Genomic DNA, 53290 nt, shown 5'->3' on the forward strand with positions numbered 1-53290 from the left:
ATAAACTTCAGATGCCTCACTTGTTCGTAATTATAACCAGGGTCATGCGACCTCTAATTTGGTACTCTTTAGTCCCCTGATATTTTATGCTGGCGCTAGACTAGACACGGGCCTGATCAACCTGGAATCAGGTGGTGGGCGTTGTGCATTCTCTAAATTCAGTCAATTTCCAGCGTCAACCGTGTAATTGAATGGGATTATTTTGAAATTTTAAAACGCTTGAGAAATCAAAAACAAATAGGCCTATGTTTATAAATAATATAAATACAAGCTAAAACGGTTGGGGTTCGATAATGAACCCCACAAAACTAACCGAGTATATGGAAAATCCGGGGGGTCTTCGAAAAAATTTGTACGGGGTGTGCCACGCAGACTTTCGGATGCTGACTTTCTCTATACCTACTTTTTGCTGTTTTTGCTACCCATCAATATACCCATTTTCAAGAAAAATCACCCAAATTTGCCATAATTGGGCACTTTAAGAGCACTTTTGCCAAAAGCTACTGAAACCCCACCCATTGATATACCAAAATCGATGAACTTGGTACCTGAAGTCATGGGTCACGGGGGGGGGGGCACATCAACAGATTTTGGTGGGTATGCTAGTGCTACCCCAGGATTTTGAGGTGGTGGGTCTTTGGGAGCTGACAGCGTATCAGTATGTCTTTTGGAGCTGCGAACAAGTAAAATGGGGACTTTTGGAGCTGCGAACAGTCAAAATCAAGGGTCTTCTTGGCTTTCTGGTTAAAAATCGCATGAAAATACCTTTTAGAGTTGAAATTATCAAAATCAAGGGTCTTTCGGAGCTGTATTTCGGTCAAATATAGGGTCTTTTGAGCTGCGAAATCCAAAAAGGGTGAGTCTTTCCACAGGAGCATACCCGTTTGGTCATTTGTGTTAAGTGCCACCCCACGTGTGATACATTTAATTGCTTTCTGGAACCCGAACCCTTGGAGCAATATAACTCAAAATAATAGGAATGTTTGCATGATGGGTCTCGATGTGAGGTAGTCAAAATTTATGTCACCCACCTTTAAGCTGATACTTAAAGCCATAATGTACAATATTTACAAACATAATCAGACTTTTCGATCCCTCACATGAATGGTCTTTTGCTTAATTTTTAGGACGTCAATCTTTTTGTTTGTTTCCTAATATTATTTCATCATTTTTGGTTAAGAATAACTAAATTAAAATGTGCCGGAAATCATACATTATGGCTTTAAAGCCTTTCATCCTCAGAGTTTTATTTCATACGTATATTAGGGAGGAAATTACATCATTCTTGTAAGAAAAACACTCTACAATAGATGTCTTTTTAGAACCAATATATTTTATTATGATAATGGAATGATGACAAAGTTTTTAAAATGGTAGACAAAGAATAACATCTTATCCCTCCACAAACATCCTTAATCTTGTTAACATCTTAACAATTTTTATACTTAATACTATAAAACCATTAATACTACCATTATAACTATAGCTAGTAAACATTCGATTCATTATGAGTTTACTTCAAAGGTTTTAACATTGTCATTACAGTGACTTTTGGGCTTGTTGCAGCGACTATTTTCTGAAAATGAGGTAGACCTATATAAATCTCTCCAAAGTTTGTAATGAGACATTTCGAAGCACAGTGGATCAAGGTAAATAAAGATTGTGATTCACCGAGGAGCTAAAAGTTGCTCTCATGAGCTAAGAGCAATGCTCTCCTCTCCCTGTGATAGGGATGTATCCTCACTGTTTAAAGTAGATATCAGAATTAGTACATGCAAATTTATTTCAAACATGGATTCAGTTTTGTGAACAGGCTACACATAATGTAACCTGTCATTTCATATTGATCTGCCCAATGGATGATTGTGATACAGGGTGGCCTAATAACCCCGGCTAATAACTGCAAGGCTTCCAAAGTTATGTTCATGTCATATTCAGTAGACTGTTGAAATCATAACAATGGCAATAACTGATTACAAGTTTCCAACCGAGCAAGGAATGTTTTCTATCTGCATAATTTCAATTTGAAATCATGATTGACGGGATGCAAAATTGCAGATCTGTGGGAGAACACCCTATATTTGGGCTATTCCAGTTGAATTCCATACACCCTATGGAAGACATGGCCTTAATCTCCCACACAGGGGGTGTAATTTTCAAATGGAGTCACTCGTTAAGGTAACCCCTTCGAAATGCACATTCCCTGTGTGGAAGATTAAGGACATCTCTTCCATGGATTTCAACTAGAATAGCCCGTTAATCAATTTGTGCTAACTTGTGTGTCTTACTCTGCCCTGTACAGAGATAATCAATATTTGCATGTATGAGTTTGAAATAAGCAAACACGGTTTTAAACACACAAAATACAAGTTCAACTAATTATTATAAATATGTTACATCTTTGGTTTTAAGTTGATATGCACTATCATAAATCCTAAGTAGTAATATATACTCTATTAAAACCTACATCATCTTAACACACATAAATACAAAGGCACTGTTGGCAAATGATATTCACACCAAAAATAAACAATAAAGTTGACTTTTTTATCAAACATTTGTTCAACTTTGGCATATTCTAAGCTGTACTGTTGACATTAACTACACTACAAAGACACCTATATCAATAATAGGTTTTAATGTATAAGCTTAGTAAATTTGTTGATCTTTGGCAAATTCTAGCTGTATTTTTTGTTAGTACAAGGTATATAACAAAGAACCATTATTTAAATAATAGGTTTTAATATGTAAACACAGGCAGGATGTAGTATATAGTGCACAAAGGCAGTTAAAAGATGCATTGCACATGGTGTGGAAGTCACAAATCCATGTGAATTGAAAACTCTTGGTCAAAACATATTGATTTTTTTTTGTAGTACATAATAAATTTGTAAGTTCCAGGCCATAAAAGTTAAAGGCACAGTACAATAGTGTTTCACAGCTTTTAAGAAAGAGCTAATAAAAATAACATTTCACTTTAAACTTGAGTACTGCAGCAAATATTACACTTACCAACTTTGGGTATTGCAGCATATTATCATAAGTTTGCAAATATGAACTGAAGGTGTTTAAAATACTGGTACAAACACACACATGAATTAACAACCTGAAATGCCACAAACTTAATGTGGAAAATGTATAGTTTACATTTGAAGTTCAGGAGACAAACACTTGTAAATATCCAATGTTAAAACCTCTTAAGGTGGCTCATAAAATGAACTTGAAAAAAAGTAATCTACATTTTAAACAACCTCTAATAAGATGAAAAAATAATATACAGATTTAAAGCTTTTTAACCATACATAAATTGGCAATATAGGCATGTGAATGATGCCAACAATAATAGTAGGGGTGCCAAACACGCTCTTCATTGGATTGGACAATGCTTGGTGTGACACCCCTAATAATACACCCGTGTTTAAATATACAGGGTGAGTAAATTTAAGATAGGAGTAAGGCAATTAGAACAAAAAAGCATAACAATTATTAACACACGATGGTAGCATTCGTAAGTACAATTTAGCACTCTAATATATTGACAAGCAAACAATTAAACTATTGTTTTGAATGAAACATTCAAATTATTATTTTGAGTAAAAATGTTGGGTTTTTTAAAAATCGCCAGACCATGTTCTCACTTTTTAAATAATACATCATGGTCGGACATATTCTTGATAATTTTAACTTACAGATTATTCGCACGAAATTTGAGTTTGCTAAACTTTTGCCCAAGCTCACGATATTCCCTATATTTCGTCAGTGAGCTTGGTTAGTTCATGATACATGGTTTAGTCATATTAATTTGTTTACACAGTGTCTCGAAAATAAGCAATAACATGGTTTTGAATATTCAACAGTCAGGGGTAACCATGATATGTTCTCTACTCTGCATAACATTGTCAAAACATGTTACCATGAATATATATTTTTTGGTGCCTTTCGTAAAATCGAAGGTTCAAATATTTGGCCTTTCGTAAAATCCAAGGTTCAAATATTTGGATAAACCAAAGTTCAACATATTATTTTAACGAGACACGCTATAACCAAATTCTTCATTCACAGAAACTTTACTTACATGCTCATGAATATTCAACAGAATACTTATTAAAAAGCCAATCAGAACAATTTGTAAAACATGGTTTTTAAATCTTCAAATAGGAAACTTCAAACATGCTTTCGAATTAAAAACAATTTTAGTCAACATGGTCATGAATATTCAACATATTTTGAACATTCAACAGTTATCATAACATCTATCCAATCAGAAACAGTTATAGTCTACATGGTCATGCATATTCAACAGTTAAAACAACATCTAGCCAATCAGAAGCAAGGATATTGATCTCCACATCATTTTCAATGCATGATGATTTAATCTCAGTAGTTTAAAATGACTTATTTTCATATTTTTAAAAAGTTTTTATTTTGAGTTGTACACAATTCCTTGACATCACATTTATCAAATGCTTTAGTTCTGTAATTTTAACATATCTCTATAGAAGCAAAGCAAATATCTTACCCTTCCCAGAATCCTTTGCAACATGACACATCACCCAAGTACATGAAATATCACTTCTATTACTTTGTACGGGTTCCTTTTGTTTTATGGGTTGATAGTCGAGAAATAAACATATTTTGCAAGATCTGGATGTGCTCTGTTCATTCAGGTATTTTTTGTCACTATCGACCTTTGTAGCACTAGGTAGCAAATCAGTACAGAAAATTTATGAGAAATGCATTGTGGGAAGTGCAAGATATCTTCTCTACCATTGAAGTACAGGAACTGTCTTTTGGATTTTACAGGAGAGCATTAAATAGCTTTTCTGGAGCCTTCAAGGAGAGCTGTTCAGAGCATTTACAACAGAATGTAAGGAGAGAATGGTCAACTAAGGAGAGCTAAAAATCACTCTCTTATATCAGATTTAAGAAGAGCAGTAGAGAGCAATTGCTCTCACTCTCCTCAAAAGGCAGTCCCTGGAAGCATCTAGAGATATAAAATGCATGGAGTCAAATAGCAGATATTTGATTGATTGTTTGTTTCTACCTAATGTAACTAAAGAATTGGAAGTTTAGTCAATTTATTTGATAGTTCGTAGTTTTTTTCATGATGAAGACACATACCATTACATAAATCCATATAACAGAAATCAATGCTCAACAACCATCACAGGTTTTACAGATAGACAAAAAATAAGTAATGTGCTATTCCATTTAAAATCCACACTCCCCCTGTGGAAGATTTTTGAAACATCTTCCACAGGGGGAGTATGAATTTCAAATGGAATTAACATATTAGGCAACTCCATTTGAAACTCGCCCTCCTTCTGTGGAAGATTCATGTTGAATCTTTCTAAAGAGGGTATAAAAAATTCAAATGGAACAGCATTATGTTCATTCAATTTAAAATTCATACTCCCTCTGTAGAACATATTTCCAAAATCATCCACAGGGGGTGTGTGGATATTAAATGGTATGGCCCAATGCATATAGCAGGACATTTTAGGGCGGTGTTTTTGTTTTGCGCTTCTTGCGGCAAATATCATAACCACCCATTTCAAAGCTTGCAAAAAAAGATTTTGTAACCCATCAGGTTTATGTGTGGGTTTTTGAAGCTGCAAATGATGTAAGTGGCAAAAACTGCGTATAACTACAAAATTCACAACAAATTAATATCGCTATATTATCCCGCCATAAGAATCAAGCGCTTGTCTTGGTGTTCAACTACAGCCCTGTTAGTGAGTCAATCATTACTTTTGTCAGTTTGCAAAACTTATGATGGTTGCACTACCACTAAATTCACAAGTCTATAAATGATCTATCATCCAACAAACTTTGTAAAAGCATCATACCCAAGAGGGCAAAGTTTGAACTTTGCACTTGAGATGATGCTATTGCAAAGTCCGTAAGTATACATAATGGCAGTTCAGTTGGTTCTAGAAACTTTTTAAAATTGTTTTTGAATAAAAATATTATAGTTTGCAGTACTGGTCCTCTCGAGTTGCATACACCACAATGTTGTATAAAATATAAAAGGGCAGTGGTTGTGAAAAAATAAAACTTCTCTTCTTTTTCTCTGTTGTGTTTACCGTTTTGCATGCCAAGACCGGTTAAAATTTTAAAAGAAACACGTCAAAATGATCTGTCTCTCTTCATTGAAAATCGGAATGGTTGATTAAATATTTAGAGCTGATTTCATAATATGCAGATAAAACTTCTAGAATCTGTACTGTTTTTACAAATTGTTATGAAAAATCGCCTCATTTTCTCATCTAAGGCATGCAAAACGACAAACATGTCGCCTATAAACATTTAGTTTGGCACTAATAACACACACACTCTACGCAAATTTCTCGTCACTTTTGATCGCAAGTTTCTTGACATTGAGATGTAATCATCATGCAGATAAGATTGGGCTATTCCATTTAAAATCCACACTCCCCCTGTGGAAGATTTTGGAAATATCTGCCACAGGGGAGTATGAATTTCAAATGGAATTAGCACATTAGCAGCTCCATTTGAAACTCACTCTCCCGCAGGGAAAGATTCAGGTTGAATCTTTCTCAGAGGGTGTATGAAATTCAAACAGAGCTGCCAGATGTGCTCATTACATTTGAAATTCATACTCCCCTGTGGCAGATATTTCCAAAATCTTCCACAGGGGTAGTGTGGATTTTAAATGAATAACCCATTGTTGTTGATTCGCTTTGAATTTGGCATTCGTTAACGCTAAAATGCATAAAATTTTGAACAAGAATTATTAAAATGCACTGCTTTATTTATATACAAGCCCAATAATATTTTTTAATAAATGCATAATACCATTTTACTTCCATACGTTAAAAATGCATAGTTAAGAAGAAATCCATTATTCTTGGCAAGGTATACGTACCATTTTTATATTTTTAAAATTCTAAAAGTTCTCAGAACTTTTTTTTTTTCAATGTTTCAAGATGCAGACTATGGTACCTAAAAATAATTTTTGAATTCATTTAGAATACCATAACACTGTAGGTTTTCAATTCACCAAAAGACATACATTGATAACACACTCTCAGTTACATATTTGTTTCAGAAAGGCACCAAGTTCCGGGAAGCTGCTGAATATATAATTCTCTTTCGTTTTGCGGCAAGAAAATGTTCCATAAGAACCAAGCTTCCGCTCAACTTGCGTACTATATGAAATACACCTAAAGCATGCTTTCATAGCATGCAGTTTTTAACATATGATTGTCGGCATTGGTGTATGAAGTGTTTACAATAGAACATGATAAAACTTCCCAAACCAAATTAAAACTTACCAAAATAATGGTATTCAAGTATAAAGTTGCATTATAAGGTCTAAACAAAATATACTCAAAATAATATGATACAAGTGTTCCCATAGAAATCTAAATGCTACTGAATATATAGGACCCGCAGTAAGCTCATGAAACTATAAAACTATAGGGTTTCCATCGTCTTCTTGAACCTTACAAAATTTTACAAACATCACTCGAGCTTGTTGCTTTCTCATTTCATGGGCAATTCCATTTAAATCTATACACCCCTGTGAAACACACAACCTTAATCCTTAACAATGGGTGTGTTTCAAATGGAGTTACCTGAATGGATGACTCCGTTTGAAATCTACACCCCCTGTGTGAGAGATTAAGGTTGTATCTTCCATAGGAGGGTATATGGATTTAAACAGGAATAGGCAACTTCCTGGTAAGTCTTGTGATTGAACTTGCGCTGCTAAATAGGACAGTGCCCCTTTTATGCAAGTTGGTAAATCGCCCATTCAGTAACTCACTTTTGCTTAAACATTTTGTTTCCTACTCTAAGAAAGGTTCTGCATCTGCATTGGGCTATTACAGTTAAACCATACACCCCCTATGGAAGACATGACCTACACAGGGCGTGTAGATGATGTCAAAAGTAGTCGCTCATTCAGGCAACCTCATTTGAAATTTGCACTCCCTGTGTGGGAAATCAAGGTCATGTCTTCTACAGGGGGTGTAAGGATTTCAACTGGAATAGAACACTCTGCATCAGCAGCTAGCACACTTTGGCAGACAATTATTGTCCCATTTTTAGTACCTTCTGCTATCTTGTGTGAAGCATAAATTTCACATCTTAAGCAGCACTTATATCTTTCCTTCTGCAGTGTTTTTTGGCTTCCACAAGACAGTGATGCAAGTTCATTTTATAAATCCCGCATTAAATCACATCCATAAGCAAAAAAGTACTTTTTTTTGGAAGTGATTTGTTACAATGCACACCTTTTGCATTCAATGGGCTATTCCATTTAAAATCCACACTACCCCTGTGGATGACTTTGGAAATATCTTCCACAGGGGGAGTATGAATTTCAAATGGAATGAACACATTTGCGAGCTCCATTACAATTTCATACACTTTCTGAAAAAGATTCAACATGAATCTTCCACAAAGGGTGTATGAAATTCAAAAGGAGCTGCCTAATGTGTTCATTCCATTTGAAAATCATACTCCCCCTGTGAAAGATATTTCCAAAAACTTCCACAGGGGGTACCACAAACACTGACATCACTTTCTGGAGGAAGTAAAATCACTGGGGTTTGACACCCTCTAAGCAATCTATACTAGTTCTACTAATATGAACCTTCACCTGGTCTTAGCAATACTAGTTTACTTCTATAACCCACCTGTCTAGAAAAATCAAAAGCACTAAGGTTCTGTCATCCTCATTATCTATAGCCTACTAGTTCTACTTAGCTGAACCCACTCGTCTGAAGGAAGCAGAAGCACAAAGGTTCTGTCATCCTCAAACCAATCTATAGCCTACTAGTTCTACTTAGCTAGCTTTAGCTGAACCCATCTGTCTGGAGGAAGCAGAAGCACAAAGGTTTTGTCATCCCCCAAACAATCTATAGCCTATTAGTTGAAGTTCTACTTAGCTGAACCAATCTGTCATGAAGAAGCAGAAGCATGAAGGTTCTGTCATCCCCCAAACAATCTAAAGCCTACAAGTTCTACTTAACTGAACCCACCCGTCTGGAGGAAGCAGAAGCACAAAGGTTCTGTCCACCCCAAACAATCTAAAGCCTACTAGTTCTACTTAACTGAACCCACCCGTCTGGAGGAAGCAGAAGCACAAAGGTTCTGTCCACCCCCCAAACAATCTATAACTAGTTCTACTTCGTCAAAACTAAAGTCCATTTCCTAATTGTTCAGAGTATGTAATGGTCATCATTGAGCTCTTTTCACCACTTCTACATGACCTATGACCTAATGGGTCAACCATCTTGTTCTCATGATTATTGATCAGCGTTGATTGTTCATCACTTCTGCATTCCCGCTCGTATGTGCTTGACCATCACTTGTGGGGCTTGACACACAGCAGATACCTCTGAACAATTTGGACATTTACTTTTTTTTTTTTAAACCCAAAGACTCCTTTCAAATTTTTAAAATTATTATTCTTACTTTACTTGTGATACATTAACAAGGAATGATAAATTCAAACTTTTTGTTTACTTTTACACAACGAGGTAAACAAATTAACAAACAAATAAAGTTGGTGCTCACAAAATAAGCGTGTGATTATGTTTTCTTCCACCGGAGCAACAAAATGCCATTCTACACAATATTCTTTTGTTCAAAACACGGACTTCAAAAATGAAAATGTTTCATAAACGTCTCAAAATTCATCAAAAAATGCTTGCAATAATTTTTAATTCGTAGATTCAAGAACCTATCCCACAACTTATGGTCAAAAACTTCACAGCTAATCACAGCAGTATTCAGAATCTAAATAAGCATTTTAAAATAATACAATTTGTTAATCAAAAATGAATCTTACAGACTCTTAGTCCGGTATCTCTTTAAATCCATCCTTGATCCTGTTCACATTAGAAAATTTTCTTCTTTCGACGAACCTCGAACGAAGATTAAAAATCGTTTTTTCCTAATGTGTACGCACTTTTCTTCCTTCGACGAAGATTAAAATTGCTTCGTTCAACGAAGCTTAAAAGGTTGTTTTGACGAAGATACTTCGTTTGACGAAGCTAATTTTGTAATGTGTACGCTCGCTTCGTTTGACGAAGGAAAGTGATCATGTGACAAGTGAAGTGACCTTCGCCGGCTTTAATAATAGCCGATCGTTAATAGCTTCGTTAATTTGCATGAAATGTGTACAGTGTTATGTCTTCGTTTGATCTTTGTTCAGCGTAATGTGTACGCATGCTTAATTAGTTAATCAAGATTAACTTATCTTTGTCGAATGAAGAAATTTCCTAATGTGAACAGGGTCCTGGCCTGATCTCAAGTCAATCATCTTTATACATCTGAACTGCTTCTAGGTACCGTACATTACAGTATCCTGGTTATTTTTCACTTGGTGACCAGTTCGTAGCACACTTGTTCGCATCCAATGAAGAAAACAAACCACCTTCTATTTTAACGAGCACCTTTCTCTATATACAGACAATATTTTGTAATGAGAATGATAAGCACATCTCCTAGAGCCTACACATTACTGATATTGATAGATTTCTTGCTGGTGATATCCTTGGTATTGTTGATGAGGATAATATGGCGCGGTTGTATCTGGGCCTGCGTCACCTCCTGCAGAGGACGGGAAAAAATGCAAAAATAAAATTACACAGCGACTGTTAGACATGTTATTCTCTTGCATCTTGTTATGGCGGGACCTATTGGGCTATTCCAGTTGAAATCCACATTCCCCGGTGGAAGATTTAGCTAAAGTCTTCCACAGAAGGAGTATGAGTTCCAAATAGAATGGATTATCATGTAGGGCCGTAGCGAGGTCGAAAAATGTATGGTAGCCAAAATACAATATCCCCAAATTTAATACTTAACCCTAACACGAAGGAGTATTACAAAATACTACTTGATAAATGCGCTGTTCATGCGTGCATCTCACATGGTGTGATGACGTAATCGCCCCAAGTGATATATAGGCAAGGTTTCGCTGGCCAGCGAAGCCCAAGACCTGTGGCAAAGTGTCGCCGATCCCATGCTTGGCGTGCAAGGGGTCTCGGGTTTGAATCCCACCCAGAGCAAACAACTTCTTTCTTTCTTTATTCCTTCCTTCTTTCCCTTCCCGTCGCCAAAAAGCCCCTGGCGGGTTAGGGTTAAGATACAAAGAAAAACAACAAATGCCATGGCCTCTCCACTCACTACAGCCCTGCATACTGGTTTCACGTAAATAGGGAGGGAGGAGGGTAAGCCATGAAACAAGACTAGTTTCATTTATAAGGCTTCATTGTTCTGTTGGGTTCCCCTACATACTACGGTAACAACATGATGCAAAGAAATTTGCAACTGTGATCAATGGAATGAAGATGAGAAATCTGATTGAGGGTGACATATGCACAGGAAAAAAATGAAACAAGTAACGGACGAGCAAGCTTAAAGAGAAGAAGATGAAGTACTAGCAAGTTTGCATCTCAAAATTTTGTAGTAGATACTTAATTTTCACCCTCAGACAACTCATTTGAAAGAGTAAATTTGCCATCAATGGTAACCAAGTGATTCCTCAAAATGTAAGGCTGTCATTTTATGTCATAATCTCAGGATGTCTTTAAACACAGACACTCCTGACATTTGAACATGTTGAGATACTCTGCTCATCTTGCATGTCCTTTACCCGTATACAATTCAAGGAAGCATGACTCCCAATAAGGTTCCACAAAGTTGATTCTGAGTTTTTCCTGTGGCATATTTTCAGAAAACAGAAAGTGGTAACTTTTTCATTATTCCTTTCCCCCCGAAGTTTCTTAATATCGGTCAAAATAATTATTGAAAATACGATAGCCACACTCTTCAGGCACAAGCTTATATGTATTGAAGAATATTAAGATATAACCTAGGCACACTCTAGCAGGTATCGTACATGAAGCTAATCCATATTGTGCTCCGAGTAAAAAACAAAAAGTACATGAATTTGGGTCTTATCATCCATAAAAAGAATATTTGATTTCGGAAAATTGCAATAATAAATTCAAATGTGAGCTAGCTTTAATTATGGTGGGCAGACGATGGAAAACTCAGAATTGACTTTGTGGGGCCTAACTCCCAAATTATAAATGGAATGCTTATATGTATAAAAGCATGGTTAAGATGATGCATGATCAAATGAAACCGCCCTTATGAGCAGCAAGCAAACAAATTCAATTACCTTGAGTAACTACAGTACCAGGCAGTATAGGACTCTGAGACGTTGTGACTACATACGTGGCGGCTGTAGGCTGATAGACAGCCCCTGCTGCTATGTCCCCTGCAATGGGGCTAGTTGAAGGCGGTGTAACTTGATACACGGTAGTGGGTGATGTTGTTGGTGATGCAATGGTGTTTGTTGCTATGGTTACAGCGGTGGTGGGACTCTCATCCGCACCTGAAATGAATAAACAAATGAGATGAGAGCAAAAAACTAAAATAAAAATAATTAAGAAGAGTGAGCAGTTATATGAGCAGTAATTATAATTGAACTTTCGATAAATCTTGTAATTCCTTGCGGTCTAACCGCAAGGAATTATGGGATTTACCGAAAAGGTCAATTGTTTGCATGGCATTCAAATGGCTAACTATAAGACATGCAAGCATGGTGGAGCATTAAAATTTGTTTTCTGAAAGTAAAAACTTGACTATACTAAACTTTACTGAATTTTTTGTCAGGCATGCCTAAACATTAACAGTTAGAATCAGGGAAATAATGCTGATAAAACTACAACCAGGGCAAAGTGACCTGGTGAAAGTGACCTGCCGTAGACACTGTGTCAAGGCATTACAAGACGGGCAAGTGCATAGCCAACAATGGAGTGTTACCGTAATTGTAACAGACTTTAACAAGGTCTTTATCATGGGTCAACTGTCCCACCCTTTTTTGTCTAGATGAGCCACATGGAGAGCAGATTTTTTGGGGGAGGGGGAGGGTGAAGGGGGATGGGGTGGGGTGGGATCTGCAGACATTTTGAGCCTGGGAGTGATATCTTGACCCAAGGACAAAAGACCTACATGTATTAACAACCAGTATGGCATGCGACGGTAAAATGACTCAACAAAATCTTCCTTGGACTTGAACCACTTAGTAATAAAGACTAAACAAGAAACCTGCAGATCACAACAGTGACATAGCGTGGGTCATCACATGGGGAGCCCTGACCATGATGGGGGACACCGGGTCTGATGGGGGGGGGGAGCCACAAGCCATTTTTTGGCAATTTTTCTATGGGATTTTTTAAAATTTCAGATCGATTGGGGGGGGGCATGTGTTCCCCATGCCCCTATGACGCTACGCCACTGGATCACCCAACATGGCCGTTTGACTCCATATTGGGGAGTTGGACAGTATTCCACTCAAGACCTCAATAATCAAGGCCTTCGGCTAATGAATTGATCATTACTTATATTTTAGAGGAGGCAGTGAATATTTCATTATTCACACACCACTGATATATAAAATGTGAGTAAATGCACTTTAAATGGCACATCAACAGTGGCGGCACCAGGAATTTTTTCCTGCAAAGTGAATGGGGGGGGGGGCAAAGTGAATTTCAGAAGGGGAAATTTTCGTAATTTTGGGTCGGGGGAACGGGGGGGGGGGGAAAGATTTCTGACTGGGGAGCATTTTCCCCCCATAGCGACATCACTGCACATAAAACTAAATGCTAGTCTTGACAAAATGTTGTGTTAATAAAGCAATTAAAAGCAGCAACATTAATACATGCAATTGCAAGAAATAAACATTTAAAAGAGAAAGCCCATGCATGAGTGCAAGAATAAATAAAATAAAATAAATTAACTAGAAAGAAACATGTTGGAATAGTTTGTGCCTGATATCCAAACTGAAGAACCACCACAGTTCTTTCATGTCAAAACCATGTTGAGTGCCACCCCCAGTGGTGTAGTGTCATAGGGGCAATCGATAGCAAAAATTAGATAAACCCATAGGAAATGTGCGAAAAAGGGCTTGTGCCCCCTAATCACTAATCAGACCCAGTACCCCCAATCATGGTTGGTGCCCCCAATATGATGATCCACGCTATGCCACTGCCCTCCCCCCCCACACACACACACACAGTAATCCTAGAGTGTAAATCTGAAAGTCTGGTTTGTTTCAATAATTCTGACCACCTGTGAATTCTAAAGTGTCCAAATCTTCAAATGTTTTTTTAAGTGCTCATCCATACCCTGTACAAAATGTTTTGCCAAACAAACTAATTGCTGGTTATCTCTGAAAAGTGTTATCAAACTTAAGACACTATTAAGCAGTCCCTTTGTCAACCCCAGTTCAATTTGAAACTGTTATACCATAGAAAGCATATCATGATCACTTTCAAAGCAAGAAATCTTACTTCCTTTCAACTTTCTCTGCCTTTTCCCACTATCTCTCTCACTGAATACAAACCACCTGCAAAGGTCAAACTCAAGTCAAGTACCATAGGACACCAGACATTAAGGCCATGTAAAATTAATATTTTGGTTCTCGTCCCCTCCCTCCTCATTTTTTTAGACTTTGGAATGATTTATGAAATCTTCATACATATAAATAAGTTTATTAGAGAACAAGCATCACTTCCAAGTCTTTTTGTGGTACTTTAGGGGGTTTATCCCTCAGAATCTCACATTTGAAAAAAAAAAAAAGGGCCCCATCATTTCCTCGAGCACTGTTGGAGACGACCGAAGACTACTGACAATGCTAATTTTGCATTGAAAAAAAAAAAAAAAAAAAAAAACACCTCCCTCCCTCATCAATTCATGAAAATCCTCTGGACGAGAACCAAAACATTAATTTTATACGGCCTAACTTTGGCATGTACATCTTCAGGAGCCACATCCTGATAGGGGCTCCTTTCCCGTGGTCACTTTGTTGTGGTTTCATCAGCCCCTCATTCAAAGCAAGTATTGTTTCTGCCCAGAAACCCTCACTTGTTTACTAATTCACATCAATTTCTCAGAATGGCCAGGTCTGATGACTGTCTATGCTGGGCGAGGCATTGAACCAGCACGCTTGAACTTGCCCCACTTTCAAATGGAATATTTTTAGTGAGTTTGATTCTTCACAGAGAATATTTGGTGCATTTTTACAAAAATTCTACATCATTTGTTTGACTAAATTTACTAAAATAAAATTTTCCTGTGCCCTGGTCAATTTGCTTTGAATTGGCATTTTCAATATCTGTTACTGTTGTTCCCACGGTCTAATCAGGAACAGGGCTATTTTCGAAACTGTTTTCATTCCAAATGGTTGTATGAATGCAATTTTCTGTGGAAGGTCATAAACCCTTTGCTCCGAAGAGTCATTTGTCACTCTCCTGAAGATATTTGCGAGAAATGTCCCTTCGGAACAACTGAAACCTTTCTGAGCAAAAACATGCTTGTCACTCTTGGAACACATGCATGACCCTTCGCAATAAACATGTGAAAACTCATCAGAATATAGACCTTTTGGAGTTTGGATCAACAATCATTCAGAATTTACTACTTTTGGAGATACTTGTGGAGAAATGACCCTTCGGAACAACTGAAATCTCACACAATATCAGTTTTGGGCAAGTTAGGCTCTTCTCGCTACTGGCATTACTCCCCTTAGTACATATATCTTTCTTAACCTACTCTTAGCATGCAGGGAATGTAGCAAGAGCCTTGGGCCCATGTTCAAGGAGCAGGGCAGGGTCCTTTTGTTAAAAATCTCCTTTTCCCCCAATTTCATTTTCGGTTTTGCTCTGGCCTCGGAACCACGTCTACCTTGTCCATCCGCTTGCTACGTCCCTGTTATCATGTTTCCTTTGCAATGTCAAAGATACAAATTTTGCTACATCAAAATGCTTTCACCTTCATTTACACACCTAACATGAGTAAATGATAAATAACTAGAAAAGCTAAAGGGTGAGCCCTAAAAAATGTTTGATTGGCGTAACATAAAAAATTAGGGTATATAGATAAAAAGGGATTTTTTTTACTTTTCAAGCTGTAAATTGCATTTGATGAAGGCCTTGAAATATTTTTTTTAAATTAATTAATTAATTAATTAATTAATTTTTTATTATTTTTTTGCAAGTCAGGGTACTTTTAGGGTCAGTCGGGTTACGCCAATCAAATAATTTTTTTTAGGCCTGAGTGACAAATACCTGCATGTAGAAATGCTAGCCCCGTAATGTGGTGAGCAGTTATGACTAGTAGTATGCTGGTGCGATGAAGACATTCAAAAAGATTGTGAAATTTTTTTGTAAGCATTAGATGGACTTTACCTGCTCCGGTATTTTAAGGAGGAGCGCTGTACGTTTCTTTAGACAAAGGTCTTACCGTCGAGTGGCATGCCAAGCTGAGACAAGACAAATTCTGCTGCAAATATTTTGGCATCATCTGGATTGGAGCAGAGCTTAGACGGCTGGAAACCATTGGGGAAGTTAGCACCCAGTGCTGGAATGGTTACCTGGAAAAAAAGAGAAGATAAATTATATAGGCTTAAAATAGTAGAGGTGTTCTCGACACGATTGCTAAAATATGACAAACGTGTGTCGACACTCGTGATGAGATCTAAAGTGCTGAAAAAAGTCAATAGATACGCTCGTAAACTTAAAATCACACCAATATGCGTTGCGATCGCCGACTTCCAGTGTAAACATAGTTCTACTTCCAGGTCCATGTTAACTTCTGGAGGTAATTTTCGACTTTCCGGAGAAAAATTATTGTACGGTAAGCTTATTTGGACAAAATATCATGGAAATTCCTGGGTTTTTCTTTTTGATATATCATGTGTCGTTTAGTGCACATGAACAGAGCACATCCAGGTCTTGCAAAGTATGTTTATTTCTTGACTATCAACCCATGTGACGCAAAATCACATAACTAATTAGCTATGCACAGCAGATAGATTTGTATTTACTCTCTATGTAAAAAGAGCTGTGTATCATTGGGACCTCTGGAGGACAATAGACCGAATCGGGGAGGGAGGGGGGCTAATTTGCTATGAACAGCATATAGATTTGTATTTACTCTCTATGTACAAAGAGCTGTGTATCATTGGGACCTCTGGAGGACAATAGACCAAATCGGGGGGCTAATTTGCTATGAACAGCAGAGAGATTTCAGTTTGATTTGTATTTACTCTATATACAAAGAGCCGTGTGCATAATTGCGACCTCTGAAGGAAGTAGACATAATCGGAGGGGGGGGGGGGGCGGTATTTATTATATATACAAAGAGATGCACATAGAATCCGGGTGGGGGTGGGGGGGATAATGGACTGTGCACAGCAGGAAGGTTTCACTTAAGATTTGTACTTACTCTGTATACAAAGAGCTGCACATCATTGGGACCTCTTGAAGACAGAAGACTGAATCCTGGTGTTCCCCACTGATTCTTACTGCATAGCTCTTCTAGCACCTGCAGATTGAAATAGAGAAAATACTTCCATGTTATACCTAATTCACAAAGATGTTCGAGAAAAGTTTTATTGCATTGCACCTTGACCATTGCCCAAAATGGTGAATCTTGCTCTGATGGACGTGCCAGCTTTGTTAATGAGCAACATAGGCGACACTTTGTGTTCCCTTGAGCGCTGCTGTGCCCTGAACAAAGTTCTTACCTATTTAGACTCGTTATCAGCCAATCAGAATACCCGTTACGATTGAATCAGCCAATTAGAACCACTTCCTTGTTTACGCATTGTACGCACATCATGGAAGCAAGTGTAATGTTATAATGGTCCACATTTTGTGACACTTTCCAGCAACAGGGAACGCCATTCACTCAGTCCGACATCTGGGAACATTGTCCCCTTTGCACAAGTGTGCACATATCAACCAGCTTGACAGAGGGGCATTGCACATGCGCACACTAGTTTTACATGGCTTTTTCCTCTGTGTGATGTCAGCCTAACTGAGCAAATGAATTGGATGTTGAAGAGAATAGAGTCCGTCTTGCTGATCATGATATTAACAAACTTTGGGCCAAGGGCGCACCTTGAACTTGGATGCTCTCCTATCTGACACATGCTACTCCAGTTGAAATCCATACCACGGCATATATGGAAGACATGATCTTTTTCTCTCACACAGGGGGTGTAGAATTCATATGGGTTGACTCAATTTGAAAACTACACCCCATGTGTGGGAGATTTAGGTCATGTCTTCCATGTTCGCCAACTCCCTGGTAACTGGATCATGCACCTTTTGGAATTGGTAGTACATGCCATAGACTTTGTGTTGCGATCATTTCGGTCGTGGTGCAGAACTCAAAAGCGTGATCCAGTTGGCATGGTGATAATCGGATTACACGTAACACTTCGCTGGCGAATTGGGGTGTATGGAATTGGATTTTAACTAGAATTACCCCATGCATCTGAGCTAACCCACAGATTATAGAAGATAACCTGTGGTTAACCAGTAAGTCATCTGCACGCAACTTTTATTCAGAGACTATTTTTAGAGACTTTTTAAGGCTTTTTTTAATCCCTTTTTAAAAATTAGTACAAAATCCTGGGGGATCTTCTTCATAATCATATACTGGTGGATTTTGTAAATATGTCAAAATGTTGGGATCTGTCAAGCCAGCATCATCCATGTTTATCAGTGGCGTAGCTCAAGTCATCCAATAGGGGGGGGGGGCACCGATCACCGACCATGATTGGGGGGACACTGGGCCAGAAGGGGTGGGGGAGGCACAAGCTATTTACGAAGCTTCACCAGTCTCAAAATCAATGGTAACTAAAACGACACTTCATAAAATCCATTTCGCTAATATGACTTATGATTGATCCCTTTTGTAAGGTATAAGGATTTACTACAGTGACCTTTCATAAATTTAAATCTAGTTAAAGGGTATTCGTAAGTTACAAACCATTTCAGTTACGAAGGGTTAAAAGTTTAGTGCAAAACCGCTATACACCCTTGATGATGTTCATGTATATTATTGATGTGCACATCTTTACTACACACATTCAGTCAAGATTAATAGGTAAATTTTCACGGGAAAATTTTCTGGACACGTGACCAATGCGTATCAATGTGAGTGCAACCTCGAGCCTGATCTCTGACCCCCGGCGGTGACCTCGCTATTCAAGTCTTAGTAATTTTGAATTGGAATAGTATTTTTGACCGCAATTTTGATAGAAATTTGTGCATTGCAAATTTATTAAATATTATGTTATCTTAGTTTCTTCACAATATCATCAAAACGTAATTTCAAAAATATCTATCTACGGAAAAAAATTATTTATCTACGGAAACTCTTACCATAATATTATTAACTTATGACAAGTAACTTATTTTGCATCAAAGAAGAATTCTTCCTATTCAAATACATTGGAAGAACACCCGCTGTGCTCGGGGTCACATTCCATAATGCTAATATGTCTGCGCCCATGGGTGTCACGTGTCCAGAAAATTTTCCCGTGAAAACCTATTAATTCTGACTGACATTGCATTTCCTCTTGATTGCGCAGTAACGATATGCACATCGGTGATAATCAGGGCCGGATTTACCATAGAGCCAGATGGGCCTGGGCCCAGGGCCCCCCATAATTGCCCTGTGCAGTGTGCATCTTCCATTTTTGCCGAAAAAACACCATGTTTTGGGCCAAAATAAGGTACAAGAATTGCACAATTTTGAGCGCTTCGCGTGCACTGGCCTGTTATATATAGCAAAATTCGGCTTCAATTTGGGCTATTTAATTTTTTTTTCGTGCGCGAATCTAAAACCATGGCCACTTGAGTGCACATGCCTTCCTCACAGTGCATTTGGGGCCTCCAAATTTTGGCCTGGCCCAGGGCCCCCAAAAAGATAAATCCGGCCCTGGTGATAATGATATATTATAAGGATTGTGCAACTAGATCTACAACACAGTAAATTTTAATAATGGTTCTGCACCTAATCAATAAATTGTAAGGAAACCCTATATTCGCTGCCAGTGCATGTTAGTATTTAGTAACCATTGGTTACTGGTTCAAGCCTGGGCTCGTACACCTGTTTCGAATTATGATATGCCATGCCATAGGCTTTGTGTTATGATCATTTCGATCAGTGGTTTGTAACAAAAGGTGTGTTTAGACGGTAGCCTACTTTTGAAAGTAACTAACAAGCGAGCCAGCAATTCTCGCTATTACGCAATAAGGCGCCGCCAGCGGTTGCGATGTAATCGTGATGTATCATGGGAAAAGGTCGACATCCAAGTCCGCGCATACGAATATTACCATGCTATTACATAGGAACATGTGACAATATTGTTTTAGTTTGTCAAAATAAAGGTGTTACACGCGAATCGATACTCAATAATACTTAATAATGTGATTTGAAATGTGCACAATTAATTTTTTCTCTATCGATTTGCGTGTAATACCGTTATATTGACAAACTAAAAAATATTGTCACATGTTCCTATGTAATAGCATGGTAATATTCAGATTATGCTGGACTTGATGTCGACCTTTTCCCATGATACATCACGATTTTCCCATGATACATCACGATTACATCGCAAATCCGCTGGCGCGCCCTTATTGCGAATAGCGAGAATTAAATTATGCTACAAGCGAGTGTGTGTCCACATGGAACGGACTTGTAAGCCAACTCAAAAGTAAGAGTGACCTTCACTAGCTTTCACTGGTAAATTATGCCATGATTATGCACAATCAGAATAGGATTGGGTCATCAAGGTCATGCTTACAAGTTACAAGCGAGTTTACATGCAAGTTTTGTTTACACTGGGCTTACATTCGAATGTAGCTCGCTAAATACAAGATATCTTACATGTAAAATGCGTCACTTGTAACTTTTAGGCGGGCACTACATATTGAATGTAGTTACAAGCGATCGTCTGAACAAGCCTAAAGAAAGCGTGAGCCAGTTGACCTAGCAATGGTCATACGTGCACTACGACAGCGAATTATACCCGAGCACTAGACAATCCAAATGATGGTATCATTATTTTGCCTAACTTTACATCAATATTGATTTTCCTAATTTTATGACAGTCTCACTCATTCACTTCTCATGCTTTGTAAGGGAACAACCCAAAATTTCGATGAAGCCCTATAAACGAAAGTCCTTTCGTTAGGGAGTGAGGGGGTCAAAAAGTCCGATTACGTTTGTAAAAAAGTAGTTAAAACATCGGTCAAAGTTGATCATTTTTTAAGGATTTAATATATAATTGTAAAATTCTAGTATTTTCTGAAGTACGATACATTTTACAGTGGTTGCTTCAAAATGATTTCAAATAAATATAGAGTGCAGTACTCGCAACCTGCAACTTGTATTGTAAGTTCATTTTTAAAGCAGCTGTACCGCACTTTGATTCTTTTTTATTTGAAAATCCAGCAAGTCCTAATTTTGTATGAAGAAAAATACTTCAATATTAAAATAGAATTATTGTTTCTTAAACGTGATCAATATCCTAGCAATGTCGCACCCCTCCACAACCCCATCGATCATAGCGATGGCCCTGTGCCCAATGAATACGGGTTGGAATTTTCGATATTTGACACTTACGTTAGAGGAGAGGGGGGAGGGGGTTAGCCTTCTAACGAAAGGACTTTCGTTTATAGGGCTTCGTCGAATTTGTGGGTTGTTCCCTAAAAAGCCCATAAAATGTGTAAATAAACTTGCAACTTCCCCAGAATGTTTTAGTAGGCAGTTGTTTGTCTTATTATACTTAGAATATAATTTCTTCTGTTACTTTTAAAAGGTTTAAAACTACTCCTAGCTATGACATACTCTCCAAATGCAAGAGTGAAAATGAGAGAATTTCACACTATTCAAGTGTGTCTACAGTGATTCACTCCCAAAAGAGTGAAATTTCGCTCCATTGAGAGTGATTACCATTAAGAGTTAACATTCGCTCTTGTAGTACATTTAGAGAGTAGGACCTACCTAAAACAAGCATTCCAGAAATGAAAACACAAGCAAAGGTTGTTTCTAGTTTAAGTCTTATGCAAATTTTGCACTAATTTATTTAGTACTTCAAAAATTATTAAACAGTGTACTGAGAGAATCTTTTACAGTTTTATTTAATCTCTACTAGCTACATTAATTTAATACATAAAGAAATTTGTTATAGGCCGAAATAAGTTGAAGATAATTAATATACAGAAAGTAAAAATTCAAATTAATTGTGGATTATGACTGATAATTAGTGACAACAGGAAGTAAAAAAGCATTGTAACAATTTGTGTTTTCATTTCTTTCTTGCTTGTTTGTTTTTATAGTGACATCAATTTTTTCCCCATCTTTCAAAAAAAAAAAAAAAAGGAGCCCAGCTCAAATTATGGCGACACAGTGAGAAATATGAAAAATACTAAATAGATTAGCCCCTTAAAATTAGTACCTTTCCATTCAAATTACTACACAAACACCTATCAGGAAACCTTAAAGGAGTATTTTGTGATCCGCAGCCTTATCCCCCACCCCAAACTTTAAAATCCAAATTCCAAAAGAGATAACAATTTATACCATCAGAAACCTGGGAATTCATACATCATGATTGCAAATTCATGACTTGCAAAATCCAATGCCCGAATCGACTGAACTTTTGGAAATGAGATTTTTTTCATGGATATCTATTGAACCATACCCTAAAATAGAATGCAAAAATCACGTAATACCCCTTTAATGTTCTAGGTACGAGAATAAATTGACAGAGGAACAGAAAATTTACTTTAGTTTACAGGGTAGGAAACTGAATATTTTATGATCATACCTCTAGCCGATTGCCCTTTCTAGGATGAGCCTGTACCATAATCACAAGTTGAAGTGCAAGAGCAAATTGCGCTATTCCAGTTGAAATCCATACCCCCTGTGGAAGACATATTTATCCTTCTGCACAGGGAGTGTAAATTTTATTTAAATGAGGGTTACCTGAATGGGTAGGTGATTCCATTTGAAAACTGCACTCCCTGTGTGGGAGATTAAGGCCATGTCTTCCATCTGGGGTGTATGGATTCTAACAGGAATAGCCCAATAAATTACCACACCTCAAATAGATAGTTACAATAGTACAAATTTGAGAACAATGCATGTAGCTACTAGCTAGGCTGATTATGTTTTATCTGATAAGCATTGAAAAGCCAAGTTAAAATTTTGTGAGAACTGGGACAAATGGGGAGGTATTATTATCTCAATCTAAATTACAAAGTTCACTCACCCTATTAAGTAATGCTACAAGAATTGACCTTTTGGATTTGAGACTCAAATATTTGGTCTCCATTTTACTAGCCTGTATGTTCAGTAGTTATTTGTACACAGGGTTGCCCAGACCAAATTGTGGGTCAAATAATCAAAAAGTTACCCAATAGGCCTATACTCTGGACCATTGGTTTTTATGGAACAAAAAACTTCTAGATTTAAAGTTGTGTGAGCCAATGTTGAAAAGTCGCTCAATGTTTTCATAAAGCACTGGTTTCTATGGGACAGGAAAATGTCAAAAGTTATAAGAAAAATGAGAAAAGTTGCCCAATTGGGCTACTAAACTGTGACTTTGGCAACCCAGTTTGTACCAATTCTGAACTGTACGATATTTGAGCTATGAGAAAGGCAACAGCCGATTTGGCTTGACTATCTCGGTTAAATATTAGTTGTGCGAGATAAAACCTACTACTAAAGCGACCTTTTACCTAAAACTTAAACTAGCTGAAGATCCTTATCCCAGGATACCAGTCCTGCTGTTGCACATGGTAAATTAAATTAAGAATTAACATAATGGCGACTATGAATGTTAATTTGTGTCTTCAAAATGTGCATGTGTGGACCTAAAAAGGCTAGAACATGTTTGAATGGTTTTACATTTTTACTACCATATTTATCCTTCTGAAGAACACTATCATCAATACTTTTTCCCTCCGACTATTTTAAATGAAACCATCTGTTGTCGATTTTGAATTCTTTCCTAAAGTATATAATATAACATGAATTAAGAGTCAAAACTTCTAAACATGTACTTGAAGCCCATCAACAGAAATCGTAGGCTCTTATTCTAAATAAATATAGCCAAGAAATCATCAAATTGAACCACTGAGCAAAACTGTCATTGAAAACACTGCATTTTGATACCCATTTTAGCAAGGCCTGTGTATGAACAACGAAAGAAATTCACCATCAAAGACCTTCATCTATCATGTCAATTGAGTCAAAACTCAATTCACCCTCTGATGTGATGTAGGCTTGCCCTGCTTTATATAAAATCTGAGTACAGCATACAGATCCATTGCTCATGATGGTCAAGCCTTGAAATCACCAAATTGAACCACTAGGCAAATTATTGGCATTGTAAACACTGCATTTTGATGGTCAAGCCCTCTAGGATCTTCTATTTAGAGAGCTTGTTAACCTTGCATCCACCCCCTTGCATCATTGTGTACATAGTTAACAATCTGTTAATAGCCTGTTGACAAATGAGATTTAGGCTAGCTTCAGACTCCGTATTGTACGTACAATATTGTATGTACAATACTTTTCGTGACGCCAAAAAGTATTACACGTGCAATAAATATACGTGCCACGACGAGTTGAATCAGATTAAATAACGCGCTATAACCCTGACGGTTCATTGTTTGCTAAATCCAAGCGAGGTCACCAGAAAATCTATGCAAGAGAAATTTCTACTGCTGCTGATGAAAAATCCGTGCGTTTGGAGGTTTTTTTCTGCACTTTACCAGTAGCCCTAATAAATTCATAAAACAATAAAAATCAAATAAAGATTTAGGGCAAATGTTTTTACTCACTGCTCATCTGATCCACTTTCCCAGGAAACTAAATACCGATACTCCTTAGTTTTTCCCTGACTTTCCAGACATAATTATGAGTAAACATCAAATTTAATGTTTACAAAACAATATCAATAATGTAGGCCTACAAACATTAAAAAAGAGGGCCTAAGAGTATGTCTATTTTAATCATATACTAATTCCCCATGCCCAAACATATCTTATTATGAAATCGTGTAATGGAACCCAAATTCCAATCAAAAATAAAAACAAATTTGTTATCAAATACACTAGGCCTATACATTGTATTATAGGAATTTAATAGATGGTTCATTTTAATAAATAAATAGATTAACACGGGTAATGGACAAGAAATATTTGGCAATACCGGATTTACCAGAGAGCCAGTGGATAAAGAAATTAATTAAAATTAAAACAAATTAAATGAGAAAATGAAAGCAAGGACATTTGGCGAAGTATTGGTTTAGAATTCGAAGGAGTCCTAAATGTTATCCTGGCCCCAGAACACTGATTAATGTAAATTCGACCCATAGTTATTTATCTACTTTTGCCAGCATTCAACCTGTTCAATGTGATTTATGCCTATTTTTAATAAAATTCCGAAATCTGACGTATCAACGTTGTATCGTGCACAAATTATGATTCGATACTATTTCATTTGACACGGTTGTATGGATTTCAGAAGATCGGTCCTATAATAGATATCGATTAGAGAATTACAGCAACAGGCTTTGAGGATGCCGTAATCCTCTTGACCATCAACCAATCAGAGAGACATATTTCAGAAATATATTCGTATGGTTGCAACTCTTTCAACTCTGAAATATATATTTCAAGTAATCTCGTTTCACACTTTGGCTTGCAATAAAGCCACGAAGGGGCGGTAATGTTAATATACGATTTCAGTCAAATATTGGTGCAAATATACGATTTCGGTCAACTATTTGGCTATCCTTTGCCCAAAATTATGAAATGTTTATTAGTAACAACAACTCTTAGGAGGGTTTTCGAGTAATTTTAGCGAAATAATGAGGTTAAATAAAAGAAAACCCACTTACAATTTTGGACGCTTAACTGTGGTGTTCTAGGGAATTAAAATATCACAATTAACATGTTTAATTCAAAATCGTTGTCCTACAAGCACATGTTCAGATTGTGTGAACATTACAAATACAAACAATAAGGTTGAAAAAAAAAAAATTTAAAATGATTTTAAAAGATCGTCTATTTTGTAGCTTTATGACACTGAATAGGCGAAATATCTGCCTCTGACGAAAAAAAAAATGTTTTCCATGCTGATTTGTTTTTGTAACAAGTACCGTATGTCATTTCAAAAAGAAAGAAAAAAAGGCGGATATTACTTTTAAAAACTCAACGCATTACTATTAATACGCCTATAATTAATGAATGAAAAAGTATAGAAGGCGTTGCATCCGGTTCTGATGAGGGTGGAGGGGCACAAGCCGTTTTCGGCAGTTTTCCTGTGGGATTTACTAATATTTCAGATCAATGGGGGGGGGAGGGCTTCCGTGCCCCTAACGCTACAGTTACTGCATTAACACGTTTATGGATGTATTGTGATGATCATAAGTAGGCCTATCATAACATGCCTCAACGATATCAATATGTAAAAAGGTGTTGCAAATTCATAACACAGCGTGTTATAATGTAACGAATGCTATGCCAAAACTTTAAAAATTAACAAAAATATCAGTATCAATAAAATCAGAACCAGAATAAAATACAAAGGCCTACAAATAACACTTTTAAACTTTCTAAATCAATATATGACTAAATATCAGTTATCAATCAATCAATCAATCAATCAATCAATCAATCAATAAATAAATAAATAAATAAATAAATAAATAAATAAATAGACCTAAATAGATAAATCTATAAATAAATAAATAAGATCTGAATGTGCCATTTATATTATTATTACAATTTTAATATTATTAATATTAGGGCCTAGTATTAATACGACGTATTATTAACTTTAAAAAGGTGCCCATTGATTATATAATAATTCAAGTACAGTTGAATCATGGTAGGTATTATGATACCTACCATGGTTGAATACAAGAAGACATTAAAAGATGTTCATCATTCCGTGCACTCACTAAATTTAGAACTCTTAGAAATTTGGCAACTCCGTATCAATTAAGCAACCTATGATTGTAGCAAAATATATATTTTCCCGGTACATACTATTTATTGCACGTGTAATACTTTTTGACGTCACGAAAAGTATTGTACATACAATATTGTACGTACAATATGGAGTCTGAAGGGCGCTTTAGACAGGGGAGTTGCACAATTAAACAATTTGTCCTAAGCAGCTTGACTTGTGATAAATCATAAACTTAGCCCCTCATTAATGTCCAGGGTCTTATTTATCAAGTCCAGGGCCCCATAAAATATTCAGAATGATACTTGAATCCAAACATGTGCTTTGTGTTTCAACTACTGTAAATTCACTAGGATCCACAACATGCTCATCTATCAAGGCGCAGTTCTTTAACCCCAATACATTTGCACATTCAATGAATGACCTTTAAAATTTTAGGTACAGAAACTTATACTCTGAAACTTGAGGTCAAATTTTGCACAAAGATTGTTTAATTGAGGTTATTAAACTATGCCATTGGGACGAGGCCATTGTGGTCCATAATTGTAACAAAAGCATGAAAGCTTTTGGTGTTCCTGTGTGAAGTTCAAAGAACACAACACTGGGTGAACAAAAGATGCTTTTAGTGCATTTAATTTTAAAACACAGACCTTAAAATTCCTTCTAGAGCCTGTGATTAAAATAACCCCAAACTTGAGATGGCATTACAGGGCCTACCATGTTACAATACAATGCCAGAGTACTTTAACTTTAATACCCCTTCTTTTGATTCAGAAGAATTTGGAGAATTGCTTATCGTCATCAAATTAATTTGTCAGTTTTATAGATTCAACTAGCTATATTATAAATTGGGTAAATTATGCTGAAATTTTTAGGTAGATCTCCGTAATACGCCCATTAATTCTGAATATGCCTGGGATTCTAGAAGGAAATAAATCAATTTTGCTATGTGTGATCTTCAATCTAGTTCATGTTTGAGGCCTAGAACATTGCTATAAATTTGCTAAGTCCATACTGGTATCATGCATTGTCAGAAAAAATATCATTATAATTGACATACTGCACACATGCTTACCTAAGTTGGTACCTACACTTTATAAGGCAATTGTGCTATCATAGCTATCAATTCTCTAACAGACCAAAAGCGCTGAACCCATTATGTTTTTCCTTTATAGCATTTTATCCATACTCATTTTATTCCCAGCATTATATGCCAGAACCATTTCTATGTACGTACATTACAATTAAATGAACTAATTAATTATGTCTTAATTATTTTATTACCATTTGCTTGTGTTTTTCTTTCAATAAGTGCTTGTGCTTTCATTTCTTATTTTCAAAATACAACATTAACCCTAACCGCCTAAGGGCTTTTTGGCGACGGGAAGGGAAAGAAGGAAAGAATAAAGAGAGAAAACAAAGAAAGTTTTTTGCTCTGGGTGGGATTTGAACCCGAGACCCCTCGCATGCCAAGTACTGGTTCGGCCACACCTTGCCACGGGTCTTGAGCTTGGCTGGCCAGCGAAACCGTGCCTATATATCACTTAGGGCGATTGCGTCATCACACTGCATGGGATGCACGCACGAACAGCGCCTATATCAAGTAGTTTTTTGTAGTATTTGGTCCTGTTAGGGTTAATAATCTTGATACATATTTGCAGTATATCAACCCGATGTTAATACTCCCATATTATATGAGGATGCAATTTCAGCAAGAATCAGAGAATGAATTCTTGCAATGATCATACTCCTACAATTGTTTTGCAAGAATAAAGACTGATTAAATGTAAAAAGTTTTAGAAACAACATGTTGGTATAAATTACAATTTATGAGAATCTCACTCCGGTCAAAAAAAATTGTGTTTGTTTTCTCTTTTTATGCTAAAATACCATCATCCAATTACATAACTCCAATTCCAGGAATGTGAGAAAGAAAAATAGATTTAAAAAAGATTTACATCCCTGAAATTTATTTACAAGACTAAAAATAATAATAATAGTTTAATGAATTAAAGTTTTAACTTAAACACTACACTATTTTTTGCTTACCTGGAATATCCACTCGTAAATAATAGTTTACTTTTCTTGTTTAGACATCATGGCTTAGCAGGGGTAAAATTTTGGTGAGAATCCAGAAATCGATTCTCGCACAGATTATCCTGGACATATTTGTGTGAATCAATCCCTTGATTTAGACTTTTTGTAGTACACAGCAAAGATTTTGAGGGTCAAATAATTCTCACAAACTTTTGCAAAACTCGAGTTCAATTCCTGTACAGTGCAACAAAATTCTACTCCTGCTGAGCTAGATTTGGTTATAACTGTCTACATGTAGATGTAAACATGAACCTTCTCAAGTTTGTAGAAAGTGTCAATTTTGGTGCAACTTCTACACAGAAGTGTAAAGGTAGGAGGTTAGGGTTAGGATTAAGGTAAGGGTTGTGTCAGAGAAGATGTCTTACACTTCCCAGAATGTATTTCTTCCATTTCAATTTTATCTAGTGCAGCATCGTTACATGGGTCGATCATAGTGACAAGAAGTATCTTAATGAATGAACAGAGCACATACAGATCTTGGAAAATGTTTCTTGATCCATTTTTAGCCAGTCTATTCTCAACATGAAAACAAAGGGAACCTGTAATACGAGTGTCATTTTATGTTATTAAAATGAGGTAATGCACCTTTTGCAAAGGATTGTGGGAAGGCTAAGATATCTTCTCTGGGGTTGTGTATGCCGTATTCAGCAGTTGCCCCAAGTCCCCAATCATTGATTGGATTTAACACTTCAAACAAAACCTTTAAAAGGGTTATATGTAAAATGCACATTAATATACGTTTTCAAACATTATTACCGCACTCTACCTACTTAGCGTCCCTCCCCTATTCTCTCATTACTGCCCGACCACCACCTTACAGACTGTTTCAAGTTACAAAGTTAGCGCTCCCTTTTCAATCCACCTACATACAACTTCATTCAATCAAATGCCCGATGACGTTAACCTGCGGCTTTGGATTTGAACAAGTGTTTATGCTTAGTATTTAGTAAATACCCAATTTTGAGTTCAATTTTACTGAAACTGACTGCCTTCAACTGCCCGGGCGCTAATTAAGTAGAATACGGTACTGGCCTTAAGATTCTGAAACTGACTGCCTTCAACTGCCCGGGCGCTAATTAGGTAGAATACGGTACTGGCCTTAAGATTCAAAATTGTTAGTATACCTGGATGGTACTCTTTTGCGGTTTTAACGTTACGGGATTTGTTGGAGTCAATTCCATGCCGGGCATGATGTCATACAATCTAGGCTGTGGAGAGAGGGTGGTGGTGATCACGAGGGAGTAGGAGAATATGGTTGAAGAGCAGGTGATAGGGTGGGATGATCAGGAGGGAGTGGTGAACATGTTGTAAGAGCAGGTGCAATGATAATGGAAGAGGAATAGGGTGGGTGTCAGGAGGGAGTAGGTGAACATGGCGGAAGAGTGGGTGCAATGATCATTGAAAGAATATAGTAGGATGATCAGAAGAGAGTAGGTGAACATGGTGGAAGAGTGGTGGGATGATCATAAAAAGAAGAATAAGGTGATGATTAGGAGGGAGTAAGTGAACATGTTGGAAGAGCGGGTGTGATGATCATGTAAAGAATATGGTGGGTGATTAGGAGGGAGTAGGTGGAGTAGGTGAACATGGTGGAAGAATAGGTGATCGAAGACCAGACAATGTTGATGTTGAGTAGCAGTATTCAGGAGAAGTGGAGTGGAGATGGATGTGGAAAAATGATTACAGATGATCATGAATGATTAATATGATTTAGAATGAATCATGCATGATATTTGATTATGATTTGAAGAATGATAAATGTAAGAGATTATGTATTTGAGAAAAGGAAAGAAATCAAAGTTAAGATTTAGTAAACTTGTTAACATGCATTTGTGAGTAGTCCACACAAAACTGGTCAAAATGCCAACATTCTTTGACAGTTGTTATCACTTTTCCCAGGAAAATGATCTAATTTTTTACCTACCATCTATAGGAAAAATTCCAATCATTTAATAGCAACATTTTTTGTATTTCTTCAGTTGTTTCTTGAAAAATTTCCTGTTTCTTCAGGCCTGCAGGTCAGTGGTGATCAGTCAAAAGGCAATTGTGATCAGACTTTGTGGGAACTTCCCAGCCATTATATTATCTTATTTTTAAACCATATTCAGTGGCGGCACCATGGGGGAGGGGTCATGGGGAAATGACCCCAGTCAGAACTCTTGCCCCCCAGAAAAAAAACAAAAACTTACGAAAATTTCCACTTTTTGCAGTAATTTTGTTGACTTTGCTCCCCTGAAATTCACTTTGCCCCCTAATGCCCCCCCCAAAAAAAAATTGTGGCACCGCCACTGACCATATTAGAGTTAGAGTAACATTTGAAGAAAAGGCATCATAAGCATGCAATTAATTATGAAAATGAAATGAATTGTTGCGTTTTTACAAAAGACAACAAAGTTAGCTTTTGATTTGTTAATTGAATCCATCTAATTGGATGGGCGTGACAGTAGCATCATCGTAAAATACCAAGCTTGGTCCGTAGTCCAGCACTTCCATCAAGTCCATGGTCTTCCTGGTCTTGCAGCACATTAATAGTAAAATTCTATGGACTAGAACTTCACCGACAAAGATACCTACTCACCTGAAGTGACACACAAACATTGAACATATGTTTGAAGTGACAGTGGTTGACTAATTCTAGCTCACTGATCAAATTGTCAAAAAAAACACTCCACCAAGCTAAACATCAGTGGAAGTTTGCTTTTCATTTTAATATCCTGATGAACAAAAAAAAAAGAGCATACATCACAACCTACCTCGGTTGGTTTTCTGTCATAGTATCCTCTTCCGTAGCCACCTCTACCTCCATAGCCCCTCATCCCTCCTGCGCCTCTCATCCCCACTCCTCGCCCACGTCCTCTTTGTCCCACCATGGGTGGTCTTGGGCCTGCAGCATTAGGGATAAATCCCCCTCTACCTGGCATGCTGTATAAAAAGAAATCATTAGGACATGAGAAAGATAGAAATATTGATTGTCACTTCATGCGACAGATGCATCCCCTTTGATCACACATGTATATGTAAACACGCAGACGCTACCATCTCACAGAAGCTAAAAATTGACTAGAATCTACGGGTAGAATGCACCCAGTCAGAACTCTTGCCTCCAGTCATGCCAATAAAAACCCAAAATTACAAAAAATGTCCACCAAATTATGAAAATTTCAATGTTTTGCAGCAATTTTGTTAAAAATTTGTTGAATTTGCCCCCCTGAAATTCAGTTTGCCCGCATTGGCCCCCCGAAAAAATTCCTGGCACTGCCACTGACCTACTTTTTCTTGTTTTAACCGAGAACCTTATCTTGGTTGCTCTGCTATTTTCGGGTGTGCTTCCTCGTTTTCAGGTCTTTACAAATGCCCTTGCTCTTCCCAGAATCCTTCCCACTTTTAAGAACATTGATCGATGGTCAAGAAATAAACGTTTTGCAAGATCTGGGCGTGGTCTGTTCATTGCCTGTACTCTTCGTCTCTATTGACCCATGTTTCACTAGATAACTAATCAGTACAGAAAATGGAAGAAATGCATTGTGGGAAGTGTAAGATATCTTCTCTGACAAATGTCCTCCCCCACACACACACTGCTATATAATATACGCACCTTGGTATCGCTGCTGGTGCTGCATATTGCGGTTGGTATGCTGCTGGGAAGGGTGGGGCAGCGCCATATCCTCCCATAGCGGGTTGCTCGTAGGGGTAGTAAGCTGCTTGACCACCAGGCTGGACATACCCTCTGCCTGCCCCCCTAGTAAAACGAATGTATTGGTTCTTGTCTACTGGCTTAGCGAATACTACTTCTATCACAGAGCCTTCAATTGATGCACCTGTTGAACGATCAGAATGAAAACAACAACTGTATTTAATTAAATGATCTGCATGCTAGCCAAGTAGAGTAGAGTAGAGTAGAGCAGAGCAGGGTTGGCGATTTTTTTTTATTTAAAAAAAAAAAAAAAAATTAAAATCGATTTATTTGATTTAAATCAGATATTTTTGATTTAAATCGATTTTTTTATTATTTTTTTTACCCCAAGAACTGCTATACCCCATGATAAAGTCTAAAGAGACCAGTGGAATGCTAGACATATATGCATAATCCTATCAGGTATTTACAAAAAAATCAAAACATGTTTTCAGATGTGAAAATTTCAAAGAAAAAATTAGGTAAAATCATGAAAAAACCTGTTGAATTCTGCACCTCGAAAATGATTTTTTAGCAATAGATAAAATGACATCATAGAGGTATTTAATTGTATCCAAAAGGTGTAGAAACATTACAAATGAAGTAAAACAGGCAATTCAAGATAGAAATTAACTTAAATTGATCAAAAACGGTAAAAACTGAAAAAGTTGATTTAAATCAGTGATTTAAAAAAAAAATCATTTGATTTAATTAAATCAATTGATTTAAATCGCGCCAACCCTGGAGTAGAGTAGACAAAAGATAATAGTCTACTGTACATAATTACCAAATTCAACAAAAGTGTGCACCAAATTGCACAAATCCCGTTTCAGAAATCAAAAATTCTCCAGCTTCTGAGGACTTCTGAGGGGCACACATCCCCCAGACACCCCCTGTGTGCGCTTACGGCTTACGTGTGCACATTGCCGCTTACGCAACAATTTTTGCCCACCCACCCCACCTTTCAAAAATCTTCCATGGGCCCTGTACACCCGGGGGGGGGGGTACTCAGTACAAATGACCATATGGGGACGTGCCGCAAATATGGGTAGCATTTTCAGCCTTTTGGTATATCAATGACCCCTTTTTCAAAGCCTATTTTGGTATATGAATGGGTCCTTTTTTCAAAATTTTCTCAATTTTTTCGGAAAATAGCCCAATTTTTCCTTAATCTAGCCAAAATTTTCCCAAAATTTTGGGAAAATTTGTTAAAACAATTTTGGTTAAATTCGGCCAAAAATTTTGACTTTTGGTATAACAATGGGTCCTAATTTCTTGAAAAATTGGTATATATGGGTCCACTTCCAAAATCTCAGCGGCACGTCCCTACCAAAACCAAACTTGAGTACCCCCCAGGCCTGTACAGTACTTGAAAGCAAGTTGAACACTTTTACAACAAACAGAACAAGTTGCTTACCATTCATCTGCTGCATTGCATTGACTGCATCGTCTCTTGTGAAAAAATGCACAAAGGCAAAGTCTCGCAACTTCTTCACCCTCTCAACGCTCTCATCCTTCAGCTTGTTAAATTCTTTAAGAATTGTCTCTTCTGTTGTGTTGAGCATGAGATTTCTGACGTACAGAATTTTCACCTGCAAATTGGATTAAAAACAATAGAGAAAACATGTCATTAGTCTTCAGTTTTAAAAGGCCAAAAAGGAAGGGGTCCAAATGGACTGCTTACAAGAAATTGTCCAAAAATTACGATATTTGTGTGCAAAAAATAAAATCCTAAAAGCCATGATGAGTATCCCTTTTAAGTCCAGCAAAATTTTCCAAAACATATGATTATGAATGCACCAAGTAACATAAACATTCACAATTACCGTAACCACTCGGATATACGCCCAACTTCAGCTATAAGCCCACCCCCAATTTGTCAAAACATTCTGGGAACTAGGGTGCACTCTGATATAAGCCCAGTTGTAATTTTGGCTAAGTTCTTAAATCAAATCAATGCTTTTCTCTCACATTTAAGAACAAATATGTGATACAATCAAGCAAAATCAGTCGGAACTCGACAATATTAAATTGTCAATTTCTTATAAGTAAACAGCATTTACAATGCTGCATTTTGCAGAAAACCCCAATGAAATTGAACAACCAGTTCCAAAGAGTTTCCAAAACAGCAGGAAACAAAATCAATATTTCCAAGTTCCGACTGATTTTGCTTGATCGCATCACATATAACAAATATCAGTTGATATCAAATTAACATTCCATACTTATAATTTATTTTAAATGACATAGATGATAAAAAATTACTTGTACATCGGGCATATACAAATGAAGATGATTAATTTGTTATTATTTTTAAGTTCAAGAACTAGCCCCTCCCCGGTTATAAGCCCCATTTTTGAAGTGAAATTGCCCATCTAGAGGGGTGGGATTCCGGTATTGACTTGTCATCAGATTAGACCTATTAAAATCTGATAATACCCATTTGTTAAAACCCCATCACAAAACTATTCTTCTATAGAACTCAATTTGACAATCTAAACATCAATTTGTACAGAACATTTATGATGCAACCAGCAGGATGAGCACTGCAATAAATAAAGCATTGATTTGAAAAACCAAATTTTATGGCAGTGTCATAAATCTCACTTAGCCTTCAAGGGAGGATTGCATCTTTTGTCTGCTGAAATATAAATAAACAAATTGACTCCAAAAGAGCCAATAAAATACATCATTGGATAATTGTGGTAGCCTGTATTGTTTAATATTGTGAGTACATCACTTCCTGATTTATTATCAAAGTCCTCCTCTTGGCAGCATTCTTGAGTGTCTGGCTAATCTTGGTGGTCCTTTGATGAGTCAAGTGGTTTGTCTGCTGTCCATTTTATTTTTACCTATGATCTCAAAATTACTCTCTCTCAGGGCACAGTTCCTTAACCCCAATATATTTCTACACTCATGGAATGACCTTTCAGTGTGTTGGGTACAAAAACTGATTGTTGAATGTAGCTAGGGGAATGATGCCAAAGATCTATGGAGCTCAAGCTCTGCTCTCAACTCAATATATTAATCTTTTGCAAAATTCCTTCTCAGTTTTTATTTTGGGGCACTTTATGGCATAACATGAAGTCAGGTTCTGATTTGCTAATTGAATCACCTCATCACCTCATTCGTGTGACACAGGCGTGAATTTACGCAAGCGTACGAGGCGTGAAAAACTCAGGGGAAAAACTGCGAAGAATCTTTGCAAAAGGCTGTAGAAACTTGTTTTGTGAGGGGTATATTTATATTTGCAAAAAAAAAAAAAAAAAAAAAAATTCTAGGGTCGGGCCTATTAGGTTCGGTCGGGTTACGCCAATCAAACAATTTTTTTAGGCTTTATTTTTATAATTTTCTTGTGAACTGGTGGGAGACTGGGAGTCTTCAAATTTTCAAGAAATAAAACTCTAAAAAGAGAGACAAGATTCTTTGAAGAAGTTGTTGAAAAGTAACCCTGTTTAAAATCAGATCCTAAACCCAACAACCACCAATATCCCGAAAATGCAGCCATGCACATCATCCCCGGATTATTTGGTTTATACAGGTATATTTTACTTCATATGCCTGATTTTATTTTCACTTGCAGGGAATATTTTGATATTTCAAGAAATTGCTTCCTTCTGAGCGAAAAATTGTATGCTTGCATTTTTTTTAAATCACTATTTGCACACATTCAGCAGCTATACTAGGCACCGGAGTTTCGCGCGATTTAAAACGGCAAAATGCGCTGGCCACTTTTCAAAATGCGCGAAAATGCGCCAAAAAATAGGTCAAAATGCGCTAAAATGCGTGATCCCATGTTATCAATGCAAAACACGAGAAAAACATCGGTAAAACCATGGCCTGTCAATCAATTTCGAACGACTTCCGGTTCATTTCCAGTTTCTGGAAAAAACAAACAATCTAGAGAGCGCCCATCCCAACTCCCCGATCGAAACGTCGAACGGCCAACTTTCCCCACACTATGCTTGGTTTAATGATCGTTATTTGTATTTTGATGTACATAAGTGAAGTTAGAACCAATATTGCGAGAATTTTCTTGTAAATGCTGCCGATTTGGGGCATAAAATCGTAAGTTTTAACTTTAAGCTTATCGATGGGTCAAAATCGTGAACATTCTCGATGGAACCCAAAATGCGCTTTGGACACCCAAATGCGCGAAAATAGTCGCTTTTGCGAACAGCAAAAACTCCGGTGCCTAAGCTATACCTTCATGAGCAGAGAAATCAAGTACAGGGGTTCACTGGCCAATTCAAGGTTTCACCATGAAGGTAGGGGGAGTGGGGTTCCCTTGAGGTTTGCATTATTTCTAGGGTCCATGCATGATGCATGCCTGTACCCTGGAATAAACTTTTGACCAATCACAGGGAGGCTACTGGGCATCAGGCCACCCACAGGTGTAGTATGATGCCAGGATGGTGCCAGGTGTCATAGCCACACTTTACTCTCACCTATTCAGTAATTTATGTCCTTTAAATTTGTGTTATGTTGCTATTTTTAACATGCCTACTACTGAAATAATTTATTATGAATGTTAGTTTAGGTTTGCTCACTAATTCTTTGTTTACATTGTATGTCTGAGGTGTTCTGGAATTTATGAGGATATTAAATGCCAGCATTCATCAACTCAATTTAGCAGGATTTAATCATTTGAGTATGGTATGTCAAAACTAACATTGCAAAAATAAAAATATAAATGTGACAAACAAATAAACAAGATCCAATATCATAAATTCAATGGGCATTTTACCTTTTCCTTTTCTAAGCAGAGACCATCTCACAGGTTTTTGAGCTCATTTTTCATTCCGATTTTCCCATTTTTTGTACACAAAATTTGTTGGACGAAAGTATTAGAACTTTGAGGGTCAGCCTGAATACACATTTGCATGAAATTGAATTTTTTTTTTGTATGGCTTTTACGTTGAATACCAATGGACCTAATATTTGCCTGCATCAGGTAGGCCTACATGTTTTGTATTAAATTACATTCATGTTGCATACACCACACTGACCAAGATCGTATTTGCTGTGATATAGTTTCACACACATTAAGTATTCCACGTGTACCACTTGAACATACAACTTAATGTACAGACACGGTTTAAATTTTAACCTACAGGTTATCAACTACAAACACCATGAACACACAATCCACAACTTTAATTGCTAACAGGATTTATTTAAATATGGAGCTGAAATTTTCACGATGTATAGGCGTAGTACAGTGAATATAGCGAGATAGTACTAGCACAGTGAATATCTAGCGAGAGTATTTAAAGAGCCCACAAAATATTTTGACCCTATTACTGAAGGCTGTACATATGTATGTACGAAACTTGAAATAATGAAAGAAAGAAATCGCAAACTTTCCGGATGTAATTGTAAATCGTAAAAAAATAATACCGCTAAAATATTACTATAAATACAGATCATACAGTACGTACCTGGTACTCTTTCCCGTTTTCAAGCTGTAACCATTTTAACATATTCGTGGATTTTTTAAATTTTAACTTAAATCTTGTTTTGTGTGCACATATTTTACATATGAAAGTAAAATACCAAGTTCATCATTCACACTTCAAGTATCATCAGTTGATGCTGCAATTCATGTGAATTGTTAATGTTGCGATTCTATCAGAATTTCAGAAAGTTTGGACATGGAATTATGATTTACATATCAAAATTTTTAAACTAATGTTTTTTAAAATTTTAAAAGCCAATGTGTACATGTAGTGTAGATGTATATTAACTATTTTATTATGATCACCTAAAATGAATTTGATCATTTTTTTTCCAAACCCGATTTTGTCATGACATACTGTACAATACGTACATTGTAGCCTTTGTAATATTGTGTTTGTTATTTGCACACGTCCATCGTAATTAACTTTGTACAAAACTACAACATTATTCTTTTCTTTTTTTTATTTTACCTCATTATTTCTGTTGGTGCTAAAATGAACGAGGACAGAAAACTTCCCAACAATATTGTTTCATTGATAAAAATCATATATTGTGGCTTTTGATCTGGATAGTATTTACCAAATACACACAGACTGTGGAGTTGGTGGACTATATAAAAATATGGCAATGTTTGTTCGTATTTTAAATACAATCCCATGTATTTGATCAAGTATCAGTGGAGATTGCACAGTATGTGTACCTGGATCAAAGACCGGATTTTCACCCACAAGATAAGCGCTGGTGGTGTATAGAGTCAAGTCAATTTATTCAAAATTGTATCATTTTGTCTTAAGCACAAAAATCCAGTAAACTGTATTTTCTACATTTAGACTACTACTACTACTGGACTAGTGGGATTACAATCCCACTCTTTCTACAAAAAAAAACAAAAACAAGTTTGAAAATTGTATTTTTCCAGTGAAATACTGCAGAGTTTGGACAAGAGTCACAAGTTTAAAAGTGTTGTTTTTTTTAAATTTAAAAATGGCATCCCTTTAGTGATGGAGAACCATGCCCTAAAGTGCTGCAAGTATGTTGAATTCAGGGTTGCCAAAAGATTTCAGCCCGAATCGCGGGCCAAATAATCGAAAAGTCGCCCAATTTTTCTCTTTACCATTGGCTTCTATGGCGCAGGAAACTATTGGAAGTCGCGGGAGCCAATGTTGAATAGTCGCCCAAATTTTTTCTTAACCATTGGTTTCTATGGGACAGGAAATTGACAAAAGTCGCGGGAAAAATCTTCAAAAGTCGCCCAATTGGGCTACCAAATCGCGGGTTTGGCAACCCTGGTTGAATTGAAGTTGAGAAAGACTATCCTGGACAAGTTTCCAGACCCTATCATTATTGATTTGTGCTCCCACTTCATACAAACATAATGAGATCAAAATATTCTTTGATGATTTGGATTAGGATTATGGCTATTACTTAAGTGGAGGCATCCTTTGATGGATTTAAGTCTCTATTACCTATGTTTACCATTACTGTTTGACTTAACAGGTTATGCACACATTTAATAACAACCTGAACTCTTTGAAGTTGCAGCAGGGCAAATTCAAGTTCAGCCTCAGACGATGGTGGACGACATTATTCAATGTGGCAACAGCCAAAAGCGTAAACAAAACAGACAATATGACGGCAACACTGCCTGCACGCCGGACGCAATTATTTTTTCCCGAGCCAAACGTTTTTAGCTCTATTGGCCCCATAATACAGAAAAAAAATGCACAAAATATATTTTCCAGTGCAATGTATACATTTTCACATGAAAATAAATAATTTTAGACTCAAAGAAAAAAAAAGAAAAAAAATTCTTAATCATGAATTGCCGGGTGGGGAATCGATCTCGGGACCCTCTGCGTGGGCGGCGAGACTCTTCACCGTTACACCACGTAGTCGCTTTAACACACATGGGGAAATTTTAAGTACATATCGTAACTTATCGTGCGTTATTCATACAACAAATTCAAAAAAACAGTACTTACAATGAGGTTCACTGGCGAACCTCAACGGATTTAGACTGATAAGATAGTGCTTAATAACATACGTACAGTTTTGGAATAATTTGAGAAATTTTTGTGTTTACGTGTAAAACCAATGACGACGTCAAAATTCAGCCAATCTTGGCCGGCCCCCCCTGTTCAGCCTGGCAGATCAGTGAACTGTTGCATTATTTTTTTTTCAGTTTGTCTTTACCATTGGCTGATCTTACAAAAATGTACTCAATATTTCATAAAATGGGTGAATTATTTTGCTCTTCTGAACATGTATTCATTTTGATTCAGCAAGAGATAAATATAGGCACCGGAGTTTTGCGTGAACCGCGCAAAAGCGCACATTTTCGCGCATTTGGGTGTCCAAAGCGCATTTTGGGTTCCATCGAGAATGTTCACGATTTTGACCCATCGATAAGCTTAAAGTTAAAACTTACGATTTTATGCCCCAAATCGGCAGCATTTACAAGAAAATTCACGCAATATTGGTTCTAACTTCACTTATGTACATCAAAATACAAATAACGATCATTAAACCAAGCATAATGTGGGGAAATTTGCCCTTGCTTTCGACATTTCGATCGACGATTTGTGATGGTCGCCATCTTTATTTTTTATTTTTTCCAGAAACTGGAAATGAACCGGAAGTCGTTCGTAATTGATTGACAGGCCATGGTTTTACCGATGTTTTTCTCGTGTTTTGCATTGATAACATGGGATCACGCATTTTAGCGCATTTTGACCTATTTTTTGGCGCATTTTCGCGCATTTTGAAATGTGGCCAGCGCATTTTGCCGTTTTAAATCGCGCGAAACTCCGGTGCCTAGATAAATATGTCGTAATGTATAAAAATTATTATATTATATAGCCGCCCATAGTAATATGACTTAAATGTCGCAGGAATCCCTTGATTCTCACAATGATTTGGTTAAAATTCTCACATTATAATCCAAGCACTAAAATGTTTTTGGGATTCACAAATATAAATTTTAAACAGGGCCCATATCTGTTACTTTTGACTTTAGTTCATTTATGTGATTCCCATAATAATTTATGTTTACAATTTTAAGGGATCTAGAATGAGCGTTTATGGCGTTTCGACAGTATTTTTTGTGGGACATGAGAGCACCTCAGGCGTGTCGAATTGCATTCTGAATACTGAAGCATATCTTTCTGATATCAAATAATTTTCATTTTTTGAAATTCATGATATAATACAAATTTTATGACAAATTATTAAAATTCGATATTTTTCACATTTTTGATATATAACAGTCCTCGAAATAAATTTTATAAATCTAATGATATATTCTTTAAGTGTATGTAGCTGGGAGGAAAAGCCGACGATCAATTGAAAATTTTGACCTTTTATATTGAAGATATGGATTTTTTCCCAAAAGACCAATTTTTTTGGTGTTTTGGGAAAAAAAATCCATATCTTCAATACAAAAGGTCAACATTTTCAATTGATCGTCGACTTTTTCAACCCACCTACCGACCACATACACTTTAAGTATAAATCATCAGATTTATAAAGTTTACTTCAAGTACTGTTAAATATCAAAAATATCAATTTTAATGATTTGCCATAAAATGTGTATTACATTGCGAATTTCAAAAATCAAAATTATTTGATATCAGAAGGACATTCTTCATTATTCAGAATGCAATTGATATGTCTGATGTGCTCTAATGTCCCACAATAAATACTGTCCAAACGTTCATACCCCTTCCTTAAGAAACAAAAATCTGTTAATAATTTTAATTCAAAACTTTGTGAAAATGGAATTCTACACCCTCACAAATCACAATAAATTCTTGTTTTAAATTACGACTCTTGAACAGTGGAAATTACAATTTCAACACATGTACTGACTGAGTTATTAGTTTCATATTAAATTGAATAATACTATAGTTGACAGGAGTCCAAAGTCCAAGTTGCATCAATTCTTGACCTTTGCATTGCCACGTTATAACATTTGATTTGAATCTGTACCCAATGTTGCCCAAATATGCAGTTGATTTGCTATACATTCGACCATATCAATCCAAATTTGTTTTTTAAAGTTTTTAAAAATGAAGTACAAATTTTGAATATTTTTAAGCACACAAATTATAGTCACCCAAACTTTTGCTGGACATTTTTTGGGTCACAGAATGCTGGTTCAAAAAAACACTGAATGCTGGTTTAAATTAGCTGATTTGGCAACACAAACTGTACCAATGTACAATATTGCTCTTGTAGGCTGTACTTATAAGTGTTTAAAAATACTGAAATATTGGTTTCCCAACCCTACATGTAGTATCTGAATTAATTTAAAAATTACTGTTTTAAGGCTAGCCGATGCTTGGTATTCAAAGTTCATGACTGGAATAACAACAACACATGTACCTGCACCTGTATACTAAATGTGCATGTGTGTGTGTCACTGTGTCTAGCTTGTGGAAGTTGTGCAGTTTCCTATGACCGTTAGGCCAAGTACATGTATGTGTAAAATAAATGACATCATCCCTGTCCTCATCCATTTTTGGAGATTTTCAAGTATTTTTGTTATTTTTCTGATTTTCCCCCTTACTTTGTTTCTGAAATGGTTGAAGCATAACATGTACAGAAGTGTTTTTGTTAAATCATTTATTAACACATTGCAACACTTTCTTTAAGCTTGGGGTACATTGTATGGCTTTGACAACCTGCTACACAATTTTAACTTGTATAGCAATTTTTTACAATATAAACAAAATACAAATCCTAATAATATTCATAAGATGATGAGAACATCAGCTAAAATCCCATGTAAATCGAACACGGGATTGAGTAAACTAAAAATATGTTCTTACCGTTTTCATGACATCTTCATCCACATCTTGCTCTGGCTCGGCCCAATCCACCTGAAACACAATGATAATATTATTATTTTAATTTTATTTAATGTTTCCAATCATAGCCTCTGTATAAAATCATCACAAGAAATAAGTCCCCCTCTCAAAATTTCGTCATAACATCGTAAAATGAAACTTAGTACCAATAAAACTAACTTAGAAATAATTATGTTTCCGTCAATTGCAAGCCCGGCTACCAGGGACCCAGGAACTGAGACACAATACCCGGGACTGTCACCCTGAAATTACCAGAAAATCGTCCCGGTACCGGGACTGTACCCGGATGTACAATCAGTCGTCCCGGTGGCGGGCCATGAAAATACTTAAATTTTGGATTTGCTGATTGAAAATTAAATAATTAATACAGCACTTTGAAACCCAGCTGGCATGGGCGGGGACAGTAGGCCTACCGGGGGTTTCACCCACAATTTGTGACCCGGTACCCGGGACAATATCCGGGGCATAGCGGGGATTATTACAATTGCCTTTGGTAATCTCCCCCGCTACGCCCGGGTCCCCGGTAGTAGTGGTAGCCGGGCTTGCAATTGACGGAAGCATTACCATATGACTGTTTACTAGGTGTTGTGTGAAAATGAAAGATGTCCATGACTTCATGGCTGAATGAGCCCAAACTGAAGACAAAAACTGCCCTTTTCAAAAATCACATTTGAAGTACCGTAGGCCTATGCTTGTCACTAATAATTAAATCTTGGGGGTGAAAAATATTTTGCAGTGTAGTCAGGGGTAGGAGTAAGGTCCAAAAGCAGTGTCCGAAATAAGGAAAATATGGAGGTTGTCCCGAGGACAACTAAAGCATGAATTCTGCTTGTCCTCAAAACATTTTTTTAATTTTGGTTGTCCCCAAAATATATATGTCATGTTTTTGAGTGCAAAGAATCCAAATAGTGGTTGTCCAGGGGATAAGTACATAGCTCAATATGGTCACATGTCATGAATTGGTCATCTTTTGTGTAACATAATGTTAAATGATAAAAATATCACCAATTTTGATTCACTTCAACACAACTTTTAATGAATACATTTTAGACCATTATAAGTATATATTTCTGGAAAGCTTATATTACAAGGATGCCAAATCAACAAAGTATAACATCATAATACAGGGTGGGTAAGAAATATACAGGGTGGAAGATCAACAAAATTAGCATCTTTCTTGTCATGGTAAACCCCATATTTTCTTTTTCTGAAAGCTATGTAGCTCAAAATAAATATGGATTCAGAAAGACATTGCATGGGCCCTTCAAACAAATTAGGAAGAAAAACTTTGGTATCTCTTGCATTAAACATACAGGGTGGTCAAAAATTGTAAAATAATTTTAGAATTTGTATGACATTATCAATTAAAACTTTTTTCCTTCATGTCTGGCACTAAAACTAATAGCATAATTGAATTCCTCATCAAATTTCCTTAAAAATATGCGTACTTTTGAATAAGCAGGGTGTCTCAGGCAAGAGATAGGCCATTTAGAAATGTCGGTGCATTATACACATGTCACTTGTATGACCCACCCTAGGACCCCCGGGGATGTGCGTCATGGTTGGGTCATTTACCAACCAATTAGTGACGCAGGGTACGGTCATTTACTCAATATGTGCGTCACAACATACCCCGAGGGGTGCGTCAGTGTCAGTCACTTTACCTAGGTGCGTCAATGGTTAGGCGCATCAGTGTCAGTCAAAATACCTAAATGCCTAAAATGGTGAGTCAAATTTGCGTCATGAGGACAGTCATAATCCTTAACATGTGCGTCACAATTTTGACCAGGGGCTCAGTCATTATCGGCAAATGTCAGTCATTGTTTAGACGCACATGTGGGTCATGGTATAGTTAAATCCGACGCACCTATGTAAAGTGACTCACCACTCCCGGGGGTCATAGGGTGGGTCATACAAGTGACATGTGTATTACGTGTACACTTTGTACAGTAACATAATATAGGGAAAACTGTCTTAATTAGCATTTAATTAAGCAATTAATTAGTTACATCTTTTGTTACAGTTGATCTTCTATGAGGTAGATCTACAGTCCAGGATTATATATGTGCAATTTGTGGTCCATGCTAGTTGTACTTTTTAAGATACAAAGGTTTGAAGTTTGCCATATTTTCACAATTTTGTGTACAGTCCTATGGGGCTCACCCGCCCCGGCCCCTCCATTGACACATGTTACATATGGTCGTGCGTCATGAATTGGGGTATAGGAAAAGGGTGGAGGCGTTACATTTTTTCTTTTTGTTCGGGACATTTTGTACCAGATCTCAAGAATGGAGAGGGGTACTAAACTAGTTTTGGTCTCATTTTTTTGCATATTTATCTAGCTCAAATTGTGGAAAGAAAGAACTTCACACTTTATTTACGTCTTGAGATATTGCAATTCAAACGATGTGAAGTCAGGGGTGGAGGATCCTACGGTTGAGGCATGTGTTAAAGTATAGGGAATGTTGATTTTTAGCGCCTCACAAATATATTTTTTACTGTAACTTCATAACCCAGCAAGGTATTGAGATGGATTATGTACCATTGTTTTGGTACATTTATGTCTAGTTTGAAATGTGACCAGTTTTACTCCAAGATAAGTTGATTTGTTGCAAGTGTGCTGCATTCTGTGTCATGGGTTCTAGGCTTTTCCTATACGTCACTGTGTTAAGTATTCATTTATGGTCCGAAATGTTTTGAAGGTCATATTTCTTGAAGGAGTTACCCCACTGCTGTAAAAGTTAACATTTTTTGGATGGAAATTTGATGAGGAATTCAAATATGCCACTGGTTTTTGTGTGGGGCTTGGAGGAAAAAAGTTTTGATTGAAAATGTAATAAAAATCATAAAAATTATGTACAACTTTTGAACACCCTGTATCTCAGTAAGGCAACATAACTCATCATTACAAGTTTGCTTTTTTTGAAAGCCTACAATGTTATTAGCACATCTAAAAAGGTTTTAGCAGAACAGGTGTTTATGATAGTAAATACGAAAGGAACAAAATAGTATACTTTTTGAACTAAAATTTAACTTTTCCACCCTATATGACATTTGTGGCACCCTGTATATTGACCAATTGTTTGTATGTGTGTATTCCTGGTACTTTAAGCTTTATAGTGATATATAATTTTATAGGGTTTTGTTGAACAGTTAATGAGTTAGATCAGTTTAAGTACAAAAACATGTAAATTGTTCAATTTTTTAGTATGTAACGCATTTGGCCCCCAATTCATGGCACACGACCATATTGAAGTATAACTCTCAAAGTAGTTGTCCAATTGACTTGGGTTTTTTTGTATTTGATAAAGAACATAATTATCTACAAAATGACACCAAACTTTCTACAATAGGTATTATACTTTTAGAATAAACCAAGCTTGAAGTGCGAAGAAAGCGTTTTCATGTTACGGCCCCTCCATTTTTGGGTGACCTATTTGTGACATGCGACCATATGGTTGTCCCCAGTGATTTTTGGACAAGAGGACAAGTGCTTATTTCGAACACTGTCCAAAAGTAGAGGGTCAGAGTTCACCCCGAGCTTGCACATATTCCCAATATAGAGGGTGAAAAATTAATATTTTTAAATTTAGGGAGTCATTCATCCCCGATCGGGGGTTAACGCTACCCCTGAACATGACCTTTTTGACCCCTTGGATGACCTCTGACGTTAGGAAATATTTTTATTATATTCTTTCATTTGACAAATTTACATACGTTATAAAAGGGTCCTGAGACGTTCCAGTAGCTTTTCGGATGCAGAAAATATATTGCATTGCATGTTTATACACAGGACTTCTAATCCCCCAGCTATTTCACTGTGCCGACGTCTATCCGCCACTTCAACATTAATGGTACCTTTTAGCAAATTGAAAATACCCTGGGTGGGCGCTTATTGGGGCATGGGCGCTTATTGGAACGAATACGGTACATGGACATGTCCTGATGGATCATAGACAAAACTACAACTTCATCATGACTCAGTCTCTGGTTAAACTAAACCTAAAGATGGGTATGAACCCGATTCACGATCACAGCCTCATCCAGGGGCGTAGCAAGCGGGGGGACAGGGTGGACGAGTTCTATGGGAGGACATAGGCCTATTATCATAATATTTAAATTATGAATATGATAATATGTCAAACTTTCCTCTGTCATACGTCATGTCTGTTGACCTACAACATGTACAAAGACAACAAATCTGGCCGATTCTATTTAGGTGCAAGTTGGGACATGTATACAATTGATACGTATACGTATAAACATTACAAAAATGCAAAAAAATCAGGTTTGAAAAAAATTAACCAATTTCATATTATAAGATCGTACATTATGGCTTAACATGTTAAAGCCAAAGGGAATGCCAATGAGGTGTTAGTAAAGAAACGCCTATTAATTGACATTAACAATAACATGTTCTTTTTGCATGAAAGTTTGAAAGGGACAATAATTTATGTTCTTGTGTTATCAATTATCATGTTAAGTTTAAAAGAATTTGATTTTACAAATAATCAGATCACCTTCCTTTAACTTGTCTTACCATGATTTGATGGCCCCAAAGTTGAATCCTTCCTGGAATTAACTTTCTTCTAGCCATCGCCGCAGCTCGATGATTCTCGTACTCAACGAAGGCAAACCCGCGATTCTTGGTTTTATCTGTGGCTGATGGGTACACAATAACATCGACGACTTGCTCCGTAACTTTCCTTATTTCTGCTAGGATTTCATCCCGTTTCTTGTTCTTAGGGATACCCCCAACAAACAGCCGACAATTGTCCACGCTTGGGCACACTCCAAGATATCTCCCTTTGCGAATCTCATAATTGTTCATCATTCTAACTGCTTTCTTCGCATCCTCTTTATTAGTGTACATTACGAATGCATATCCACGATTGTTCCCTGAGAAATCCATCATAAGTCTCAGCTCATAGATTTTGCCCACCTTCATGAAGGCCGGAACAAGTTCGTCCTCGTACAAATCGCGAGGGATTTTTCCTACGAAGACCTCGCACCCTCTTGAGGGGATCTGCCCCTCCCAATTTGGTGGTGGTCCTCCGAATTTGCGTTGTCCATTTTCTTGAACAATGTTATATTGTGTGCTCTCCATGAGCGCCAGCAGCGCTGCTTCATTTCTGGCTCCTTGTAACCCGTCAGATTTCTCCATGATTTGATTTGGAATGTCTGGAATTGGAAAAAAAATCTATTGAATCTATTTTACAAAATTAGCTGATGATCCGTGCATCTAGCTGATCATTGAGAATCACAAATAATTTCAAGCCAATCAATCGTTTATATACCGGCCCTCGGATCGCTTCTTTCAATATTTGAAGCCATGATAAGAGCAACAGATAACATATCTGCAGATAAGTAAACGTCCGATGGTTGGCTAAAGGCAGAGTTGAGTCCCGGAGTTGATGAGAAAACGCCCACCTTTTGCTTTGCTTACGCCGACCGAACTGCATGCACTGACTCACTGCACAGACTGAGTTGAGAGTAAGCTTAATTTTAACGCCATCACGTGAAACTTTTCACTATCTAGCAATCAGCTATCAGTTCCAACTGCAAACTGTTCAATGTTCAAGCCACAAGTACTGCATCCACAGCAAACAATTTTAATTTCACGGTTTCCTAAAAATTAACCTGAATCAAACGTTACTGACGACAACAGTGAGGTGTTTTTTCAAAAACAACAAACAAATGAGCCGAGATATCGAGAGTGGTCATTCTTAATTGATCTACGCATGCGCAGTTGTGTAAATTTGCATGGTGGTGACTTTCGTCCAATCACATTTCGAGGTGCAAATATTCCCACGCTTCGCTTCTTTTTTTTTTTTTTCAATGAAAGTTGCTGTATAAAGCTGGTGCCACACGCTTCGCTGAGCAGAGCATGATGCCATATTGTCTGAATCTGAGGCTACTTTGATTGCAGCCGCAAGGCGCATAGTAGGCCTAGAGGAGGGGAGGAGGAAGGGGAAGGCCGGGGGAGGGAGGAGAAGGGGAAATACTTGTATACCTTAAGGGAAGGGGTATGAACGTTTGGACAGTATTTATTGTGGGACATTGATTAGAGCACATCAGACATATCGAATTGCATTCTGAATACGAAAAATGTCCTTCTGTTATCAAATAATTTTGATTTTTTGAAATTCGCAATGTAATACACATTTTATGGCAAATCATTAAAAATTGATATTTTTGATATTTAACAGTACTCAGGGGCGGATTTAGGGGGGGCGCAGCCGGCGCGCGCCCCCTCTATTTTTTGACTAGCAAAGGGCGCCGGTAACTTAAAAATACAAAAATTGTAAGAAATTAAAAAAAAAGGAACCAAGTTCGGCCATGAACAGCAAACAATGGGCCAAAACCGTTGAGTTTTCGAGGGGTAACCCCTTTAACACATTTTTTCGTCGTCGACCAAAAGGCGCCCCCTTTATCAAAAATTCCTGGATCCGACCCTGGTACTTGAAGTAAACTTTATAAATCTGATGATTTATACTTAAAGTGTATGTAGGTGGGATGAAAAGCCGACGATCAATTGAAAATTTTGACCTTTCGTATTATTGAAGATATGGATTTTTTTCCCAAAACACCAAAAAAATAGGTCTTTTGGGAAAAAAATCCATATCTTCAATATAAAAGGTCAAAATTTTCAATTGATCGTCGGCTTTTCCTCCCAGCTACATAAACTTTAAGAATATATCATTAGATTTATAAAATTTATTTCGAGGACTGTTATAGGCCTATATCAAAAATTTGAAAAATATCAAATTTTAATAATTTGTCATAAAATTTGTATTATATCGTGAATTTCAAAAATGAAAATTATTTGATATCAGAAAGACATGGTCGTATTCAGAATGCAATTCGATACGTCTGAGGTGCTCTCATGTCCCACAAAAATACTGTCGAAACGCCACAAACGCTCATTATAGATCCCTTAAGCTAAATATAGTCACATTTTGCCCATTTTTGCAACAAAAGAACTTTGATATAGGCCTAGGCCTAATGTCTATTTATATTTCCAACCAATTAAAAGTACTATTCTTCATTAAAACAGGAACTTCTGAACCTATATAATATTATACATGTTATAGATCGTACTCGATTTTACACTCACCCTCACTTCCTCGATTTTTCTTGACGACAACATCTTCGAGCGAAGGTTTTGCCTTCCTCTTGGATGCCATTCTCAATTAATTGAACAAGAGTGTCCTTTTAGTATCAGAGAAGTGAGAGATCGAACGGTACGGTAGCCTACGACGAAGTTATTGTCTTGTATTGGTGTTCGCACGTAAACTTTAATAAGAACATGTAGAACAGGATCACGCGATGCTACGCGTTGTATAACCTACGCTTAAGTGACAAAAAACGATTTTGAAACTGTAGGCCCTACATCATGCAGGGCCGTCGCTAGAGGGGGGGGGGGGATAGGGGGTGTGTGTGTGACACCCCCATACACAATTTTGTCGGCAAAATTTGACTGCTGTCGGCAAAACCATGTGACTGTCGGCAAATGTAGTCAAAGGTATGTGTGATTGTCGGCAAATTGTGAGAGCCATATAGCCTAACAGATTAATGTTGTAACGTAATAGACATAGGCCTACTGTGAATGGTATGGTAGTTAGGCCTACTATTTTTTTTTAAAAATTGAAATTTTTTTTGACTCCCCCCCCCCCCTGAGAGTAGGCCTAAGTTGTTTGGTGAAGTTGACAGTTTTTAAATTCCGGGCCACCTTATTCTATGAAGGCTTCTGCCTCTCACTTTCTTTCCTCTCCCTCACTCCCTCACTCCGACCAACACTCTTCCCCGTCATCATATCATTAGACAAAACATTTTGAATGGTTGACCCATACATGTTAACGGAGGGGCGGGCGGCACGGCGCCCGGGGCACGTTTCCCCCTTGCCCCCCCCCCGCCTTGCCACCCCCAGTGACGTAACTAGGGGAGGGGGGGCAAGGAGGAAACGTGCCCCGGGCGCCACATTTAGGGGGCGCCGAAATGACGGTGGATAAAAAACAATCAAATCCGCACCCCCTCCAACCGATGAAAGTCAAAATTTCAACACAATTAATCTGAAATTCAACTTCATTGTAACCAAATTTCATTTAAATGGTGTTTGTGCAAATTGTCTGCGCGCAATTAATTGTTTCAAAAATGGGTGCGGCGGGCGCCATTAGGCCTATACATCCTTGCCCCGGGTGCCACAACCCCTAGCTATGCCACTGGTCACCCCTCGCTACTCAACTGTTTAATGAGATGTTTCTTGTATAGCCTAATGCTCAACACTGCACCGCACCGCGTATCATGGAAATCAGAAGTTCAAAACTGCCTATAATTATACCACAGCTTACGACAGAATGGCGTATAGAACAATTTTTGCCTAACTTTTCGAAAAGTAAAAGTGGATCCTATTTTGCAGTGGCGTACCGTGGCCGCCCCTTCCCCGGGGGGCTGAAGAAAAGCCAATTTTGCCGCCCCTTCCTCAACATCCCGAAAAGGTTGCCCCAATTTTTTACGGTCGTTTGAAAAAGTGAAGAGAAAAAAAAATTTTTAAAAGGATTTATAGGCGCTACCGCCCCAAAAGTAACACATTTTAAGGTATAGCACAATTTTTTCACATTTTCCGCCCTTTTTTCTTTACTAATTCTTTTTGCCGCCCCTTCTTCTTCCGCCGCCCCTCTTTTTGCCGCCTCTTCTTCTTCCCGCCGCCCCTTCGATAAGTTTGCCGCCCCCTGCTTTGACCCCGGGGGGCTGGCGCCCCCAAAGCCCCCCAAAAAAAACAAATGCGCATGTTTTGTATTCATGCATTGAAATAATTTATGCAAGTATATCTTGTCTTTTGATATGAGCTTTATAGGCCTAATTGAAAAAAAAATCTGACCCGCTGACCCGAATCAGCGATTGGTGCAATTAGAGCCTACTCAGTGATACCAGTAGGCTTACATGTACCAACGTATGCCAGAGACGTATATGCACACTTTTTGTGAGAGCACAATCACTTATTATCGGATCATATCGAGGAATGTCCTTCTGTTATCAAAATTATTTTGACTTTTTGAAATTGGCGATATAAAACACATTGTATGGCAAATTATTAAAAATCTATATTTTTAAAATTTTCCATCTATGATATGTATTAAAGTGTATGTAGCTGGGGGGAAAAGCCGACGATCATTTGAAAATTGTATTGAATATAGGGCCTACACATTTTATTTATTTATTTATTTTTGGAAATTAAATTCCCGTTTAAAAAGGGCTGTGTATACTTTTTATTTATTTATAACATTCGGCCGAAGCCAGGCTAATCCCAATAGTGCTCAGAGGCTACTAAATTTAAGGGACGCCATCCGGATATGACGGGACAGGGATATGGGAAGAGGTCCGATTTTAGATGCAGGAGGAAAACCGGAGCACCCGGAGAAAAACCTGCGAGGACGAGCATGGATCGGCAACCAAACTCACATGTGGCGCCGCGGGGAATTGAACCCGGGCCACAGTGGTGAGAAGCGAGTGAGAAGACCACTACACTAACCCGCCCTCCCAAATTGTATTGAATATAGGGCCTACACATTTTATTTATTTATTTATTTATTTTTGGAAATTAAATTCCCGTTTAAAAAGGGCTGTGTATACTGTTTCCACTGTATACATATACATGGTATAGCAAAGAAACCCCTTCTTTTTTTTTTGCTCTTCACTTTTTCAACAAAGCAACAGCAACAAAAAAAGATGGCGTCCAAAATGGCCGCCAATAATGGTTTCCCTAAAGCAACAACTAATGATAAAAATGGATCAATGGAATGAATGTTTCTCAACAGAAATAAAAAATTATTATAAAAATTATTTGAAGCCGAGATAGGGATTTATTTCGTGATCCTAGCATCCTCTTTTTATTTTGTCAGTAGATATCCACGAAAAAGCTTATTTCCAAAATTTCAGTTGATTCCGATTTTGCGTTTGCGAGTTATGCATGATTATGTGTATTACACTGCTCCATAGACAATGTGTTGTAATTTCGTTCTGGTGCACCAGAACGAAATTCAAATTTGGCGATATTTTTGCTAAACGACTATCTGCAAGAAATATTTGGTACATAAACATTATGTAGCCAGAGGTGTCCAGTGGTGTAAAAATCTCAACTTTTTTTGGGAAAAGTGGGGGGATGAGGCTGTGGATCACGAAATGCCCCTTTAACACGCTCAGTAATAATACAAAGTACGAGGGGCCATGCGAGTATTTTTTTTTTGGGGGGGGGCTTTGGGGCGCCAGCCCCCCGCGGGTAAAGCAGGGGGCCGCCAAAATGAAGGGGCGGCGGAAGAAGAAGGGCGGCAAAAACAGGGGCGGCAAAAACGAAGGG

The 53290-nt window shown here is 37.2% G+C and overlaps 1 protein-coding gene across 3 annotated transcripts; it reads right to left on the reverse strand.

Moving 5' to 3' along the window:
* Positions 1-9433: 9433 nt before the first annotated feature.
* LOC140140153 (APOBEC1 complementation factor-like) lies at positions 9434-48599 on the reverse strand. Of its 3 annotated transcripts, XM_072162012.1 has the most exons (11): positions 48364-48599; positions 47474-48114; positions 42895-42945; positions 34023-34197; positions 32528-32750; positions 31686-31854; positions 30057-30140; positions 17275-17373; positions 16291-16420; positions 12164-12379; positions 9434-10587 (listed from the first exon to the last, which is right to left on the reverse strand). In XM_072162012.1, the coding sequence occupies exons 2-11, from the start codon at positions 48095-48097 to the stop codon at positions 10496-10498; spliced, it is 1863 nt and encodes a 620-aa protein (XP_072018113.1). In that variant the 5' UTR covers positions 48098-48114; positions 48364-48599; the 3' UTR covers positions 9434-10495. The 3 variants fall into 3 exon arrangements, with proteins under 3 accessions (XP_072018113.1, XP_072018112.1, XP_072018114.1); XM_072162011.1 differs by having other exon boundaries at positions 47474-48599; XM_072162013.1 differs by lacking the exon at positions 30057-30140 and having other exon boundaries at positions 47474-48599.
* Positions 48600-53290: the final 4691 nt, after the last annotated feature.

This window comes from Amphiura filiformis, chromosome 18 (assembly GCF_039555335.1).
Source record: "Amphiura filiformis chromosome 18, Afil_fr2py, whole genome shotgun sequence".
Taxonomy (NCBI): domain Eukaryota; kingdom Metazoa; phylum Echinodermata; class Ophiuroidea; order Amphilepidida; family Amphiuridae; genus Amphiura; species Amphiura filiformis.

Coding starts and splice junctions, on each gene's coding strand:
- LOC140140153 (XM_072162012.1), bottom strand. CDS start 48,097: ATGGAGAAATCTGACGGGTTACAAGGAGCCAGAAATGAAGCAGCGCTG. Junction 42,946..47,473: donor TTTGGGGCCATCAAATCATG/GTAAGACAAGTT, acceptor ATTGTGTTTCAG/GTGGATTGGGCCGAGCCAGA. Junction 31,855..32,527: donor GCACCAGCAGCGATACCAAG/GTGCGTATATTA, acceptor CTTTTTATACAG/CATGCCAGGTAGAGGGGGAT.